Source organism: Ipomoea nil, unplaced genomic scaffold (assembly GCF_001879475.1).
Source record: "Ipomoea nil cultivar Tokyo-kokei standard unplaced genomic scaffold, Asagao_1.1 scaffold1833, whole genome shotgun sequence".
Taxonomy (NCBI): Eukaryota; Viridiplantae; Streptophyta; class Magnoliopsida; order Solanales; family Convolvulaceae; genus Ipomoea; species Ipomoea nil.
In genome coordinates this window covers 651,718-723,806 of record NW_017618261.1, presented here as the reverse complement: position 1 = coordinate 723,806, position 72,089 = coordinate 651,718, and the positions used below count along the sequence as shown (strand labels likewise).

Here is a 72,089-nt window from a genome sequence, read left to right as displayed (position 1 = left end):
TTCCAACTTATACTTCATGCAAGTTTGGAAAATTGAGCTTTTGTTGAAAAGAAATTTGAATAATGAGGATGTGGTTCTTAGAAACATGGCTAGTAGCATGAGAGTAAAGTTTGAAAAATATTGGGAACAATATAGTGTTATTCTTGCTATGGGAGCGGTGTTTGATCCAAGAATGAAATTTAAACTTTTGGACTTTTGCTTCAAAAAATTGGATTCAAATACTTACAAGCAAAAGTCGGATTATGTGAAAAGCAAGTTGTATATGCTTTTTGAAGCATATAAAAGCAAGTCAATGACCGGAGCTCCTAGTTCTTCAACTTTGACCACTCCTCCATGTGAAAATGCAACAATAGAAGAAACAAGTGATGAAATGATTGATGTAAGTTGTTATTTTTATGTCATTTTTGTTATTTTTTTCTTTTATTCTTTTATTATATATTGTTATAACACTTTTTAATATTTTTATACTTATAAATGATATAGGAGTTTGTTCAATATTGTAACCAAGATGATGTTGATAATGGAAAATCAGCATTGGATTTGTATTTGGATGAACCGCAAAAGGACATGAAGATGTTTGCCGATATGGATATCTTGAACTATTGGAAGGAAAATAGGCATCGCTTTGGTGAATTATCTTACATGGCATGCGATATATTAAGTATTCCTATCACTACTGTGGCATCGGAATCGGCTTTTAGTATAGGAGGTCGTGTGTTGAACAAATACCGAAATTATATGCTTCCTTCAAACGTTCAAGCATTGCTTTGTGCTCGCAATTGGATACGCGGTTTTGAACCCCCAGATCATGGTAAATCTGATTTTTACTTCAAAATTTTTAATTTTCTTATGATTCAATTATTAATTTATTATGGTTGATTATTTTAAATGATGTTAATGTATAGATGATGATGATGTTAATGGTGTTGAAGAAATTGTCCCAGTTCCAACCGAATTTTCAGAGGTCACTATCATTACTTAGACACTAATTTGAAGACTTGAAGAATGGATTGAATTGAAGACAATATTGTTGTTATTTGTTATGTTTGGATTTTAAGACACTATATTATTATGATGTTTGACTTTGATGTGTTTTAAATTTTTAAGATTGTAGATTTGTGAATTGATAAATTGTGGTGTGAAGTGTGAACTTTTACAATATTGATCATTTGAATGCTTTTATTTCTATTATTATATTATTATATATATTGGAAATTTAATTTAAATAAATATTTTTTTATTTAGCAAAAACCCGCGGGTTAGCCCGTGGGTCCCGCAAGCCCGCGCGGGGCGGGTTTGGGTTGGGTATCACCTAGACCGCGGGCTTCGCGGGCCAGCCCGCAAAAGCCCACCAAAGAAAAAGCCTGCGGTGGGGCGGGCCTAATGGGGCGGGTCGGCCCACATTGACAGCCCTAGTTGGGACTAGAGTTCGTTATGCTCAATATATCCGTTTGTTTATTTCATGCCAGTTCTTGTTTTGAACTCTTTTTTTGCCTTGAGATCTTGTGGAATCTTTTGGGGTTTTGACCAAAAGAAATTGCTCTTGACACTCTTTGTCACATTGTTGTTCTTGTTACCGTTTGTTCTAATTCGTCGTACCCAAGCTTCGGGGACGAAGCTTCTTTGAAGGGGGGGAAAATGTGACACCCCGAAATCCAAATTCGGTTAAGGGATTAATTAGTTAATTAATCCTATTCCAATTTGTAATTTAATTCCTTAATTCCTGAAATTTAATAGTCGGGGACTAGTAATTGACTAGTCAACCCCATAGTCAAAGTTGTACCTTGAGCTTTGTAAGGAGTTCCCTTGTTCCTTACACCTTTCCATGTTAGTAAGGGTATTCTTGACCTTTCACCTTGTGTTAGTATTGTAACCTAACCTAGTAAGAACACCTCATTTCTATCCTTACACTTTCCAAAATCCCAGCTCCATCTTCTCTCTAAAAAGGTGGATAGCTTTTCTTCCAAGCCAAGTTGAAGCTTTGTCAAGACTTCAAGAGTTGTCTCCAAGATTCTACCTTTCATACATTTGGGCATCTAGGAGGGCAAGATCCATGTTCATCTTGTGTTTTTAGTGTTCTCTTAGGTGTCTTTTCTTAAAGATAGGATCTTTATGATCTTTTTGGTGTGTTCTTGAAGTGGGTTTGGAAGGTGAGCTTTGATAGGAGCTTGGTGTGGTGTTAAGTGAAGGTTTTGGTCTACAAGAGGTGACCCATGCTCTACAAAATTTATTTTGCTTACCTATGTGAATATTTCTTGGATTCTACATGTGTTTACCTATGAAATGTGAGTGTTTATGCATTGTCTTGTGAAAATGCATAACTAGAGCTTGTGTTTAGGGTTCTTGTATGCCATTGCTTGGCTATTCCTTTGATTTTAGTAATTTTGTTGTATTTGGTGAGATTTGGCATGTTTAGGGTTCTTGTATGCCATTGCTTGGCTATTCGTTGAACCGTGATGAGTCTTGTGTGTTATTCGGAACTATTTTTGGTTTACCCGTTTGATAAGCATGCTAGTTCGGTGTTTAAATGCTAGCGTGTGTGTTGTTTGTACCCTCCTATTGGTTGATGATAACTTGTGTTATTCATCGTTGTTGTTGTTGGACTGTGTTCCATTCCTTGATTGAGTATGGTTTCATATCTTCGTTGTGATCCGTTGATTGATTCCTGTTGTGGTGTGATGTGTGTGTGGCTTTACCTGGATTGCACGATTTGTGGTATGGGACACTAGTCACCAAGGTATTGCAGTGGTCCTCGTGGTTGCCATGACGTGATTATGGTGTTGTGACCTGTGTGTCAGGTTCACGTGTTTTGGGTAAGGCGTGTGTCGCCGTATGTGTGAACGGTACCCTCGTGTACTATGAAATTAATGGTTTTGTTGGTGGTTTGTTAGTGGGGGACGACGGTCCCAGGAGGGAAAAGGTTGGACTAAGAAGTACAGGGGTCCTGGAGGTAATGGTTCGAAGAAGATATAAGGTTGGGGGTAGCCATAATGTTGGAACCGGGCATAAGGAAGGCATATCAACTCGTGATGGGTGATGTCACGAGGGCTTGTGTAGCCGTTGTTGTGAGTTCTCTTCTTGTGACGTGTGTAGTCACAAAGGCATGTTTTGCCTTGGCATGTGTTGCCGTGTGTTGTGTCTTTATTCCTTGAGTTACGCATGTCGGGTATTATAATCTATTGTGTGATGATAGATTGTACCTTGAGACTTCTTGTGTGTCGTTGTTGTTCTTTGTAGTCTTGGGATGTGTTCCGGTATTCTTGTTGAGAGTGTTGAGTCTTGTGTTGACTATTACTCTTGGTTTTTTGACTTATATATATTCCGTTTCGAAAATGGTTTTACAAACTTATATCTTACCTATGTATGATATTTTACATGTATTGGTGGGTTGCCAACATTATTCGCTGACCAAGCGTCGTCACATGTTTTATATGCTTCTTTCAGGTGATGCTTAGACGAGTGCGCGGTCTAGTGCCAGCTAGCATAGTTTCCCCTTTGTGTTTTGTGGCCTGTGAGCCAATATAGACGTAGTACTCTGTTGGATGGTTGTAGATTTTAAACAATGCAGATTTAGCCTGTGCGTTCACCCTTGGGTGAGCGTGGCATAGCACCCTGTTTCCTTGTTTTATAGTTATCATATCTTTCCGTCTTCCGCTGTGTTTAGTGTTTTGGTTTAAGTTATCTGCATGTTTTAAGGCTTTAAATAGCGTGGTTTTAGGGGGGTGTTACAGAAGGCCAAGATGAAAGGTCCGTCAATGAGCGCATCCTCGCGCAACTCACCCGGCAGAACCGAATCGTGGATGAAGGGTTCTCATCCCTAATCCTCGCAACACACTCGTTGGATCGGAGAGTGGCGGCAATTGAGGGCATGTTAGGCAAGCGTGGGGCGTCTAGCTCCGGAGCAGGAAACCAAGGTAGACCCGAACTTTCCAAAACACCACCTCACCAAGCTCCACTCTACCCCCATAAAACGAAACGTGGAGCCACATTTCTTAAATTCAGGAAGCCAAATACGTGACGTCCAGGGGTGAAAGAATAGATCCACGCACAGGCTTCGGGAACGAAGCCTCTTGTAAGGGGGAAGAGTGTAACACCCCGTGTTACGGCTTCTAATCCAAACTAATTATTTAATCACTTACCCTTAAAAGAGAATTTAATTCCCTTAATTAATCAGGAAGGGTCCACCATAGACCATGGACCCTTATCCCTAAACCAAACCCTTAATCCTGTAAGGAATAGAATAAGTAAATCCCTACCATTCAGACCCTAATTAGGACTCTTAGATATATATAAGGACACAGGAGGCACCTATAGTTCACACCACAATAGATTCCTCCACACAAGAATTCCTAAGAATTCCCCTATCACCAAACGTAGGACAAATCAAGAAGAGGAGATCTTAGAGAAAAAGAACCTTAGTAGCCAAGGATTCTAATTAAGGCTAAGAGGTAACCCATGTCTCAACAAAACCTATTTTCCTTGCTATAATCTTCTTCTTTGGCTCCTTTGATATGCAATTCTATGCTTGTGTCTTGATAAATCTTTTATGATGATTGTGATATGATCTTGATGTTGATGAGATGATCTTATGTGTTGATCTTGATAATCTTGATGATTATAAGAGGATCTTGATAATTGTGTGTTGATTCTTGATAAATCTTGATGTTCTTGATTTTAAAGATAAAGTATGATTTTGTGATTTAAATATGATTAGAGCCCTAGGGTAAATTGTGGATTTTGTGTTATGATATTCTTGGTATGTTTGGGCGGGATTTTGCATATTCGGGTATTGGGTTCTGATTATGTTTAGAAGTCATGTTAGGGGATGTATTTAATGTGATTCTTGATCTTAATCCATTACTTGATTACGTGGTGTCGTCGTTTGTGTTTAAATGTGTCTGGACATGGTTTCGGGTTCCACGAAGGATCCAAGGACCAACTTATTACAAAAGAGTCAGTGGGGGTAGGTGGGGGCAGGGGTACCCGCTGCCCCAAAGAAGGCAGGCAACTGCCCGCCGGGCACCCGCTGCCTAGTGTAGCACCGCCGGTTTTCCAAAGTGGAATTGGTGGTTTTCCCTGTTTGATGTTTCCCTGTGTCCCGTGGTGTCCCATTGGACCCCGTTTGTCGTGCCTGAGTCTAGCTTGATGTTTCGGGTACCGTTCGTAGGATAAAAGAGTCTTATATATTGCATGCTAGTCGAATTGGTATCTCGTTAGCCTAGGTGAAAGATGTATGAACCCCTTAGGCATATCTCTAGTAATGTGGTTGACCATGCATAAGTTTTATATACATGTTTTCCCCCTCCCTATGTGCTAATGTGGGTTGCATGTGCTTGGCTATGTGTTATGTGTGCATGATACCCCAATTGGTTGCGATCAATTGGCTATACGGGCAGTTGGATGGGTTGAGAACCATCGGCTGTTAACCAGCCCGGTTGCGATCGGTCAGGTATATAAATAAATATAGGACTGCGGTCCACCGTTTGGTCGCGATCAAACGTTATAAATGAGCTGCGGTTCATAATCTGGTTGCGATCAGAAATACACACTATTCGGGCTACGGTCCACCATTTGGTTACGATCAAACGTTACTATATGAGCTGTGGTTCATCGATTGGTTGCGATCAATCTCCTTGTGCTACGGTACAGGCAGGGTGCTTCGGGGCCATGCTAGAGCTATATGCACTGGTACTTCGTGTATGGGCGTATAAAGGGTCCTACGGCACCACCAAAGTGTGTTTATGTGTTGAGATAATGATTGAATACTGATATGAATGATGTGAAATAGTCTTGTGACCCTAGGGTATATGCTAGTATCTTGATATTCATGATTATATCTGCTGACTATGCATATCCTTACTTGTTGAGTCTATTCTCGGTTTTAAATTAGAGTCTCATAAGTATATATATCCTCCATTACTGCCACTCTTTGATCAAAATTAGCAAATCCATAATTGACTTGTGCACTCAAATTGTTAAACCTTCCGTTGATCATCTCGTACATGTCCCCATATGAGTACCCTCTAGGTCCACCCATGTACTCTCCCTGCGGCTCTGTCTGAGGTGCTGTAACTGGTGCTCCCTCATCCTCAACTCTTATCTCTTGATCTGTTCCCACAGCATTCCCTTCGCCACTCGCCTCAGCTATGTGTCTAGCTTCAATTCCCATATTTTCACACCTCTTTTGTGGTATATTCAAACTGACCACAAGTGCTATTCTTTCATCCAAAGGTTTCCTCGCAATCTGTGACAAAGTGAGGTATTCATTATCGACTGTCTGATATAACTCGTAGTATCTCAGATTGGTGGCAGTCAAGGCCGTTCTCGTGGTCCTTTGTATTCTTTCTCCTGGCTCGGGCAGATTCATCTTGATAAATACCCAGCTCAACATCATGCTATAGGGAAAGTACTTCATGTTCCTTGACTTGGTATAGAACATGTGTTTGAGAATTAAAGCTGGCAAATTTATCTCATGTCCAAACCTCAAAAGGAAGGCAATTGTGCAAGTCCAACTACCAATCTCATTAGAGTTGTTCCTACTGATGCGTAGTATATTTGCAAACAAATAATACTTGGAGTACGAGTTATCGATCCACATGGAAGTGGTTGTATCAAACACTAGTTACTAATTTATTCATTAGAGCTAATCCTAACAATTGTTTAGATGATTGATTTGCATAAAATAAAGCAGAGATTCAGAATTTTGAAAACAATTAGAGAGAAGATGAGATTCTTGTGATTCAAGTATTTAATCACTTAGTGCCAAATCTTAAGGACAATATTAAAATCTGGGTTTAACAAGTGTGAGGATGCAAGGTGGTATAGAGCTACTCTCGTAGTAACTAACACTAGTGAATTTCCACTCTCGTGGCTTAAACACCCAATAAAACAAGATCAAGCATCATAAATTCCTAACTACTACCATCTCTCGATGCACAATAATCAAGAATTAAACTCCCTAACAAAATTACCCTTTCTCAAGGTGCAACAGTTAGGTGCAATTGTGTATGCCCTAAATTATGCCCAACTCTCGTTGTGACACAAAGATAGCAAACGAAACAAGTAACTGTGGCCACTAATTACAATCATCAAACAATAAAATCACAATTGCAACACAAACATTAAACCCAAATAATAATATATTAAAGAATCTAAGAGCTCAGGCACATAGGTTCATAAACACTTTTACCCAAGAATCTCTAAAGAATTTAGCCAAGCATGGCTAAATTATACATAGCAAATATTAATAAAGAAAATACAAATTATCAAAAGAGTACAAGAATGAACCAGACGATTCTCTCGAATCTCCCTAGTCTTCTTCTTGCTTCCCAAGATAACTTGTGACTCTTGATTTCTCCCTGTCTTGTCTCCAAAGATCTCTGAATATGAATTCTGTATTATGTCCATTAGAGTTGAAATTAGAATTTTCCTAATTAATTTTGGAAAATGCCGAATGTTGAATTTGGAAAATTCCTCAAACTAATTTTCATTATTTCATGGCATGTGGGTTAGCACCTCTAAAGTTGGTAAGCATCACCTTTAATTTTGCTGAATGCCATATATTTTAATAAGAAAGAGACCAGCGCCTTTAATTTGTATTAGGAAACAATTTGTTACTGCGTCATTCTCGATTTCAATTTTAGCACCCTCGCTCGACGCGTCGAGACCTCCTGATCTCAGCCAAAATACTTGCGGGAAATTTTTGACGCATCGAGCCTCCGGCTCGACACTTCGGGAATGCTGTGTACACGCCATTCGGTCAACTTTGACTCCAAATTTGTCCTAGGACTTCCCTTGCTCATAACTTTGACCTACGATGGTTCAAAAACACTAACAAACACCGTAAAACATTCAAAATAAGTGTGAACCATAAATAAATAATAAAATAAAGAATTATGTCAATAAATTACCAAAATCATGAACCTAAGTCTAACAAATATAATCAAATTAATACTAAAATTATGCACAAATAGGCTCACATCACCTACACGGGAACAAACACTCTTCTATCAGCAATACCAACAACTTTTTCTCACCGTTCAAGGCAGACTTTTCAGGTCTATCTTCCTTAGGGAACTCTTCCCTACTACCTGTCATATATCGCAGATATTCAAGGTAGGTCACCCTATCATAGGAAATCCAACCATCCCGATCATCTGTATCTACCCCACTCAACGGCAAATCAAACCAACTAGCCAACTTTTGTGACGTCAATTCTATCTTGGTACCTCTCACATTAGAGGTAACCTTTGTGACTCCCTTCTTGTGCTTGGTAGACAGGTTCTCATAGAATTCAATAACTAAATCCGGATAAATTTCCTCCTGAATCCTTAGAAATTTCCTCAATAACCCTCGACTTTCTAACATCCGATTAAAGCTTTCAGAAAAGTGCTCAGGAAAATAAGTTTAACCTCCAATGACCAAATAGTTGGAACCTTCATGGCTAGTCTCCTCCACTTGCTTCTTTCCTTTGGCCATTGCTATCCAACTTCTTGTGTTTGAACTTGAGGCGAAGAAGTAGATGACTCCACTAATATTTTCCTTGTACTTAGGATGGCTTGTAGGATGAATTCTTGAATTTTCTAGGAAGAAAATTGATGATTTGAAGAAGATGGAAATTTCTTGAGGTTGAGGCAGTAGCTACGCAGAAAGGAAAGGGGAAGAAGATGATTTCAACACAATCTGATTCCTTTTTGGGGCAAAAACTGGAAAAAGTAAAACTGAAGTTATTGGAAGGGTTCGGCAACAGCACTACACGCGCTCTGCTCCCTAGTCCGTGTCAGCCTTCTTCTGTCACGGCGTCAGGTCACGGGCCATTACAGCACTCGTAACCACGTTCTGTGTAACGGAAGGTGGGTAAGGCCTGCTCCTTGGGTCGGATATCCGGCCCCAACTTCTCTTGGTCCTCTGACTTTGTCCAAATCCCAATTAAGGTCAAAATTGGGTATAGTCCTTGACTTTATAAAATCCCAATTTCTAGTCAATTCTCTGACTTTTCAATTCCTTTTCAGGATTGCTCGATCCAACGTAAACTCAAATCGGATTTTTTTTTCTAATTCTTTCTTAACGAAGATAAACTCCTTCCGTTCTTACTTTACTTGGCGTTAAACGCTACTTTCAGAACTATCTCTTCTACTTTAAACTTTAATCTTTCTTTAACGATTTCGTTTTTTACTTCTTACTAACTTGTTCTTACAAGTTTCACTCATATTCTCGGCACTCTTGCCCATACTTTTCAAAAGTATTTCTAAACAACACTTTAACCTTCAAGTCTCATAACAACACAAAATTGCACCAAACTTTCTCAAGCACAAAAAGTCAACAAGTACTAAGCCAGAATAAAAAAAAAAAACACTTATTTTTTAGTTTAGAGTGTTACCTTTCTCCAAACCGCGTCCTCCAACCTGGGTCTGCCCCATAACCATAATCCTCCCTGGTCTGGCTCCAAAATTGAGGATGTTATAGTTGGTATCAGAGCCTAGGATGTTAAGAGTTGGACTCTAAGAACCTAAGTTTGAGCTTAGGTTAGTGCTTGTAGATTGAGACTTTCAGATACATAGGGAAGCCTTTAAGTGTTTAAGTACCTAAGCGTAGGATTCTTAGAACGCGCGGTAAGGATGTGGGTTACCTTTTTGTTATCTGTGTAGCTCTCTTATCTTGTTCTTTTGTTAGCGTTAGTAGCTGCAGTTGTTGTAATCGTTTGGTGTACGCCTTCGCGGTAAGTTTCCTCGTTCTAATTTTCGCTAACCTTAGCTAAGTCTGTGTTTGAGAGAAGAAGAGCTTGGACGTCCTATGGTGCAAAGAAGTGAAGCAGTGGTGGATACATCTAGACAGTTGGTCAACTCGAAGGAGAAGATAGACTGCTTGACGTGCGACCGGGAATCAACCACAACAATCCCTGTTCAAGCAAGTGGCGCTGTCTCTTGTACGATATCGTCATCAGTTCTACGCTAACCTTCCGAGTTGAAGTCTAAGTTTCGCGCAGCTGAAGCCTGACAAGAAGCAAAGACATCGATTGAAGTTTAAAGGTCAAGACTTGAAGACCCTCACTCACGAGGGGACGTCAGGAGCAGTCACAGACGCTCTAAGAAGAGATCAACTCACGCCAAGCGGTCGTTCGTAGATCAACGCGATAGAAGCTTCCAAGAGTTAAAGAACTAACAGTCAACCTTGGACTTTTTAAAACGCGAAAAGTTGATGTATAAGCTCAAGGCATTCAACATGGAAGTAGTTCTACCTACCTCCGAAGAAACAAAGAATGGGAAAGTTCGAAGCAATGAACTTGGGATCAATAAGGAACAGGATGGCTAGGAAGGAAACGCTTGGACCTTTAAGGTACACGAAAAAGAGGAACAATGTTATTGGTAAGTCGTCTGATCATGTGTAATGGGAAGAGACCAAGAAGTAATTTGTAAAGGAGGACATCATATACCCTGATCGGCACGCCTTGAAGGTGGTGGCTAACATGAAGACTTAAAGGGAGGATGTTGGCAATGAGAAGGAGAGAAGAAACAACCAAAGTTATACCCAACTGGTTGAGTTGTCAAAAGACTAAAGCCGACGGGAACCAACCTAAAAGTGGCGGATTCAACCATCGGATGTCTTCAAATGGAAGTAAGATCCTGTACCAACGGAATCTGGCAGGGGACCCATCTTTGGCTTAGATAAAGAAGGAATTTTGTGGTAAGAATGGAGCAAGACTTAGCTAAGCTTGTGGTTAGAAGATTGGATTATCAAAGCAGTTAAGACGGACGGTAGTGAACTTAAGGATGAGTTTTATTGTTGGATTTTCATAAGTAAAGCGGGACCGTGCAGCAACAAAGTTTTCAGGGAAGACTTGCCTTTAACCATGACAAGAATGGACGAAGTTGGACTATCGCCGACTATCTTGGACTTGCTTAATTTTCAAGGTTTGATGGATGGGTATTTGAAAATTAAGTGTGAGACTCACCCGGACTAGGTGAAAGAGTTTTATCACTATATGGGCGTCGTAAAGGACGGGAGCATGTTGGAAATGACCTCTAAGGTGAGGGCTGTTAAAATTTCATTGAATGAAAATCGGTTGGCTAAACTCCTTAAGTTGACTACAACCGGAGTTTCGGAGTACTTAAGAGACACTTGGATTGGGACTGAAGAGTTGGATCATCGGGATTATTTGAGGTATTTTTTGGGGAGAACGGACGGTTTTACTCAAGCCGCGAGGCCGGAAAAGAAGTGGTTGACTGGGGAACAAAAGATTTTGGTGATGATTGTTGTTACTGACAGCCTGTTGCTTAATAACAACAAAAGTAGTCTTGTGGGGAGTATTGAGTGTACTTTTGCCTATTTTCTGAAACACAAAGTGGAGTTTAATCTTCCGGCTTTGATGCTTCAACACATGGACTATTGTGTGGGTCATAACCGTAAAAGTCTGCCTTACAGTATGATTTTGAGCTGGATTCACAAAGGAAAGGGTGTGGATGTGAGCCAGTCAGTGGCTAAGCCAGTGGGTAAAAGGGTCTTTGATGCTCTAAATCTCCGATGTTGCAATTTGTTTCAAGTGGAAGGTAATGAGTACATCACCTTGGAAGAGGTAGCCAAGAGACATCCGGTGGAGAGGAGACTCTTAGTGGATCAATTGGCAATCCCCGTCAAGAAACTGAAGCAGGTAATCCAAGAGTTGGGAGGGAATGAGGAGTAAGAGGAGGAGAGTGACTCCGAAGATGTGGAAAATGCCCGGAGGAAGGAGTTACGGACCAACGAAGAGCACGATTCTATGACCACAGATGAGCGTGTGGTAGTTCTTTTGCGGAAGCAAAACCGACTCATTGAGGAAGGTTTCTCTTTTATGAAGTCACAGTTTGCCTCCGTGAACCGAAGGTTGACCGCTTTGGAAGCTAGTTCGAGCAAGGACAGAGCCGACGAAGTATTAGTATCGGACGAGGAAGCTACGGAAGGCTCAGATGACAGCTCCTCTCAAGACGAAGAGTGAGGTAACCCTTCTTCAACCCTTGTTTGTTTTTTGTTGGTTCTCTAGTCTTAGTTTGTTTGAAACCTTAGGAGTAAGCTGGTTTGGTAAGTTGTGTGCTAAGCTTTTGTTGCATAGTTTAGATCTTGGTTTAGCTAGGTACTTTTAACCTAGTAGTGGTGTTTGCTTGGTGGAAACTTTGTTGCTTTAAATATTGATTGCAACCTATCTTTAAACCTTGTCACCCGTTTTGCAAGCCAACTGTTATTATTGCTGAACCTCGTTCCACCCAAGCTTTTGGGATGAAGCTTCTGTGGAGAGTGTGACACCCCGAAAATCCAATTCTTAAATGAAATTAGTTGTGTAATTAATTCTAAACATTCCTTGTGAATTTCCCTTCCAATTTCTTAATTAAAATTCGGAGGACTTAAATTGACCAATTCCTTGGTCAATTGGTTTAGTCAAAAGAAAAGACCTTGAGCTTTATAGGTTGTACCTAGCCTTTTGGTATCTTCATAACCTTTTAGAATAAGGGAGGGCATTCTAATCCTTTCACCCTTACTTGGCATTCAAGCCTTACCCTAATAAGACTACACTTCATTTCCTACATTTGGCAAGAAAACACTAGACTCTCTACCTTCTCTCTAAAAAACCTAGCTTACTCTCCAAGCCAACCAAATCCTCCTTCAACCTTGCAAGAAAGTTCTCCAAGATTCCAACTTTCCACCTTCAAGACTCTAGGAAGGATAAGATTTTAGGTTAGATAGTGATTTTAGTGGGTTTTACCTAATCTTTATCTAAGTGTTGGTTTTCTTTGTGTGGTTTGATTGTGTTGAGAAGACTTTGTTGAGGAATAACTTCAAGGAGAGGTCTAGGAGGTTGAAAGGAAGTGTTCGTTAGGCTACAAAGGTAACCCATGCTCTACAAAACCTATTTTATACTTGCTATGATGATTTCTTGCTACTCTATTGATGTTCTTGATGTTCATGAGTGATTTGATGCATAATCTTGTGTTTATGCATGTTAGAGCTTATATCTAGGGTTCATAAATGCTTTTCATTGAGCTATTCATGTGTTAAAGTCATTTCCTTGTTGAATGGAGGCCCACCCGTGGTTCCACCCGCTGGTACACATGAAGGGGATTGGCAGGTGGTTGTCCACCCACCGTTCCGCCCACTAGTACGTGATGCTTTGGCCTCCGTTTTGTTGAATCGTTGTGCACTTGTGTGTTTCCTTTGATGTTTTGTATGTCTAGAACGGCGTCCTAAGTATCCATGGTAGGATTATGTGTTTTGAATCGTGCTCATGGTCCAACCTTTGTGATTCGTTGGATTAATGTGAAGTCATTGAGGTTCGTTGGGACCATTATGTTTACCCGTTAGATGTATATGCTAGTTATGAAGTCGTTGATACAAGTATGTGTTGTTTGTTCATTCCTAATGAGGATTGGCAACTCGTGTTGCCAATCAAGTTAATCTTGGATTAAAATATACTGTTGTTATACCGTCGTTGATGGTCTATCCTTGTCCTTCATTGGAACCTATTGATTGGGTCCCTCGATGTGATCTTGTACATATGTTGTACCGGGTTGTTGATACTTGATTGGGCTATTAATGAGCCTCAATCCTCTTGATGATGACTATGTGTTACTATGAGATTGATGGTATTGTTACTGAGCTTTGCTCATTTGATCGGTGGTATTGTTAGTATGATATTTAATGGCACTGCGTGTGCTGAGGGATCGGCGGTATTATGATTGGTGGTATGATTGGTGGGGGGCGACGGCCCCATGCGGAATAAGGTTGGACTCGGCGTTTAGGGTGGCACTAGAGGTACAAGTTGGAATTGAGATAAGGCCAGGGGTAGCCATAAGGTTGGAACTTGGAACTTGTTGTTGAATGTGAATCTTGTCTTTCATTGCTTATGAGTATGCTTAATGTTGTCTCTTGATTGATTACCGTATGACGTGTCTTGTTGAGGAGTATGTTACTCATGTTATCCTTATTTGATTTATTGAGTTACTGTCGATGTTGGTCTTTATTTGAGAGTGAACTATGATGAGTCTTATGATGTCTCTATTCCTCGTTTTAAAAGATTATATATTGTATTCCAAGTCTCAAATGGTTTTTCTTATATTTATATTATATGGTACTTAACGCGTATTGGTGGGTTACCAGCTTTATTAGTTGACGGGTGCTACCCTTGTGTTTTCAGGTGTTGAGTAGTTTGTGAGAGCGCGCTAGTGGAAGACTTAGATAGCTTAGCTTTCCTCTTTGTTGTTCTAGACTTGTGGCCTGTGAGCCTTAGTTGGGAATTGTTAATTGTTGTTGGATTTTGGTTTAAATAGTGGACTTAGCCTGTGCATCTATAGTTAGATAGATGTGGCATAACTCCCTCGTACTTTACTGTTAGCTTCCGCTTTACTTTAAATCGAATGGTTAGATTTACCTTTGTGTTTAAGATTTAAATGGTGTTAAAATTGGGGGTGTTACAGACATTATCCAGTACTATCAATCCATTCTCACATGTAAACAGGCGACTCATATACTTATTGGGCGAATGATATTTGATAAAAGTAGGTTTTATCCAGTTGAGCTCAAACTCACAGTAAGTGCAGCGCACAGAAATGCAGGTCAAAACATAATAATCGTGAAAAAAATGAAGCAAGTTCTTCGACTTCTTGTTTTATGTCATCAACAATTTGGGTTATGATAAGGTATTTCAATTTATGAATATTTCTGGTTTTGTTATGAAAAATAATTGACTTAATGTCACCGGAACCCACAAAGAAAACCTTAAATTTTTCATGTTTTAGAGGGAATGTGATTTGCTTACCATCATTAGGTATTGTGAGATTCCCTTACCTTTTAACTTACTTTACCCTTTGATTTTATTTACTCCGCGCTTTAAATCTTGCTCCTATGGTCAACATAGGTACTGCAATTAAGCATCTATGTTATATTTTCTTTCCAAATTTTGCGGGAACACAAAATACCATCCTTGTGCACAAGAAGATGACGGACAATAGAACTAAAATAAAACCTTTACTCTTCATATATTGAAATACATAACATAAGTGAGACTTGAGAGTATTAAAGTAAAATACTCATCATTATAACATAAAAAACAACACTTTAATCAAATCAAAAAATTTTATATTACAGGAATAAGGTTCAAATTGGCCACTGAACGTAACCTGAAAATTCAATTAGGCCACTGAACGAAAAAAAAAAAAGTACAATTAGACCACTGAACACTCCAAAAATGTGCAATTTCACCTGATAGCCGGTTACCCTCAATTTTAGCAGGTTATCTGCTTACGTGGCAGCTGAGTTGGCATTTTTAATAAATTTTAAATCATTTTTAATAAATTTTAATAATAAATTTTTATTTTAAAAAATTTTAAAAAAATAAAAACGACTTTATTTTATTTTTTATTTAATTTTTTTTCAATTTTTTTTATAAAATTTATTATTAAAATTAATTATTAAAAATTATTTAAAAATTATTAAAAATGCCAACTCAGCTGCCACGTAAGCAGGTAACCTGCTAAAATTGATGGTAACCTGCTATCCGGTGAAATTGCATACGTTTGGAGAGTTCAGTGGCCTAATTGCACATTTTTGGAGTGTTCAGTGGCTTAATTGCACTTTTTATTCGTTCAGTGGCCTAATTGCATTTTCAGGTTACGTTCAGTGGCCAATTTGAACCTTATTCCTATATTACATGTCTTAATTTTACCCAAACACACAAATCTAACACTACTAGAAATTTAGGGCCCGTTTACTAACAGAAAACTATTTTCTGTTTTCTATTCTCTGTTTTCGAAAATTCTCTGTTTTCAATTCTCTGTTTTTGAAAACTGAAATTGAAAACGTGTTTACCTGTACTTATTTTCGAAATCCATTCTCCATTTACTAAATTAAAAATGTACTACATACATATATTTATAAGTTATTTCGTGACAAATTAAAATGTCATTACAAAACATATTAATTGCAATAATTTAAAATAAGTTGTTTCGTGACGAAATGTGATTACAAAACATTGTAAATAAAATTGAGTACACCATCAATGATTATAATTTGCCCAGAGTGCATTTGCGATGTCCTCACGCAATTGTAGCATTTGGTCTTGTTGACTCATATCTAATTGTATGGTATCATTTTCACCACCACTACTACTTCCACCATCATCCAAAACCATGTCTTGCGTTCCGTACATCATACCCAATTGATCATCCTTATCTTCCAACCGAATGAAATTATGTAATGCACAACATGCAAGAGGAATTTGTCTTTGCCTAATCAATGGGTAACCATTAATGGACTTTAGAATTGGGAATCTTGCCTTTAAAAGTCCAAAACACCGCTCAATCACATTCCGCAATGATGAGTGTCGATAATTAAATAGGGCTTGCTTATTTCGTATCCGTCCTTGCCCACGAAAGTCATTCAAGTTATCATCTCACGATCAATTTCAGCCCATTCTAAAGGCTTGAATGAAAGCATTCCATCCGCAGTTTTTTTTACCCTTTCATTTAAAATACTCAAAAATTGTACAACGGCCGTATCGGGCCATTTTGCCTCATCATCATTGGTTTCTGTGACGTTATTCATCTAAGCAAAGGCAAATTCATTCAATTCATAACCAACAATTCTAGCTACCATATTTTATAATCATGAGATAAGCTAGTTGATCAAAAAGGATAATAGCTCTATTTCTCAAATAAACAAACTCAAGTACAGAAAAAAAATAGATTTAGAAAGGACATTACTCTAGAACGTGGTGATGGGCACGATCCAACCGATGATTTTGGTGACTCCGTCTTTTGGGGTGAATAAGCTATGTTATAATCATGAGATATGCCAACTGATGAATATCATGTACATATATCACAACACACTCATGTAAATGTAAAATCTTTAATCCTTCTGCTAAATACAATCAATATATATCATAATATATAACTGTGTAAACTCGCACTACACTCACTGCTCATTGTTTTTAATACTTAGAACTATAATACATTACTCATTATTTGCAAACTGTAGTTCTATGTCATGCTATATAACTGAAGCTTACTAATTGCAGTAAGTATAGATTACAAGTATGCAATACTAATGTTAGGTCTACCATTCAATGCGTGTCATGAATGTTACTGTGTCTTGAGTTATACAACTCTATCATAGTAGATCTAGTAGCTTATACTATGTTGCAGTCTAGCACTTTACAATAAATTCTTAGTAAACTATATGATACTAAATTGTCATGTATAACAATGCAATTACATTCAAACTGCAAGTATATATGAATCCCCTGCATAGTCACTCTATTCACACATTTCTCTCTACCATCCACTAGATGAACTACTACTGGTGTATGTTTGGCAAATAATGTTAATCCCAATCACTATCCCAATCACAACTACCATCACCAACCATGCTAACACCAAAATTAGAATCACAATCCCAATCACAACCACCATCACCAACCATGCTAACACCAAAGTTAGGATCTTGGAGAGTTCTTGGTAGGATTGAAGGAAGACTTTGGTTTGGCTTGGAGAATAAGCTAGTCCTCTAGCGAGAAGGTAGAGGATCTAATGTTTCTTACCAAATGTGGGAAATGAAATGTATTCTTGTTAGGGTAACCGCTTGAATGCCAAGTAAGGATGAAAAGTCTAAAATGCCCTCCCTTATTCTAAAAAGGTTAGGAAGACATCAAAAGGCCAGGTACAAGATGTAAAGCTCAAGGTCTTTCCCTTTGACTAATTCAATTGACCACGGAGTTGGTCAATTTAAGTCCTCCGACTATTAATTAGGAATTTAAGAAGGAATTTTTCCAAGCAATCATAGAATTAATTCAATAATTAATTCTATTTAAAGGATGGATTTTCGGGGTGTCACTAGTCTACCTTTAATAAGTACCTAATGGTACATATTCATTTCTACATTTTCTTACTTCATGACAAAAAGTACTCATTCAATTTCTTTACTGTTTCAAGTTAAGTAAAACATTTGTACTTCAACAACAAACATGTTGTAATATTTACTTTCTTTCATTTGGAGGATTATAAATCCATCAAGGATTTTTCAAATTAACATTAGTGTCTAATGACCCATAATTTTAAGGTCATGACTTTAATAAGGTGCATATCTAAATTCAGTGTTATTCTGCTAATTATATAGTGGAACTTTAATGATATTTATTATGGGAGAGTGTATCTGATTCTGGGTCTCTGCGTGAACCCTTGGGCTACAGACTCGCCTTATATCATACCACTTTATCATTATGGTTTCTCTTTGTAACCTCCAGGGTTAACACTTCAATGTTGTACGAAAGATATATATTTATCAGCGAGCTAAACTATATATGTGTCTTAATTGTTCCTTTTATACGTTAATCAATTTAGGCGCTTTTGGCACCTAGCTCTAGATCAAGATTGCCATATAATATGAGCAATTTGAAGGCGTGGGCATAACCAGTGAGCTACGGCAGGGCTTGGTAATGGATCTCGTGTAGATCCGTTACTAAGCTCCGTTGGCTGCACAGCAAAAATTCATACTAAAAATACATAGCATCACAACACCAAAATTCATCATTTTAAGCACCAAACAATATACATTTCACCATTTTAAACTTCTAATATATAAATATCTATACACATGTACCACTAAATCACATAGCTTAGGGTTAAGTAATAGATTTGGGAATCAATGGGTTATACCTCAAGCTTTTCAACCTCAAGAATCCTTCCATCTCCATCATCAAGCTAGGTCTTCTTCTTTACCATCTCCATTTCTCCAAGCAACAACCAAAACAATACCCAAGAACACATCTAAGCTTAGATAGTCTATCTCAAAGACAAACTAATGGAGAAATAGGAAAGGGAGGGAGAAGAGAGGAGATATCTTACCAAATCTTGGACCTAGGTTTTTGGAATATGAAGCTTCAAAGATGAAGGAGGAAAAAATATCAGAGAGAAGGAGAGCTTCACGAGACAGAGATGAGAGATGAGAGATGAGAGCTGCTGATTTCTTTTGAATGAATAGTGCAACAAGGGAAAAAGCTATCCTTTATACTTAGGGTTTGGGGGTAAAAATGTAATTGCCTGCTTTAAAATATCTCATCAAATGTTTTGTCTTGTAGGAAGTATCAAGGTTCACCTTATATCATGAACCAAAGCTATCATTCAAGATTTAAAAAAAGTTTGGGGTTGAAAATGAATTTCCCAAAAATGATTCCTAGATAAACACTTGATTTAGGCTTCTCAGGTTTCTCCCGGTTTAACTCAGAATAAAATCCAGTTCAAAACTTTGGTATGCAATGTACCCGAAAATTTAGGATTTTAGAAATAAAACTTCTCAGTGTTGAATTTATTTAAAAAAAGTCACTTAAAATAATTTATTCAATCACCGTATTTATCGCAATTTTTTTTTTTGTAAGAGTGAAAAATGGCTATTTGGAATTTCTTAAAACCGAAATTAGAAAATTAAATTTTGGGTTGTCACAGTGGAAGACTTAGATAGCGTAGCTGTAACACCCCACTTTTCTTAAACTTAATTAACAAACTAAAACTATTAAAGATAAACTAAAGCAGCAGATTAAAACAACTAAATAAACATAAAGAGGTGTCACCCCCACAATCACCGCCCACGGTGACTGCACAGGCTACAAAGGGATCTAAAAATCGTCAAGCTCAAAAGTACTACAACCAAACTTGGGGAACAAAGCCCCGGTGTTCAACACCAACAAAAGAAGGTAGTCAACTACAAACCCAAAATAACATAAGAGTGTAGACTACATAACTATCTAAGCTAAACTAGTCTAACTCGTGCTCTCTCTCTTACGAACTGGGCCCACCTGAAAGGGGTTAGCACACAACAAGTAGAAAACAAACTCGTTAGCATGAAGCTAAGTATAACTCCACTCAACCCTGTAAAATAATACAGTATATACTTTTGGAAAACAACAGTTTCTCATTCTTAGATTAACAACTTAATCACTCAAATCATACTTTGGCAATAACTTCTAGATGCTTGCAACCTAATAACAAATAGACATGCTTATACAACGAACATCTCATCACAGTCTCAAAAGTCAAAACTTGTAAATAAATCTAAAGCTTTCTCAAGTACTCAACAATCTCATTCTTTCTCATATAACCAAATAAGCAATCTCATGCTATCAAATAACTCATAGGCAATCTCATGCAACTAAACATGCAATCTCATGCAAGACTTATAATCATAAGCAAACTCATGTTATCTTATACTATTCATGCAACTCGTGCAAGACATATAACTCGTAAGCAATCTCATGCTACTAAACCTGCAATCTCGTGCAAGCCATATAATCATAAGCAAACACATGCTTTCATAGTTTCATATACTACTAATGCAATCTCGTGCAAGACATAACTCATAAGCAAACTCATGTTATCATATACTACTCGTGCAAGCTTGTGCAAGACATATCTCATAATCAAACTCATTCTATCATATACTACTTATGCAATCTCGTGCAAGACATATCTCATACAATATGATTCTATAGTATAAGTATAGATAGATATACATATACACTCTTTTGTAAAAAGAATACTTTTTCTATGGAGGTTTCTTAGAGCCAAAAATGACTCGCTCTGATTCTTCCTTTATTAGAGTCTCTGTAACACCCCGTGTTACGGCCTCTAACCCAAACTAATTATTTAATAACTTACCCTTAAAAGAGAATTGAATTCCCTTAATTAATCAGGAAGGGTCCACCATAGACCATGGACCATTATCCCTAAACCAAACCCTTAATCCTATAAGGAATAGAATAAGTAAATCCCTACCATTCAGACCCTAATTAGGACTCTTATATATATATATAAGGACACAGGAGCCACCTAGAATTCACACCACAATAGATTCCACCACACAAAAATTACCAAGAATTCCCCTATCACCAAACGTAGGAGAAATCAAGAAGAGGAGATCTTAGAGAAAGAACCTTAGTAGCCAAGGATTCTAATTAAGGCTAAGAGGTAACCCATGTCTCAACAAAACCTATATTCCTTGCTATAATCTTCTCCTTTGGCTCCATTGATATGCAATTCTATGCTTGTGTCTTGATAAGGCTTTTATGATGATTATGAAATAATCTTGATGTTTATGAGATGATCTTATGTGTTGATCTTGATAATCTTGATGTTTACGAGAGGATCTTGATAATGATGTGTTGATCTTGATAATCTTGATGTTCTTGATTTTAAAGATGAAAACATGATCTTGTGCTTTAAATATGATTCGAGCCCTAGGGTAAATTGTGAATTTTGTGTTATGATATTCTTGGTATGTTTGGGCTGGATTTTGCATGTTCGGGTATTGGGTTCTGATTATGTTTAGAAGTCATGTTAGGATGTATTTAATGTGATTCTTGATCTTAATCCATTACTTGATTACGTGGTGTCGTCGTTTGTGTTTAAATGTGTCTGGACATGGTCTCGGGTTCCACGAAAGATCCCGGGACCAACTTATTACAAAAGAGTTAGTGGGGGGTAGGTGGGGGCAGGGGTACCCGCCGGGCACCCGCTGCCCAGTGTAGTGCCGCCGGCGGGTGGTCTTCCACCCGCCGGCCACCTTCTGGTTTTCCAAAGTGGAATTGGTGGTTTTCCCTGTTTGATGTTTCCCCGTGTCCCGTGGTGTCCCATTGGACCCCGTTTGTCGTGCCTGAGTCTAGCTTGATGTTTCGGGTATCGTTCGTAGGATAAAAGAGTCTTATGTATTGCATGCTAGTCGAATTGGTATCCCGTTGGCCTAGGTGAAAGATGTATGAACCCCTTAGGCATATCTCTAGTAATGTGGTTGACCACGCATAAGTTTTATATACATGTTTTCCCCCTCCCTAAATGTGGGTTGCATGTGCTTGGCTATGTGTTATGTGTGCATGATACCCCAATTGGTTGCGATCAATTGGCTATACGGGCAGTTGGATGGGTTGAGAACCATCGGCTGTTAACCATCCCGGTTGCGATCAGTCAGGTATATAAATATATATAGGGCTGCGGTCCACCATTTGGTTGCAATCAAACATTATAAATGAGCTGCGGTTCATAATCTGGTTGCGATCAGAAATACACACTATTCGGGCTGCGGTCCACCGTTTGGTTGCAATCAAACGTTACTATATGAGCTGCGGTTCATCGATTGGTTGCGATCAATCTCCTTGTGCTACGGTACAGGCAGGGAGCTTCGGGGTCATGCCAGAGCTATATGCGCTGGTACTTCGTGTATGGGCGCGTGAAGGGTCCTGCGGCACCACCAAAGTGTGTTTATATGTTGAGATAATGATTGAATACTGATATGAATGATGAGAAATAGTGTTGTGACCCTAGGGTATGTGCTAGTATCTTGATATGCATGATTATATCTGCTGACTGTGCCTATCCTTACTTGTTGAGTCTATTCTCGGTTTTAAATTAGAGTCTCATAAGTATATATACGCGTTAGAGTGGGTTACAAGCATCATTCGCTGAACAGATATATTTGGCTTTCAGGCACAGATGAGTAGCTCCGGAGCGCGCTAGAGGACCCAAAGCTTAGTTAGTTAGTTTCCTTATTGGCCTGCGTGCCATGATGATGTATTGCCACTGTTTTGAGGATATTTAGATAGTATAGGTTGTGCATCTGAGTTCTCCAGCCCAGATGTGGCATAGCACCCGAAACACTTATGTTTAGTTATGCCCTATTTCGAGGTTTAATGATAGTATTGCCTTTATTTCATAAGCATTCAAAGTTTTAAAATTTAGGGGTGTTACAGTTGGTATCATAGCCTAAGTTTGACCCTAGGATAAGACTCTTAAGAAAAGACTTTATGACATTAGGCTTGAACCCTAGGTATTTAGGAACTTAGGATTCAGGAAACTTAGGACGCGCAGTGAGATTGTGGGTTTACCTGTCATTACATGCCTAACCTTCCCCTCACTCTATTCTACACTTAATTTAAGAACTCCCCCCCTACGCTTACCGCATCAAGGTAAGGGTGCAACACACTAACTCATCATTATAATAAATATTGGCCCTGTAGACCATCAGCATGGCACCAAACAGAAGGCAATCAAGGACCCCCGAACCCTCCACTCACGATCCTCTAGCTCAGAATCTACATCAACTGACTCAGGTCGCCCAGGCACTGAGCGACGTAGTCCTCCGTAACAACAACCGACCACCACCACCTCCAAACGAAAACTCGGATGTCACTCGACAAGTCTCAAACCATCGGCCACCCACCTTCTCGGGGGAAGAGGACCCCACGATCCTCGAAGAATGGATCCGAACCTTCGACAAGATTCTCGGGTTAGTGGAATGCCCAGAGGAGCGCCGCGTAGAGATAACTTCATTCTACTTCGGACACGAGGCCGACCTTTGGTGGATCCACGAGGGACCCACTTATAGGCAAGAATCGGGATTCAACTAGGAAGGCCTAAAAGCACGGTTGCGAGAACGGTTCTACCCCGCCCACGTAAGAGCAACCATTTACAAGGAATTCCTCCACTTAAAACAAGGGATGGCCACTGTCATGGAATACCACAAACGATTCCTCGAGCTGGCTCGTTTTGCGCCCGAATTAGTTCCCACGGAGACAACCAAGATAGAGAAATTTGTGTCAGGCCTCAATTTCGAAGCCCGAAAGGCCCTAATCATGAGCAGACCCCGAACCCTCAACGAAGCTTACACCAGCGCCGTCGACCTCTATCGAACCCAACTGCTACAACAGGGAGATCAGGAACAGATCCGTAAAAGGAACACCGGAGGTGGGGCGCCACCTATAAAAAGGATTAGAAACGATGCTAACACAGGGCCAGGCAACCCAGCTGGCCAAGGGCCGTCCCTGAGAAACAACGAAGCAAATGCAAGACCCTTCCTTTGCCGAAGATGCAACAAGGACCATAGAGGCAAGGACTGCCTGGGAAACCCCTGGCGATGCTTCAACTGCGGAGGAGAAGGACACAAGTCCTTCCAGTGCACTCAACCTCCAAACTCACGCCCCACAGTCATGGGCCAACAAGGTGGCACAAGCAACCAAGGGAATTACGGTACTTTCGGAAAAGTATTCGTCATGAGCCACACCCAGGCTGATCTTGAAGACGAGGTCAAATTCGACACGAAAAATGTGGCCTTAGAAGACGAGGACCCCGCAAATCAATCAGAAGAAAATCAAGGAGAAGAATTCTGCTTAGGGGGATGATTGGTGAACCCTTGTAAACCACCCTCTTAGTAATATCACTTGATTAGTTTAGTTATTTAGAAATTTTTATAAATAAAAGACAAAGTCAATTAAATTAGCAGAAGAAGAACTAACATTCCCCCTTAAATTCACGAGTCACAAACTCAACACATGGTGGAGGCTAAAGCCCGACAAGGAGATCCGGTCAAAGGAAGGATAGGAAAAATCCAAGGGATGCACAACAAAAAGGACTAATTCCACCAATGGGAATGGAACCTTGGACCTATCACTTGCAAAACCAAAGCCTTAACCACTAAGCTATGAGTATTTCTTAAAACCATATGGGAACACTCCCTTCTTAAACCCCTCTAAATCCCTAAAACCCACAAAATCCCCAAATCAAAAACCATTCTTCTTCCTCCTCCCACACACATCCTCTCTCTTCCCCCTCTCTTTCCCTCCACGCCGCCGGCATCATCCCGTCGCACACCCCCACGGCCTACTGCCTCACTCATTTTTAATTTCACATCAACCTTAAATTCTCACTTTACCCAAATTCCCAAATTAAATCATCTTTTCCCCAATTTTTCCCCCAAAATCCCTAAAACCCCAAATTCTTCTCTTCTTCCTTTCTTCCTTTCCCCAACCCGTGAGACCACCGAAACCACCCCCCAGCCTGTCGCCTCACCTGCCCATCGACGCACCACCTGCCACCGCCGGACCATCGCCGTCGAAGCCGAACCGCCGCCGTCGGAGCTTCGCCGCCGACCTGCTGTGTTGCCGCGACGCCGAGAGAGTAGCGAGAGAGTGAGAGGCAGCGAGAGTGAGTGGAGAAGAAGGGAGAGTTGTGGGCTTCTTTTGTTGAGCTTTGGGTCATCTCGTACCATGCCTAGAAGGTCAAGTTTGGCTAGGAAAGCGGAATGGGTGGATGCCCATTATCTTGTTCTTGAAGGTAAAGCCTTTGACCCGGATTCTTTTTCTAATTCTTTGTTGGATATGCTTAGATTCCAAGGTTTGTTGGATGGGTTTCTCGCCATAAGGGCCGAGACTTACCCGAGTTTGGTTAAGGAATTTTATCGTCACATGGTTGTGACAAAGGATGGTGATAAGCTTGAGATCACCTCAAAAGTGAGAGGTGTGAAGATAGTTCTGTCTGAAAAGAGGCTGGCTCAACTTTTGAGTTTACCTGCTTCGGGAGTTGCTCAGTATAGCGGTAACTCATGGATTAGTACGAATACCATGGGGTACCGGGACTATTTGAGTTATCTGTTGGGTCGCACGAGTGGTTTCACTCAAGCTTCGAGGCTGGAGAAAAAGTGGTTGTCTGCGGAACAGAGAATCTTGGTTATGATGGTCTCGGATTATTTGTTACCCAATAACAACAAGAGTAAGTTGTTGGGAAAGTTGGAGTGCACATTTGCCTTTTGCCTCAAGAATATGGTTAAGTTCAACCTGCCAGCTTTGATGTTGCAACATATGGTTTTCTGTCATGATCATAACCAGAAAAGCCTACCGTATGGGATGGTGTTGAGCTGGATTCTCGTGAAAAAGGGTGTAAGTGTTGATGGCTGTCTACCGAAGGCTGTGGGAAAGTTGGTGTTGGATGCCGCCAACTGTAACACCCCAGATTTTCAAGACTTTTTTAAAACTTATAATAATGGTAGAATCTCATTAAATCCCAAGAAATAAATACAAGCGTACGGGGTGTTATGCCACACCTGGGCTAGAGAACCCAAGTGCACAGGCTAACTAACTAATATCCTCAAAACGTAATTACGTAAACGTGGCACGCAGGCCAAAAGGGAAAACTATCTACTTCTATACTCCAAGTTCTAGCGCGCTCTAGTGACTTAATCTTCTGTGCCTGAAAGCCAAATATATCTGTTCAGCGAGAGATGCTGGTAACCCACTCCAACGCGTTGAAATACAATACATATAGAGATATATATAGATATACGAAAACCATTTTGAGCATGAAGATATATCCTACGAACTCAAGCTTTAAAAACCGGGAATGACTCGACAGATAAGGCCAGACACAAGCAACAGTTATAACGAGCATATGCAGTTTACAACAGATAAGGCAGATAAGGCAAAGCATAAACAATGATCATAACCCAACATGAACAATCCCCAATATAAATCCCATAGTCACATCCCCCAAGACACTCGTAATCACAACTCGTCCATGTCACAACACATAACACACTTTGTTGGCGCCACAGGACCAATCGCATGCCCATACATGAGGGTCAGCGCATATAGCTCTGACATGGCCCCGCAGCACCCTGCCCCGTATCGCAACACGGAGGGGTCAATCGCAACCGACCGATGAACCGCAGCTCATCATAGTGTTTGATCGCAACCAAACAGTGGACCGCAGCCCAAGAGAATGTCATCTGACCGCAGCCAGGAAAAAGGACGAACCGCAGCTCGTATAGAAACGTTTGATCGCAACCAAACGGTGGACCGCAGCCCAAGAGTATCAATCTGACCGCAGCCAGCTTCTGAACCGCAGCTCAGGATAACCAATCCGATCGCAACCGAATTGGGGTAACACACACACATAACACGTAGCAAGCACATGCAACCCACAGTACACATTGGGAAGGGGGAGAAAACGTATAACAAAACCTATGCGTGACCTATCACATACTAAGAATAGTCCTAAGGGGTTCATACTCCTTCCACCTAGGTCAACGGGATACCAATTCAACTAGCATGCAATATAATAGACTCATAAACCTACGAACGGTACCCGAAACATCAAACTAGACATAGGCACGATAAACGGAGTCCGTTGGGACACCACGGGGAATAGGGGAACATCAAACGGGGAAGCCGGGAACCCAAGGTGGGGGAAATTCCAGCGGGTAGCCGGTGGGTGGGGGCCACCCGCCGGCTGCCCGCCGGAAAGTACTGTTCTGGGCAGCGGGTCGCCGGCGGGCAGCTGCCCGCCCGCCGGCTACCCGCTGCCGGGCGGTGTTTCACGGCCGTGGGTAGGTGGCGGGTCCCCTACCCCCCACCTACCCCCCACTGACTCTTTTCATCACTTTTGCACCCCGGGAACCATTGTGGAACCCGAAACCATGCTTAGACACCTTACAACGCAATTAACGACAACACGTAGACAATTAACGGATCAAATACGAGAAACGAATGGCACATAACCTATCATGCTTTTCTAGACATAATCAACACCCAAACATGCGATTTTCCCACCCCACAATCCAAGAATCATAACATATGATACAACCTAGGGTTCTAATCACTTTTATATCAACAAGGATACGATTCGTCTTCTAATTGCAAGATTCGGTAAGAATAACACATAACCATCAAGAGCATCACACAATTATCAAGAACAACACATAATCATCAAGAACTCCATATAATCATCAAGAACTCCATAATTATCAAGAATCTCCCAATATCAAGATTATCAAGATCCCTCATGGGATCATCACATCAAACATCAATAATCATCATCATATCTCGCCAATCACAATAATATGGGGGAAACCCTAAGGGGGAATCATAGCTATGAAAATAGGTTTTGTTGAGACATGGGTTACCTCTTAGCCTTAATTAATTCCTTGGCTATGAAGGATCTTTCTTTAAGCTTTCCTGATTTCTTGATTTCTCCTAGGGGAATTCTTGGAGCTCTTTGGGTGGTGAGAGATTATTGTGGTGGGGATTCTAGGTGCCTCCTAAGTTCCCTATTTATAGATCTAGGGATCTTATTTAGAGTCTAATCCTATTGGGATTAGGGGTTGGGTTTATATATGAGGGCCCACGGACTATGGTGGGCCTTTTTCCCTAATTAATCATTATAATTTATTATTTCTCTTGGGCTATTGATTAATTAACTAATTGGTTTTAGGACTCGTAACACGGGGTGTTACACCAACCTTCGGAGTTGTAATCTGTTTCAGTTAGATGATGGTGATTACATCACTCTTGAAGAAGTTGCAAGGAAAGCCCTTGAGGAAAGAGTCGAGTTGGCAGCTGAGCTTGAGATTCATGCCGGGAAGTTGAGCCTCGCAGTCCAGAGTTTGGGCGGTGATGAAGAAGATGTGGGTGAAGCAAACCGAGAGGAGGAAGTGGAAGCACCGGAAGCTACCGAGGCCGAAGAGAGTGATTCTGAAAGTGAGGAAAACCGAAGAAGGAAGGAAGCCCGCACCAAGAGGGAGCATGATGCCATGGCACATGAGGAGCGCGTTGTCACCTTGCTTCGTCAACAGAATCGTATGATCGAAGAAGGCTTCGCGTACATGAAGGCGCAGTTTGTCGCAGTGCACCAGAATCTAGACCAGATCAAAGCCAGCTCGAGCCGCAGAGGAGAAGATGAAGAAGAGTTTGAGGAATCCGAGGAGTCGGAGTGCGATTCCTTCTAAAGTGGAGCTGAAGCCGTCTTGTTTGCCCTTCTTTTGTTGTTGTTATCTTCTTAGCCGTTTAGTTGTTGTTTGCTTTGTATGCTTGTTTTTGCTTGTTGTTTTGTTGCTTAATTAGTTTTGTAGTTGGTGTTTGGAGTTACTTGCTTAGCTCTTAGTCATTGTCTAGAAGTTCGAAGTTGGTGTTTGTGTTGGGACTAGAGTTCGTTATGCTCAATATATCCATTTGTTTATTTCTTGCCAGTTCTTATTTTGAACTCTTTTTTGCCTTGAAATCTTGTGGAATATTTTGGGGTTTTGACCAAAAGAAATTGCTCTTGACACTCTTTGTCACATTGTTGTTCTTGTTACCGTTTGTTCTAATTCGTCGTACCCAAGCTTCCGGGACGAAGCTTCTTTGAAGGGGAGAGGGAGGGGGGGGGGGGGAGAATGTGACACCCCGAAATCCAAATTCGGTTAAGGGATTAATTAAGTAATTAATCCTATTCCAATTCGTTGAACCGTGATGAGTCTTGTGTGTTATTCGGAACTACGTTTAGTTTACCCGTTTGATAAGCATGCTAGTTCGGTGTTTAAATGCTAGCGTGTGTGTTGTTTGTACCTTCCTATTGGTTGATGATAACTTGTGCTATTCATCGTTGTTGTTGTTGGACTGTGTTCCATTCCTTGATTGAGTATAGTTTCATATCTTCGTTGTGATCCGTTGATTGATTCCTGTTGTGGTGTGATGTGTGTGTGACTTTACCTGGATTGCACGATTAGTGGTATGGGACACTAGTCACTAAGGTATTGCAGTGGTCCTCTTGGTGGCCATGACGTGATTATGGAGTTGTGACCTGTGTGTCAGGTTCACGTGTTTTGGGTAAGGCGTGTGTCGCCGTGTGTGTGAACGGTACCCTCGTGTACAATGAAATTGGTGGTTTTGTTGGTGGTTTGTTGGTGGGGGGACGACGGTCCCAGGAGGGAAAAGGTTGGACTAAGAAGTACAAGGGTCCTGGAGGTAATGGTTGGAAGAAGATATAAGGTTGGGGGTAGCCATAAGGTTGGAACCGGACATAAGGAAGGCATATCAACTCATGATGGGTGATGTCACGAGGGCTTGTGTAGCCGTTGTTGTGAGTTCTCTTCTTGTGACGTGTGTAGTCACAAAGGCATGTGTTGCCTTGGCATGTGTTGCCGTGTGTTGTGTCTTTATTCCTTGAGTTACGCATGTCGGGTATTATAATCTATTGTGTGATGATAGATTGTACCTTGAGACTTCTTGTGTGTCGTTGTTGTTCTTTGTAGTCTTGGGATGTGTTCCCGTATTCTTGTTGAGAGTGTTGAGTCTTGTGTTGACTATTACTCTTGGTTTTTTGACTTATATATATTCTATTTCGAAAATGGTTTTACAAACTTATATCTTACCTATGTATGATATTTTACATGTATTGGTGGGTTTCCAACATTATTCTCTGACCGAGCGTCGTCCCATGTTTTATATGCTTCTTTCAGGTGATGCTTAGACGAGTGCGCGGTCTAGTGCCAGCTAGCATAGTTTCCCCTTTGTGTTTTGTGGCTTGTGAGCCAATATAGACGTAGTACTCTGTTGGATGGTTGTAGATTTTAAACAATGCAGATTTAGCCTGTGCGTTCACCCTTGGGTGAGCGTGGCATAGCACCCTGTTTCCTTGTTTTATAGTTATCATATCTTTCCGTCTTCCGCTGTGTTTAGTGTTTTGGTTTAAGTTATCTGCATGTTTTAAGGCTTTAAATAGCGTGGTTTTAGGGGGTGTTACAGAAAGCCAAGATGAAAGGTCCGTCAATGAGCGCATCCTCGCGCAACTCACCCGGCAGAACCGAATCATGGATGAAGGGTTCCCATCCCTAATCCTCGCAACACACTCGTTGGATCGGAGAGTGGCGGCAATTGAGGGCATGTTAGGCACGCGTGGGGCGTCTAGCTCCGGAGCAGGAAACCAAGGTAGACCCGAACTTTCCAAAACACCACCTCACCAAGCTCCACTCTACCCCCAGAAAACGACACGTGGAGCCACATTTCTTAAATTCAGGAAGCCAAATACGTGACGTCCAGGGGTGAAAGAATGGATCCACGCACAGGCTTCGGGAACGAAGCCTCTTGTAAGGGGGGAAGAGTGTAACACCCCGTGTTACGGCCTCTAATCCAAACTAATTATTTAATCACTTACCCTTAAAAGAGAATTGAATTCCCTTAATTAATCAGGAAGGGTCCACCATAGACCATGGACCCTTATCCCTAAACCAAACCCTTAATCCTGTAAGGAATAGAATAAGTAAATCCCTACCATTCAGACCCTAATTAGGACTCTTAGATATATATAAGGACACAGGAGGCACCTATAGTTCACACCACAATAGATTCCACCACACAAGAATTCCTAAGAATTCCCCTATCACCAAACGTAGGACAAATCAAGAAGAGGAGATCTTAGAGAAAAAGAACCTTAGTAGCCAAGGATTCTAATTAAGGCTAAGAGGTAACCCATGTCTCAACAAAACCTATTTTCCTTGCTATAATCTTCTTCTTTGGCTCCTTTGATATGCAATTCTATGCTTGTGTCTTGATAAATCTTTTATGATGATTGTGATATGATCTTGATGTTGATGAGATGATCTTATGTGTTGATCTTGATAATCTTGATGATTATAAGAGGATCTTGATAATTGTGTGTTGATTCTTGATAAATCTTGATGTTCTTGATTTTAAAGATAAAGTATGATTTTGTGATTTAAATATGATTAGAGCCCTAGGGTAAATTGTGGATTTTGTGTTATGATATTCTTGGTATGTTTGGGCGGGATTTTGCATATTCGGGTATTGGGTTCTGATTATGTTTAGAAGTCATGTTAGGGGATGTATTTAATGTGATTCTTGATCTTAATCCATTACTTGATTACGTGGTGTCGTCGTTTGTGTTTAAATGTGTCTGGACATGGTTTCGGGTTCCACGAAGGATCCAAGGACCAACTTATTACAAAAGAGTCAGTGGGGGTAGGTGGGGGCAGGGGTACCCGCTGCCCCAAAGAAGGCAGGCAACTGCCCGCCGGGCACCCGCTGCCTAGTGTAGCACCGCCGGTTTTCCAAAGTGGAATTGGTGGTTTTCCCTGTTTGATGTTTCCCTGTGTCCCGTGGTGTCCCATTGGACCCCGTTTGTCGTGCCTGAGTCTAGCTTGATGTTTCGGGTACCGTTCGTAGGATAAAAGAGTCTTATATATTGCATGCTAGTCGAATTGGTATCTCGTTGGCCTAGGTGAAAGATGTATGAACCCCTTAGGCATATCTCTAGTAATGTGGTTGACCATGCATAAGTTTTATATACATGTTTTCCCCCTCCCTATGTGCTAATGTGGGTTGCATGTGCTTGGCTATGTGTTATGTGTGCATGATACCCCAATTGGTTGCGATCAATTGGCTATACGGGCAGTTGGATGGGTTGAGAACCATCGGCTGTTAACCAGCCCGGTTGCGATCGGTCAGGTATATAAATAAATATAGGACTGCGGTCCACCGTTTGGTCGCGATCAAACGTTATAAATGAGCTGCGGTTCATAATCTGGTTGCGATCAGAAATACACACTATTCGGGCTGCGGTCCACCATTTGGTTACGATCAAACGTTACTATATGAGCTGTGGTTCATCGATTGGTTGCGATCAATCTCCTTGTGCTACGGTACAGGCAGGGTGCTTCGGGGCCATGCTAGAGCTATATGCACTGGTACTTCGTGTATGGGCGTATAAAGGGTCCTACGGCACCACCAAAGTGTGTTTATGTGTTGAGATAATGATTGAATACTGATATGAATGATGTGAAATAGTCTTGTGACCCTAGGGTATATGCTAGTATCTTGATATTCATGATTATATCTGCTGACTATGCATATCCTTACTTGTTGAGTCTATTCTCGGTTTTAAATTAGAGTCTCATAAGTATATATATCCTCCATTACTGCCACTCTTTGATCAAAATTAGCAAATCCATAATTGACTTGTGCACTCAAATTGTTAAACCTTCCGTTGATCATCTCGTACATGTCCCCATATGAGTACCCTCTAGGTCCACCCATGTACTCTCCCTGCGGCTCTGTCTGAGGTGCTGTAACTGGTGCTCCCTCATCCTCAACTCTTATCTCTTGATCTGTTCCCACAGCATTCCCTTCGCCACTCGCCTCAGCTATGTGTCTAGCTTCAATTCCCATATTTTCACACCTCTTTTGTGGTATATTCAAACTGACCACAAGTGTTATTCTTTCATCCAAAGGTTTCCTCGCAATCTGTGACAAAGTGAGGTATTCATTATCGACTGTCTGATATAACTCGTAGTATCTCAGATTGGTGGCAGTCAAGGCCGTTCTCGTGGTCCTTTGTATTCTTTCTCCTAGCTCGGGCAGATTCATCTTGATAAATACCTAGCTCAACATCATGCTATAGGGAAAGTACTTCATGTTCCTTGACTTGGTATAGAACATGTGTTTGAGAATTAAAGCTGGCAAATTTATCTCATGTCCAAACCTCAAAAGGAAGGCAATTGTGCAAGTCCAACTACCAATCTCATTAGAGTTGTTCCTACTGATGCGTAGTATATTTGCAAACAAATAATACTTGGAGTACGAGTTATCGATCCACATGGAAGTGGTTGTATCAAACACTAGTTACTAATTTATTCATTAGAGCTAATCCTAACAATTGTTTAGATGATTGATTTGCATAAAATAAAGCAGAGATTCAGAATTTTGAAAACAATTAGAGAGAAGATGAGATTCTTGTGATTCAAGTATTTAATCACTTAGTGCCAAATCTTAAGGACAATATTAAAATCTGGGTTTAACAAGTGTGAGGATGCAAGGTGGTATAGAGCTACTCTCGTAGTAACTAACACTAGTGAATTTCCACTCTCGTGGCTTAAACACCCAATAAAACAAGATCAAGCATCATAAATTCCTAACTACTACCATCTCTCGATGCACAATAATCAAGAATTAAACTCCCTAACAAAATTACCCTTTCTCAAGGTGCAACAGTTAGGTGCAATTGTGTATGCCCTAAATTATGCCCAACTCTCGTTGTGACACAAAGATAGCAAACGAAACAAGTAACTGTGGCCACTAATTACAATCATCAAACAATAAAATCACAATTGCAACACAAACATTAAACCCAAATAATAATATATTAAAGAATCTAAGAGCTCAGGCACATAGGTTCATAAACACTTTTACCCAAGAATCTCTAAAGAATTTAGCCAAGCATGGCTAAATTATACATAGCAAATATTAATAAAGAAAATACAAATTATCAAAAGAGTACAAGAATGAACCAGACGATTCTCTCGAATCTCCCTAGTCTTCTTCTTGCTTCCCAAGATAACTTGTGACTCTTGATTTCTCCCTGTCTTGTCTCCAAAGATCTCTGAATATGAATTCTGTATTATGTCCATTAGAGTTGAAATTAGAATTTTCCTAATTAATTTTGGAAAATGCCGAATGTTGAATTTGGAAAATTCCTCAAACTAATTTTCATTATTTCATGGCATGGGGGTTAGCACCTCTAAAGTTGGTAAGCATCACCTTTAATTTTGCTGAATGCCATATATTTTAATAAGAAAGAGACCTTTAATTTGTATTAGGAAACAATTTGCTACTGCGTCATTCTCGATTTCAATTTCAGCACCCTCGCTCGACGCGTCGAGACCTCCTGATCTCAGCCAAAATACTTGCGGGAAATTTTTGACGCATCGAGCCTCCGGCTCGACACGTCGGGAATGCTGTGTAAACGCCATTCGGTCAACTTTGACTCCAAATTTGTCCTAGGACTTCCCTTGCTCATAACTTTGACCTACAATGGTTCAAAAACACTAACAAACACCGTAAAACATTCAAAATAAGTGTGAACCATAAATAAATAATAAAATAAAGAATTATGTCAATAAATTACCAAAATCATGAACCTAAGTCTAACAAATATAATCAAATTAATACTAAAATTATGCACAAATAGGCTCACATCACCTACACGGGAACAAACACTCTTCTATCAGCAATACCAACAACTTTTTCTCACCGTTCAAGGCAGACATTTCAAGTCTATCTTCCTTAGGGAACTCTTCCTCTTGTAAGAACAAGTTAGTAAGAAGTAAAAAACGAAATCGTTAAAGAAAGATTAAAGTTTAAAGTAGAAGAGATAGTTCTGAAAGTAGCGTTTAACGCCAAGTAAAGTAAGAGCGGAAGGAGTTTATCTTCGTTAAGAAAGAATTAGAAAAAAAAAATCCGATTTGAGTTTACGTTGGATCGAGCAATCCTGAAAAGGAATTGAAAAGTCAGAGAATTGACTAGAAATTGGGATTTTATAAAGTCAAGGACTATACCCAATTTTGACCTTAATTGGGATTTGGACAAAGTCAGAGGACCAAGAGAAGTTGGGGCCGGATATCCGACCTAAGGAGCAGGCCTTGCCCACCTTCCGTTACACAGAACGTGGTTACGAGTGTTGTAATGGCCCGTGACCTGACGCCGTGACAGAAGAAGGCTGACACGGACTAGGGAGCAGAGCGCGTGTAGTGCTGTTGCCGAACCCTTCCAATAACTTCAGTTTTACTTTTTCCAGTTTTTGCCCCAAAAAGGAATCAGATTGTGTTGAAATCATCTTCTTCCCCTTTCCTTTCTGCGTAGCTACTGCCTCAACCTCAAGAAATTTCCATCTTCTTCAAATCATCAATTTTATTCCTAGAAAATTCAAGAATTCATCCTACAAGCCATCCTAAGTACAAGGAAAATATTAGTGGAGTCATCTACTTCTTCGCCTCAAGTTCAAACACAAGAAGTTGGATAGCAATGGCCAAACGAAAGAAGCAAGTGGAGGAGACTAGCCATGAAGGTTCCAACTATTTGGTCATTGGAGGTTAAACTTATTTTCCTGAGCACTTTTCTGAAAGCTTTAATCGGATGTTAGAAAACGAGGGTTATTGAGGAAATTTCTAAGGATTCAGGAGGAAATTTATCCGGATTTAGTTATTGAATTCTATGAGAACCTGTCTACCAAGCACAAGAAGGGAGTCACAAAGGTTACCTCTAATGTGAGAGGTACCAAGATAGAATTGACATCACAAAAGTTGGCTAGTTGGTTTGATTTTCCGTTGAGTGGGGTAGATACAGATGATCGGGATGATTGGATTTCCTATGATAGGGTGACCTACCTTGAATATCTGCACTCATATTCTCGACACTCTTGCCCATACTTTTCAAAAGTATTTCTAAACAACACTTTAACCTTCAAGTCTCATAACAACACAAAATTGCACCAAACTTTCTCAAGCACAAAAGTCAACAAGTACTAAGCCAGAATATAAAAAAAAAAAAAAACACTTATTTTTTAGTTTAGAGTGTTACCTTTCTCCAAATCGCGTCCTCCAACCTAGGTCTACCCCATAACCATAATCCTCCCTGGTCTGGCTCCAAAATTGAGGATGTTATAGTAGGTATCAGAGCCTAGGATGTTAAGAGTTGGACTCTAAGAACCTAAGTTTGAGCTTAGGTTAGTGCTTGTAGATTGAGACTTTCAGATACATAGGGAAGCCTTTAAGTGTTTAAGTACCTAAGCGTAGGATTCTTAGGACGCGCGGTGAGGATGTGGGTTACCTTTTTGTTATCTGTGTAGCTCTCTTATCTTGTTCTTTTGTTAGCGTTAGTAGCTGCAGTTGTTGTAATCGTTTGGTGTACGCCTTCGCGGTAAGTTTCCTCATTCTAATTTTCGCTAACCTTAGCTAAGTCTGTGTTTGAGAGAAGAAGAGCTTGGACGTCCTATGGTGCAAAGAAGTGAAGCAGTGGTGGATACATCTAGACAGTTGGTCAACTCGAAGGAGAAGATAGACTGCTTGACGTGCGACCGGGAATCAAACACAACAATCCCTGTTCAAGCAAGTGGCGCTGTCTCTTGTACGACATCGTCATCAGTTCTACGCTAACCTTCCGAGTTGAAGTCTAAGTTTCGCGCAGCTGAAGCCTGACAAGAAGCAAAGACATCGATTGAAGTTTAAAGGTCAAGACTTGAAGACCCTCACTCACGAGGGAACGTCAGGAGCAGTCACAGACGCTCTAAGAAGAGATCAACTCACGCCAAGCGGTCGTTCGTAGATCAACGCGATAGAAGCTTCCAAGAGTTAAAGAACTAAGAGTCAACCTTGGACTTTTTAAAATGCGAAAAGTTGAAGTATAAGCTCAAGGCGTTCAACATGGAAGTAGTTCTACCTACCTCCGAAGAAACAAAGAAGGGGAAAGTTCGAAGCAATGAACTTGGGATCAATAAGGAACAGGATGGCTAGGAAGGAAACGCTTGGACCTTTAAGGTACACGAAAAAGAGGAACAATGTTATTAGTAAGTCGTCTGATCATGTGTAATGGGAAGAGACCAAGAAGTAATTTGTAAAGGAGGACATCATATACCCTAATCGGCACGCCTTGAAGGTGGTGGCTAACATGAAGACTTAAAGGGAGGATGTTGGCAATGAGAAGGAGAGAAGAAACAACCAAAGTTATACCCAACTGGTTGAGTTGTCAAAAGACTAAAGTCGACGGGAACCAACCTAAAAGTGGCGGATTCAACCATCGGATGTCTTCAAATGGAAGTAAGATCCTGTACCAACGGAATCTGGCAGGGGACCCATCTTTGGCTTAGATAAAGAAGGAATTTTGTGGTAAGAATGGAGCAAGACTTAGCTAAGCTTGTGGTTAGAAGATTGGATTATCAAAGCAGTTAAGACGGACGGTAGTGAACTTAAGGATGAGTTTTATTGTTGGATTTTCATAAGTAAAGCGGGACCGTGCAGCAACAAAGTTTTCAGGGAAGACTTGCCTTTAACCAAGACAAGAACGGACGAAGTTGGACTATCGCCGACTATCTTGGACTTGCTTAATTTTCAAGGTTTGTTGGATGGGTATTTGAAAATTAAGTGTGAGACTCACCCGGACTAGGTGAAAGAGTTTTATCACTATATGGGCGTCGTAAAGGACGGAAGCATGTTGGAAATGACCTCTAAGGTGAGGGCTGTTAAAATTTCTTTGAATGAAAATCGGTTGGCTAAACTCCTTAAGTTGACTACAACCGGAGTTTCGGAGTACTTAAGAGACACTTGGATTGGGACTAAAGAGTTGGATCATCGGGATTATTTGAGGTATTTTTTGGGGAGAACGGACGGTTTTACTCAAGCCGCGAGGCCGGAAAAGAAGTGGTTGACTGGGGAACAAAAGATCTTGGTGATGATTGTTGTTACTGACAGCCTGTTGCTTAATAACAACAAAAGTAGTCTTGTGGGGAGTATTGAGTGTACTTTTGCCTATTTTCTGAAACACAAAGTGGAGTTTAATCTTCCGGCTTTGATGCTTCAACACATGGACTATTGTGTGGGTCATAACCGTAAAAGTCTGCCTTACGGTATGATTTTGAGCTGGATTCACAAAGGAAAGGGTGTGGATGTGAGCCAGTCAGTGGCTAAGCCAGTGGGTAAAAGGGTCTTTGATGCTCTGAATCTCCGACGTTGCAATTTGTTTCAAGTGGAAGGTAATGAGTACATCACCTTGGAAGAGGTAGTCAAGAGACATCCGGTGGAGAGGAGACTCTTAGTGGATCAGTTGGCAATCCCCGTCAAGAAACTGAAGCAGGCAATCCAAGAGTTGGGAGGGAATGAGGAGTAAGAGGAGGAGAGTGACTCCGAAGATGTGGAAAATGCCCGGAGGAAGGAGTTACGGACCAACGAAGAGCATGATTCTATGACCACAGATGAGCGTGTGGTAGTTCTTTTGCGGAAGCAAAACCGGCTCATTGAGGAAGGTTTCTCTTTTATGAAGTCACAGTTTGCCTCCGTGAACCGAAGGTTGACCGCTTTGGAAGCTAGTTCGAGCAAGGACAGAGCCGACGAAGTATTAGTATCGGACGAGGAAGCTACGGAAGGCTCAGATGACGGCTCCTCTCAAGACGAAGAGTGAGGTAACCCTTCTTCAACCCTTGTTTGTTTTTTGTTGGTATCTCTAGTCTTAGTTTGTTTGAAACCTTAGGAGTAAGCTGGTTTGGTAAGTTGTGTGCTAAGCTTTTGTTGCATAGTTTAGATCTTGGTTTAGCTAGGTACTTTTAACCTAGTAGTGGTGTTTGCTTGGTGGAAACTTTGTTGCTTTAAACATTGATTGCAACCTATCTTTAAACCTTGTCACCCGTTTTGCAAGCCAACTGTTATTGTTGCTAAACCTCGTTTCACCCAAGCTTTTGGGATGAAGCTTCTTGTTAGGGGTGGAGAGTGTGACACCCTGAAAATCCAATTCTTAAATGAAATTAATTGTGTAATTAATTCTAAACATTCCTTGTGAATTTCCCTTCCAATTTCTTAATTAAAAGTCGGAGGACTTAAATTGACCAATTCCTTGGTCAATTGGTTTAGTCAAAAGAAAAGACTTTGAGCTTTATAGGTTGTACCTAGCCTTTTGATATCTTCATAACCTTTTAGAATAAGGGAGGGCATTCTAATCCTTTCACCCTTACTTGGCATTCAAGCCTTACCCTAACAAGACTACACTTCATTTCCTACATTTGGCAAGAAAACACTAGACTCTCTACCTTCTCTCTAAAAAACCTAGCTTACTCTCCAAGCCAACCAAATCCTCCTTCAACCTTGCAAGAAAGTTCTCCAAGATTCCAACTTTCCACCTTCAAGACTCTATGAAGGGTAAGATTTTAGGTTATATAGTTATTTTAGTGGGTTTTACCTAATCTTTATCTAAGTGTTGGTTTTCTTTATGTGGTTTGATTGTGTTGAGAAGACTTTGTTGAGGAAGAACTTCAAGGAGAGGTCTAGGAGGTTGAAAGGAAGTGTTCCTTAGGCTACAAAGGTAACACATGCTCTACAAAACCTATTTTATACTTGCTATGATGATTTCTTGCTACTCTATTGATGTTCTTGATGTTCATGAGTGATTTGATGCATAATCTTGTGTTTATGCATGTTAGAGCTTATATCTAGGGTTCATAAATGCTTTTCATTGAGCTATTCATGTGTTCAAGTCATTTCCTTGTTGAATGTGAGGTTTGGGTGTTTTGGACTTGAACTTGGCTTTGTTGATGATTTTTCCCGAATGGAATTTTGAGGGTACAGGTATATACCCGCGGGTGGCTGTCCACCCGCCGTTCCACCCGAGGGTGGAGGAGTTTGTACCGGCGGGTAGAGCCATAGGTGGAGGCCCACCCGTGGTTCCACCCGCTGGTACACGTGAAGGGGATCGGCGGGTGGTTGTCCACCCACCGTTCCGCCCACTAGTACGTGATGCTTTGGGCTCCATTTTGTTGAATCGTTGTGCACTTGTGTGTTTCCTTTGATGTTTTGTATGTCTAGAACGGCGTCCTAAGTATCCATGGTAGGATTATGTGTCTTGAATCGTGCTCATGGTCCAACCTTTGTGATTCGTTGGATTAATGTGAAGTCATTGAGGTTCATTGGGACCATTATGTTTACCCGTTAGATGTATATGCTAGTTATGAAGTCGTTGATACAAGTATGTGTTGTTTGTTCATTCCTAATGAGGATTGGCAACTCGTGTTGCCAATCAAGTTAATCTTGGATTAAAATCTATTGTTGTTATACCGTCGTTGATGGTCTATCCTTGTCCTTCATTGGAACCTATTGATTGGGTCCCTCGATGTGATCTTGTACATATGTTGTACCGGGTTGTTGATACTTGATTGGGCTATTAATGAGCCTCAATCCTCTTGATGATGACTATGTGTTACTATGAGATTGATGGTATTGTTACTGAGCTTTGCTCATTTGATCGGTGGTATTGTTAGTATGATATTTAATGGCACTGCGTGTGCTGAGGGATCGACGGTATTATGATTGGTGGTATGATTGGTGGGGGGCGACGGCCCCATGCGGAATAAGGTTGGACTCGGCGTTTAGGGTGGCACTAGAGGTACAAGTTGGAATTGAGATAAGGCCAGGGGTAGCCATAAGGTTGGAACTTGGAACTTGTTGTTGAATGTGAATCTTGTCTTTCATTGCTTATGAGTATGCTTAATGTTGTCTCTTGATTGATTACATTATGACGTGTCTTGTTGAGGAGTATGTTACTCATGTTATCCTTATTTGATTTATTGAGTTACTGTCGATGTTGGTCTTTATTTGAGAGTGAACTATGATGAGTCTTATGATGTCTCTATTCCTCGTTTTAAAAGATTATATATTGTATTCCAAGTCTCAAATGGTTTTTCTTATATTTATATTATATGGTACTTAACGCGTATTGGTGGGTTACCAGCTTTATTAGTTGACGGGTGCTACCCTTGTGTTTTCAGGTGTTGAGTAGTTTGTGAGAGCGCGCTAGTGGAAGACTTAGATAGCTTAGCTTTCCTCTTTGTTGTTCTAGACTTGTGGCCTGTGAGCCTTAGTTGGGAATTGTTAATTGTTGTTGGATTTTGGTTTAAATAGTGGACTTAGCCTGTGCATCTATAGTTAGATAGGTGTGGCATAACTCCCTCGTACTTTACTGTTAGCTTCCGCTTTACTTTAAATCGAATGGTTAGATTTACCTTTGTGTTTAAGATTTAAATGGTGTTAAAATCGGGGGTGTTACAGACATTATCCAGTACTATCAATCCATTCTCACATGTAAACAGGCGACTCATATACTTATTGGGCGAATGATATTTGATAAAAGTAGGTTTTATCCAGTTGAGCTCAAACTCACAGTAAGTGCAGCGCACAGAAATGCAGGTCAAAACATAATAATCGTGAAAAAAATGAAGCAAGTTCTTCGACTTCTTGTTTTATGTCATCAACAATTTGGGTTATGATAAGGTATTTCAATTTATGAATATTTCTGGTTTTGTTATGAAAAATAATTGACTTAATGTCACCGGAACCCACAAAGAAAACCTTAAATTTTTCATGTTTTAGAGGGAATGTGATTTGCTTACCATCATTAGGTATTATGAGATTCCCTTACCTTTTAACTTACTTTACCCTTTGATTTTATTTACTCCGCGCTTTAAATCTTGCTCCTATGGTCAACATAGGTACTGCAATTAAGCATCTATGTTATATTTTCTTTCCAAATTTTGCGGGAACACAAAATACCATCCTTGTGCACAAGAAGATGACGGACAATAGAACTAAAATAAAACCTTTAAACTTCATATATTGAAATACATAACATAAGTGAGACTTGAGAGTATTAAAGTAAAATACTCATCATTATAACATAAAAAAACAACACTTTAATCAAATCAAAAAATTTTATATTACAGGAATAAGGTTCAAATTGGCCACTGAACGTAACCTGAAAATTCAATTAGGCCACTGAACGAAAAAAAAAAGTACAATTAGACCACTGAACACTCCAAAAATGTGCAATTTCACCTGATAGCAGGTTACCCTCAATTTTAGCAGGTTATCTGCTTACGTGGCAGCTGAGTTGGCATTTTTAATAAATTTTAAATCATTTTCAATAAATTTTAATAATAAATTTTTATTTTAAAAAATTTAAAAAAAATAAAAACGACTTTATTTTATTTTTTATTTTATTTTTTTTCAATTTTTTTATAAAATTTATTATTAAAATTAATTATTAAAAATTATTTAAAAATTATTAAAAATGCCAACTCAGTTGCCGCGTAAGCAGGTAACCTGCTAAAATTGATGGTAACCTGCTATCCGGTGAAATTGCATACGTTTGGAGAGTTCAGTGGCCTAATTGCACGTTTTTGGAGTGTTCAGTGGCTTAATTGCACTTTTTATTCGTTCAGTGGCCTAATTGCATTTTCAGGTTACGTTCAGTGGCCAATTTGAACCTTATTCCTATATTACATGTCTTAATTTTACCCAAACACACAAATCTAACACTACTAGAAATTTAGGGCCCATTTACTAACAGAAAACTATTTTCTGTTTTCTATTCTCTGTTTTCGAAAATTCTCTGTTTTCAATTCTCTGTTTTCTATTCTCTGTTTTTGAAAACTGAAATTGAAAACGTGTTTACCTGTACTTATTTTCGAAATCCATTCTCCATTTACTAAATTAAAAATGTACTACATACATATATTTATAAGTTATTTCGTGACAAATTAAAATGTCATTACAAAACATATTAATTGCAATAATTTAAAATAAGTTGTTTCGTGACGAAATGTGATTACAAAACATTGTAAATAAAATTGAGTACACCATCAATGATTATAATTTGCCCAGAGTGCATTTGTGATGTCCTCACGCATTGTAGCATTTGGTCTTGTTGACTCATATCTAATTGTATGGTATCATTTTCACCACCACTACTACTTCCACCATCATCCAAAACCATGTCTTGCGTTCCGTACATCATACCCAATTGATCATCCTTATCTTCCAACCGAATGAAATTATGTAATGCACAACATGCAAGAGGAATTTGTCTTTGCCTAATCAATGGGTAACCATTAATGGACTTTAGAATTGGGAATCTTGCCTTTAAAAGTCCAAAACACCGCTCAATCACATTCCGCAATGATGAGTGTCGATAATTAAATAGGGCTTGCTTATTTCGTATCCGTCCTTGCCCACGAAAGTCATTCAAGTTATCATCTCACGATCAATTTCAGCCCATTCTAAAGGCTTGAATGAAAGCATTCCATCCGCAGTTTTTTTTACCCTTTCATTTAAAATACTCAAAAATTGTACAACGGCCGTATCGGGCCATTTTGCCTCATCATCATTGGTTTCTGTGACGTTATTCATCTAAGCAAAGGCAAATTCATTCAATTCATAACCAACAATTCTAGCTACCATATTTTATAATCATGAGATAAGCTAGTTGATCAAAAAGGATAATAGCTCTATTTCTCAAATAAACAAACTCAAGTACAGAAAAAAAAAAAAAAAGATTTAGAAAGGATATTACTCTGGAACGTGGTGATGGGCACGATCCAACCGATGATTTTGGTGACTCCGTCTTTTGGAGTGAATAAGCTATGTTATAATCATGTGATATGCCACCTGATGAATATCATGTACATATATCACAACACACTCATGTAAATGTAAAATCTTTAATCCTTCTGCTAAATACAATCAATATATATCATAATATATAACTGTGTAAACTCGCACTACACTCACTGCTCATTGTTTTTAATACTTAGAACTATAATACATTACTCATTATTTGCAAACTGTAGTTCTATGTCATGCTATATAACTGAAGCTTATTAATTGCAGTAAGTATAGATTACAAGTATGCAATACTAATGTTAGGTCTACATTCAATGCGTGTCATGAATGTTACTGTGTCTTGAGTTATACAACTCTATCATAGTAGATCTAGTAGTTTATACTATGTTGCAGTTTAGCACTTTACAATAAATTCTTAGTAAACTATATGATACTAAATTGTCATGTATAACAATGCAATTACATTCAAACTGCAAGTATATATGAATCCCCTGCATAGTCACTCTATTCACACATTTCTCTCTACCATCCACTAGATGAACTACTACTGGTGTATGTTTGGAAAATAATGTTAATCCCAATCACTATCCCAATCACAACCACCATCACCAACCATGCTAACACCAAAATTGGAATCACAATCCCAATCACAACCACCATCACCAACCATGCTAACACCAAAATTAGAATCGCAATCGTTGTTGCCAAAAACAAAGTCAGGATCCCAACAATCTTTGCCTATATCAAAGCTAGCATCACAACCAACAATAAATGAAAGAAAGTGATATGGAATTGTAATAATAATTATACTGATTATAGTCCAACTTTCATAGGTATACACATTCTTGATAACTGTTATAAGTTTTTCTTAATAGTCAAAAAAATCATAATAACTCAATATTATTTAAAAAAAAAAAAAAAAAAAGAGTGGTCCATCCCTCTCTTCCATTTCTCTCTGCACCATCAGAGTCCTCTCTGCAAACACTTAACCTAAGCTAAAGCTCAAGCTACCCCTCCCTCATCATGCCTTCTTCTTCTTCCTCATTTTGCTCATAACTATTTTGACATTACTTTCTCCAGAATCCATTTGCTCCAACTTTATAGCCATGGATAAACAAAACTCTACACCTATCTATCAATTGTTCGATCTCACACACACATATATACCCACAAAAACATTATGTTTAAAGTTTCAGATCGCTGGCATGATTCGATGTACAATCAGGAGCAAAAATTTTCAAAATCTGGAAATCTAACAACTATGGTAACCAAGTTATAATTATCAAAATAAACATCAATAAATAGATTTCAAAAAAGAAAAAACAAAAAAATTTACCTGGTACTCTGGTAGTAGCTTGTGAGACTCCCGATGCTCTGAGGAACGTCGGCGGTCAGCAACACTTCACTTGACGGTCAGATTCACGGTGACATGAGGATTGGCCGGTGGGTGTGAGTCGCAATAGACAGAAGCGCAGCTTGGCCGGTGGGTGTGAGTCAGACAGAAGCGCAGCTTGGCCGGTGGGTGTGAGTCGCCGGTGGGTGTGAACCTTGGGGGCTGTGAGTCGCAATGGACAGAAGAGCAGCTGGAGAAGAAAGTAAAGTAGAGAGCAGGAGGGTAGGTGTGAAGGAGAAGACAAAAGTAATGAAGGAAAATGGAGGGTGGTTGGCTGACAAAGTAGATAAGAAAGGAGAAAAGAGAGAATAAAAAGATCGCTGGCAGGATTCGATGTCCAATCTACTGTTCACGCGCATGTTTCCTATTTTGAAAACAAATTTTTTTTGTTTTCTGATTTCTAACAAAAAACGGAAGATTGTTTTCAAATTTGAAAATGAGAAAAAACTATAGTAAACACATTGGGTTGTTTTCAATTTTCAATTCTTGAAAATTCTTGAAAATTTCCTGTTAATAAACGCTCCCTTAATATTCCCTAAGTTAATTTAACCAAACAACCCCTTTTAAGTAAACCTTATTAAAGCAGTGGGCTACTAGCCCAGTCTCAAGTGCTTGTCCGCTCCTGCTCTTCACAAAATCCCTATACTGATTCTTACGTCGTCGCCTAAGGCCTAAGCCTTGAATTCTCGAAACACTGTATATTGACTATATTCTGCAAGAGAGATTGAACAGAGATTTAGTGCCAATTCTCCACCAGAAACATTTGGTGCCAATTTAGTGTCTCAGCTGTGAGGATCGACAGATGGAAGGAAGGAGGGTGAGGAGGAGCGGGCGAGGACAAAACAATCAAACTCTTTTGCCCTTGCGAGCACGCCGCCTTTCCAACACCATTTCTTGTTGGTAAGCACTGTAAGCTTTATCACTCATAGCCACTGTAGCTGTGGCCTTCATGCGCTGCTTGCTCGTCCCTTCTCCTACCTTGTTTTCTCTACTGAAATTCTATTGCCTATAGGTATTGTGACTTCAAGTTCTCTATGTTGAACGACCCCCTCTTTCTTTTTGGACGACGACACTCTAGGTACAGATTCCTATTATGTTCTCTCTTTGATTAGTTGCAGTAATGTATTCTCTTACAAATATTGTATCTGGTATTATTATGGGTTTTACAACTCTTATGGAGTATTGGCTTAGATAGTTAGATAAACTAAAATCATATATTAGAATTATCTTGCCAAACTCTTATGGAGTATTGGCTTAGATAGTTAGATAAACTAAAATCATATATTAGAATTATCTTGCCAAACTTTTGAAAAGAAGATCATTTTAATAAATATAATCTCAATAGTATGATTAATTAGGCTTTGCCATACCTAACCATTTACAGCCGTGGTAATATACAATTACACTATGTTCTTCTTCTTTCATTTTATGTCCAATCACAACTTGTAATATTTCCTTTTCCCAGGTACTTGAGATCTTGGTTTGCCATGGGGGTTGGTTTTAGTTTGGCTGCATTGCTTGGAGTTACTCTGGTTAATATCTAATTTAGTTTCTATATTACCAAGTGAAAAGAAAAAGAGAATGGATGAAACATCCCCCTAAAACTAATTAGCACTGGTTTATTTTCTTTGACTCTGATATGGTCAGATTCTTCTCTGGGAATTGGGCAGAATTCTGCATCCATACAATGGGGAGTCCCAATTCATCAATTTATTAAGTGGCTCTTTATTTGGTTTTTCTTCTGGGGTATGTCTCATCTTATATTCCATTTTTATTTTATTGGCTTTGAATTGTTCTGCACAATTGACTTCATGTGCCATGAGAAAAAAAGTAAAAGTAATGAATTCCTATCAAATCTATCATTTATTAGACCACTGCTGATGAAACTGGCTCAAAAAAAAAAAAAAAAAAAAAAACCTCTATAACTAAATTCTGGTGTTGCTGTATACTTATATCATGTTGGTAATCACTTTTTGTGAAACTGCCCCTCTAGTTTTCGTTACCACTGACATTCATTCTATCCCCTATTAACTCTTCTTGCCCTTACTTTACTTTTGTTTCAGGATTTTGTTATCTCTGCCAATGCTAAAGTTATATTTGTAGACTTTGGTATCTATATCCCAAATTCCCAATGTCATAAACCTTTGTGTATAACATTTTGCTGCATTTTCAAATTTAAGCAAACCATTTACTACTCTAGATTTTACATCATGTTCTTAGTTTTATCAATATTTTAAACATGCATATAAAATGAGTTATCTGGACTTTGTTGTTGTCAGGACTCTATTGTTCATCTTTTACTGCCTACCAAAACCATTGTATTACTGAATGGATTCCTGATTCCTGGGTAATCCAGTCATGATATCATAAGAATCATACTCCATTTCAGAGAAAAATGTTCTACTATTCAAGTATTATATTGAGTATTTCATTATGCCCAAGAACTCCCTTTTTATTGTTGTAGCTACTCAAGATACCATTAGAATTTTTACATGCCAAAATTCAATCCGAACTGCCACTTCTGGATCTCTCATCTAGTTTAGCAATCTGTGTTGTACAAATATATGCAAAACTATTGATTTAAGGGAGAGGATTTCAGCTTTTGTGTAATCAGTGTTTCGCGTAGAACAAGCACGACATAAATTTTGGCATCAAATCTCATAATAATGCGGTACCAATTATGGAAAACAGAGATTTAGTTAATAGCTTTTGTGTTAAAATGTATTTGGTGCAACTAATTCTTATTGGTGATCATAAATGCTGGACCTTTTGGGGTTACTTGTCGGGGAAGTATTAGAATGATGGCCTTTGTAGTTTGTATTACAAAACTATGGACTTTAGATTTATGGGAAACTTAATTACCTGAGTGTTGCCATAGTTGTAGCTTGGGTTGTATGGGGTCTTGCTGCCTTAAATAAATTACTTATCAAAATAAAAAATGTGAACTCTCTTGGCTGGATATCCATATTACCTCATTCTAGACTGGTATACCTGGTGTGAACTTTAGTATTGGTGTCTGAATGTATAATCCAACTTAGATGAACATAAACTCTATAGTGACATCTAGTTATGTTTAATTTTTGTGATAGCTGAACTCCCTACTTGCTATTGATAATTGTTGATATCTGTCATTGTGTTACATGAGAAGCAAACTTTAACTGCTATTTTATTACTTGATAGTGTCATTTATTTCAGTTTCCTGTACATTAATTGCTGTGCAGCTTTCAGGTTTGACCATCTCACTTGCTGACATTGGATACTTGTGTATATCTACCATTATCTCTGTATCTGTGCATGAACTTGGGCATGCTCTTGCTGCTGCAAGGTTAAGGCTTCTTACTGTTTTCTCTTTCAAGAATTCAACGCAATAATCATGATATTTGTTTGGAATCCCCATGCAGGGAGCAAGTAATATATTACGTAGTATATATTAGTAGAGTGCAAGCTACTTTATTTTGTATGACATATTGACATAGAAATACTTCATACCACACATGAGGAAAAAGAAAGTTTAATCTGAGATTACTACTGTTTGTGGTTTATTGGAGAGATTTAATTGAACTCTTCTAGGTGAGACCCATAGAAACTCTTCGAGAGATTTCATGATTTCCTTGATTTTCTCTCTTTCCTCATTTCATTGTCTCTCTTCTTCTACTACTCATATCATGTTGCTTTCACCTTAGCCTTGGCCACCAACCAAACTGTTCAATCTATTGCTCTGTATTAGTTAACATGGTATCATGCCGCCTTCCTGTGGCTTCTTTCTGGGCAGATTTTTTGGCAAGGTTACTGTTTCCATGAACAGTAGTCCAGGTACTGTTCATTTTATTTGGTGAATTACACTCGAAAGTTGACTAAATTTTACTTTCAATTTTGGGAATTTGTCTACAGAGTAGAGACTATGAGGCTATGAAATAGATGATTTTCCTAACTAGATGCTTAGTAGGTTTTTGTATTCTCTTTTTGGATAGACCATATAATAATAAAGACATGGTGACAAGTCAAGTATTGATCTCATAAATGCTATGCTCCCTCTTATTGTCTGCAGTACTGTTTTGAAGATTATATGTATTATCACAAGATGATTTAGATACCACCTTTCTGCACCGCAGTGAGGGCATACAAATGGAGTATATTGCTGTGTTTTTGGCAGTACTATTTCCAGGAGCTCTGGTGGCATTTAATCATGAGATATTGCAGGCATTACCTAAATCTGCTGCTCTTCGTATATACTGTGCTGGAATTTGGCATAATGCAGGAGTGAGTGCAAGATAGATTGTACTCCATATATGTTTAGGAATTTTCAAATGTTCCTTGTTCTGTCGCTTTTTAATTGATTACCTTTAAATTTTTTTGCAGCTTTGTGGTGTTTGTGCCATTTCATTGTTCATCCTACCATTGATCTTGTATCCAGTTTACATACATGGTGAAAGACCCATGGTAATCCAGCAGAGCATTTCTTATGCTAGAAGTTTGTAAATTAAGCACATATGCTTCCCTATTATCTTTCCATATGCCTAATGGTGTATGTTATTATACTGGAATAGGTTTTAGATGTGGCCTCAACATCGCCATTGTCTAGATACCTGTCTCCAAACGATGTGATTCATTCTGTAGATGGAATCCGCATTAACACTGTTCAAGAGTGGCTGCAGATTGCTACTTCATTAACTGAGCAGGAATACCAAGGCAATTACACTGCTTTTAAATCCAGTAGTGGAAAAGGGTACTGTGTTCCTTATTCATTGCTTGAAAAGAGAATTCATGTTCAACTGAGAGGCAACGAGACAACTTGTCCAAATGATCTTATTGCCTTTGTAGCAACATCCTGCCCGGAATTGAAATTGTCAGGTGATTGGCAAATGGAAAATATTTATTGCTTGTATGCTAAAGATATTTTAAAGCTTGAGAAATGTGGAGATGGATGGACAAAAAATTCTGGCAATAGAAGCAGCTGCTTGTGCTCACAGGTAGGAAATTCAAAAGTTCATGAAATTGTGGCAATGTATTTTTTTATTTTTATTTTATTTTATTTTATTTTATTTTATTTTTGTGTGTGTGTGTGTGTGTGTAAAATTCCCTTTTTTTTTGGCTTTATTTGCATGTCTTTCAAGAGCTAATGAAGATTGTTATCTGTGTTAAAATATTATTGGAGAATATAATTGTTAAATGCACTGATCATGCAGGAGGAATCTTGCCTTGCTCCAGTCCTATTGCCAGGCGTTGCATGGGTTGAGATCACATATTTGAGGCCTTTTATGCCAGGATGTTATCAGTTTCAAAGAACTCATTTTCTAGATGATAAGAATTCTGATTTTGGTGACAAAGGTTGCTTCCAGAGTTTTGTATTTATTGGTGATGTGGAATCTTTGTTGGATTCAGTTCATATGACTTCATATCAGCCTCGTTGGCCAACTAAATTTGGTGCACAATTTCCAAATGTTCTGGAAAAGCTTTTGATGTTTGTGTTTCATGTCTCTCTGACACTTGCTCTTCTCAATAGCTTACCGGTAAGTATTTGGATTACCATGTGTCACTTAAATGTGGATATACTGGTCTAATCACAGGAAACCTTGCAATTAAAAGTACACTCAGTTTATGTAGGGTTCTAATGTTGTAGACTTACAATATGAATGAAATGTTAGAACTTGGAATTCATTGCTTTGAAAGTTTGAAACTACAATTCTTCCTCTTGTATTTACTAGTTATGACAAGCTAATACAAGGAAAATAAAGAAGAAAAGCTGAGTATTTGGGAAATGGTTTTGTTTGATGGCTGTCAAGAAATAATTTTTCTTCCCATTCTCAGTATTTATACATTTTGAGAGCTCCCTTTTGTGGCACCAATAGCTTACTGATTTTTCTATTTTATTTTTGTAATAATACCCTTCATGGAACCTATTTGCTGCTTTTACTGAAATTGTTTCAGATTTATTGAAGATAACTATTTGTGTGTTTCAGTATATATGAGTTTCATTATTTATAAAGACGCATTCTGAACTCCTCTTTTTTTAAGTCACTCTGGGTGGCTTTCTATATTTCCACTAAAATCTGATGGTGACTGATATTCTGGTGGTTAAAGCTTGTCAATTTTACACCCAAGTTCACTCACTGTTACATCTTTTTTAGATTTTTTAATCATGATGTCATATTGCATTTTCTTATTGGTGGCACCTTTGGTAAATCAGCAGATATTCCAAGATAAATTCATTATGCATAGTAGTTATATCATTTATCATATAAGTTTTATAGTGTGTGCTTTACCATACAATTTTCAGGTATATTTTCTTGATGGTGAATCCATTTTAGAGTTATTGTTGCAGTACCTAAGGTTCTTGAGCCCAAGGAAGAGGAGAGTGGCTCTTAAATGTTGCCTACTTGGAGGGACCTTCATCACCACCCTAATCATTTTCCGGGATTTTGTTTCATTTTAAGGTATTATCATACAGTATGGCCCAATCCTCCATCTCTTGATTGATTTTGATACCAGATTAGAAATCATATAATGTTTTTCTTTAACACGTCACTGAATTTGTACTTAAATAGATCAAAATACATCATAGCTTTAATAGAGTTGTCTCTATGCATATGCATACTGATTTGAGACATCATCTTTAAGCGATTTGTTAGCTCTTTGGAAATTGGATGCTGCATGTAGATTGATCTCACCGTTTTTAAATGTAATTTCTTCTTGTTTTTTAATTTCATATTTTCATCCACCCAAGCTGTTGAATGCCTCCAACAGTTTGAGTTGTAGTTCCGTGAAAGTAGTAACCATTGAAGACAATAGTCATAATTCATAACATAAAAACATTCTTTATGCTGCTGCATATATAGATTTAACTTGCTTGCTTTTACATTAGCAGCTCTTAATGTGCTTTCTTAAAGCCAGGTTTTGAATGAGTTTTAGATACATTTTAGGAATCAGATTTTGTCATGCATCTAGTAGTGAACTTGGAATGGCTTATAAACCAAATGCTTCTACTATGTGAGTTGCAATCCTGCTAGAAATTCCTATTGGGTTTATAGTCTTCTAGAACTCCCGCAATCACCATTCATTAATAAACTTGTGATAATTTACAAATTATTAAGTTAAACTCCACAGCAATATTTGATGTTGAAATCCCTAGTTAGTGATCCTAATTCTAGTTTACCACCAGAAACACAACAGTAGCCTTGAGAAATTAATGCTTGAAACCTCATCACAACTTGATGCCAGAAGTGCCACCCTTGAAGCTCCTTTCACATGCCATCACACACCATCTCTTCTATTGAATCAATCGCTTGTCGGTTTATTTATTTATTTATTTATTCTCCTATCTCTAATCTCTCTCTCCTTGCAACTCTGCCTAAAGTTTGGTTAAGCCTTTGCCCCATGTGTTACTGTTGTTAAACAGGAATTATGATCAGTCTTTGTTGTACTTGCTTTCATTTCTCAGTATAACAAAATCAAGGTCCGTCCTTCACTATATCTGATTCTGGGTTGAATTGTTGAAAACACATCCTTCCCTATTTTCACTTGATAGAAGTTAATAATAGGAAATGCAAATTACACGTCAATAGAATTTTGGTTGATGGGTACCTAACCAACCACAGAGGCAGATGACATCTCCACCACAGAACATGTATCCTTGAGCATCCCAATTCCCAGGGGGGACCCAAACAAGGAAAAGATGGTTGAAAGATAGTACAATTCTTTAATGTACAATGAAAATGTTAAGATTCATTTTAATTTCAGATGTAGTAGGTAATGTGATATGTGATAAGTTATACCCTTTTTAGGTACCAACTCTAGGTTCAATTGAAGCCTCATTACTGTTATGCCCATAAAATGTACCAACAAAAATACTTTATTTAGTTTTTACATGGCCCACACTATAGATAAATTATCGAAAACTTTGTTAGATAACTTTCAAATGGGTTGAGATTGTTTAATAGTTCACAATACATAATTATTCCAAATATCATACATGTAACTCCAAAACTAGATTGAGGATTCAAGGACCCAACAATATTGTCACTTTTAATGAAACATATAAACTACTGCAAGAGATGACTAAACCCAGCATCTTGGCATCTTCTTTTCCTCATTCATGTAATAATAACCCTGCCTAACCCCCAAGATATAACCATTGCATACTTGATTTGCCTTTTTCCTCTCATCTTTCTCTGATAGTATAGTACCTTGTCACGTTGCAATTCAAAGGGTATTCACTCCCTATTTCATGTGTAAAAGATTATTGACTATATGTGTGTTGTCTACTTGTGTGTGTGTGTGTGTATATATATGATTGCGATCAAATGAGTACTATCCCTCCGCTGATACTTGATTGTGCAGTTTGCATGGGAGCAGTGATTCTCATTTGATTTGCCCCCATATATATATATATATATATAGAGGGTATTCTTGTTTTGTTGTAATGAGAGTTTGACAGAGAATTTAGGGGATAAGACAACAGCACAAAGTGGAGAGGAAGTGGCAATTAATGAAAGAAATAAGAGATATATACATGAGAATTGGTGAGAGAAGGCAATAACATCACGCAAATTGTAATACTGATTTGATCTGATGCGATATAAGGTCCTCCACACTTCTCTGATTTATATATTCTGTTTGAGTTGAATCCGGCTATATTTCCACTTAGTGTTATTCCTTGATGTTCACCTCGTAATATGATATTATTGTATAGATTTTACTTTAATTGTGGTGATTAATGATAATCAATCAACCCATCAAGAAAAAAGGGTGTAAGTGGATGCGCAAATTATGATGTGCACACGATTGCAAAACGACACCGTTTTACTATGATGGAGTAACGGTGTCATTAGTGGCACCGTTTAACTCCAATGATGGAGTAACGGTGTCATTAGTGGCACTGTTTAACTCCACGGTTGCACAGCATAACGATTGAAGTGGAAGTAGGCAAATCATACTATGGACCAGAGTCTACCTTACATTGTGGACCTTGGTTCAAAGTAACATTTAGATTGTGTCTTTTGTGTACATATTTTGTAAATAAATTGCGCTTGTAAATAACAGTTTATGTGCTTGTAAATAAATTGAAAACACATAACATGATATTGAAAACACATAACATGATAATTGTAGAAACATATGTTGTGTCTGTAGTTGACATGTTATGTGTCTTCAATTTATTTATAGACACGTAAATTGTTAACTGCAAGTATAAAATATGTCAGCTACAAACGCATAATTTTTTATCCAGGATTCACAATGTAATATGGACACTTGGTCCATGGTATAACAATTGGTTGAAGTAGGTGTATTATGGCAATTTATATCCTGCACCAGGGTGCGCATTGCATTGTGCGCCCTGATGCAAAACGACATCGTTTCAGATTTTATTTTTTTTTGAAATTTCGCTAGTACCCTGTGTTGTCGGTTAATTTTCTTTAAAAAAAAAAAAATTCATGTTAAAAAATGTACATAATTTTTTACTAGAATACACATAATTGTATACATTAATGTACATAATTGTATAACAAAATACACACTTCTTTTAAAAAGATAATACATATAATCTAACATAATACATAATATACATAAACTTTTTTAACATAATAAACATCAACTTTTAACATAATACACATAAATTTTCTGTTTCGGATGTACAATATTGTATAAAAAAAAAAAAAAAAAAAAAAAAAAAAAAAAAAAAAAGATGTACATGATTGTATAAAAATGTACATAATTGTATAAAAAAATACACATAATTGTATAAAAAATATACATAATTGTATAAACAAATACACATAATCATGTAAACTCCATACATAACTTACCAAAATGATGTCGTTTTGGGAGACGCGGGATGCATAGTGCTGTGCGCGTCATGGTGCAGTGTATAACGATCGGTGTATTATAACTTTCAAGAGATATACTATCTTTAGTGTATATATAACTATATAAGAGTTATATTATATGTGCTCTTATGTTTTACTCTATTGGTACAGTATGTTCTTATTGATCTAGAAATAATGGGGCATAATTTATTTAGTTCATTCTTTTTTTTGTTTTTTTTTTAAATAATAATCCTAATAAAATTTATTAGAATATGTCGTGGGATATTTTTTTTGGTTCCTTAACAGCTACTGGTTGAATATTGAGGAATGGAATCCTATAAGACACATTAGTTTGTCTGTAGCTGATATGTATGTATTATGACTATTATCTAAGGGGAGGGGGGGTAAAGAAGGAGGATTGGAGGTAGCAGGGATCCACATGGCGTGGGTCCCACCAGCACATGTGCATGTACACATTGGAGAGATTGATAGGGTTAGGTCAGGGTAGTTATCAAATCACTTTTCTCAACCGTATCAAACCGACCAACGGACCCAATAACCACCGCCTCCGTCAAACTACCATCCCCAACTTACTTTTTCCGTTAACTTTCACCAAGCACTTACCAAAACAACCCTTTTACAACTTTTTTTTTTTTTTTTTTAAAACCCTCGTGATAAGGTAATATATGTTCTATCTTTTCAACCTAAAAAATCAATGCTCTACCACTGAGATTTAATCATGTGAATGATGTGATTACCAATTTAAAATGATAACAGAGGTTTCATTACGTACATAGTAGTTGGCATTTATTATATATATATATATATATATATATATATATATATATATATATATATATATATATATATATATATATATATATTAGTTTTTTACGCTGCATTACGCGATTGAGATAATGCCTAATGTTTTTTTTTTTTTAAATAAGTACTTTAAAGCATATCAAGGCAAGCTTATATTGAAATTGTTCATGCATAGATAATTGAATGTTGAATTTGTGTATTTAAATAGATAATTTTAAGTTTACAAATGCAAGATAATAGAGTCAAGATTGATTATAATAGTCAATAAAATAATTGTATAAGTATGGTTGAAACCAAATACAGAACATAAGGGAGAGCAAATAAAAATTAGGGCATAAAATATTAAATATATACTAATATTGAAGAGCTAACTGCTGATTGCCAAACAAGGACATTGCAAGGTAGTTTCCCACTTTAATTTGTTATGTGATTTGAATATTTTTTTTTTTAATAAATCTCCCAAGTAGTTAATATGATTGGTTTAATTATATATATATTTTTTATTTTTTTAAAACAATTATTATTATTATTATTAAATTATTAAATATTAAATATATGTATACCTTTAGGTCATTTTACATGTTAATCTAAACAGCTAACTTTTTTCAAAAATCTTTTTGCCAACCGTTAATATAATTCGCTGGTCAAATCCGCTAACGCTAACCGCTAACTGCTGATTGTTAAACAAGGACATTGCGAGGTAGTTCTCACTTCAATTTGTTTTGTAATTTGAATACTCTCTTTATCAACAAATTCCTCAAGTAGTTAATATGATTTACTTTATTAATTATATTGTTTTAATTTTTTCATGGTACTAATAAATACTTGGTAAATAAATATATAGCATTATTTTGTATTATAACTTTGATATTTAATTAAAAAATAGTGCACAAAAAAATATAATAGACAATGTAGTGACTATAACCAATTGATGAATTTGAATGTAAAGAATTTTTACATTGGAGAAAAATAAAGACAATATAACTAATAAAATTATTTCTCTTAATTAATTTATTGATAATGAATAAACTTTTTTTTTTTATAAATAAAGACATTGTAGGGACAATGTAGCGAATATAATCAATTGATGAATTTAAATTTAAAGAATTTTTATATTGGAGAAAAATAAAGACAATATAGCTAATGAAAGTATTTCTCTTGTTTAATTTATTGATAATGAATAAATTTTTGTTTTGAATAAAGACATTGTAGACACATAATTCTAAATTAAAGAAATGCATATGTATTATTTTTTGTTATAGCTATTAAATTATTATTGAATTTTTTTTTTGAAAGTAAATTATTATTGAATTTAATAATAGTAAAATAGAATACTAAATAGAGTACTAATTATGTCAATTTTGATTGGGATAGGGTTCGAACCTAAGACCTTTCTTATTGAAATCAATGAGTAAGTTAACGGTGAACTAATAGAAATTAACAGAAAAGATAATATTTAACGGATAATCATATTCATTAAGAATAAATTAGGAAATCTTAAGGAAAAATTAAAATCTGATCAATTTGAGCCATTCATTTGATTAAAATATTTGACCACCATTTTTTCTACCCATTATATGCCTAAGGCTCTTATTATTATTATTATTATTATTATTATTATTATTATTATTATTATTATTATTATTATTATTATTATTATTATTATTATTATTATTATTATTATTATTATATATAGGGGCGGATCCACCATGGGGACAGTGGAGGTAGCTACCCCTTGTATGTATATATATGTATATATAGTACAAGTTTTTAGTATAAGTATAATAAAATAGATAAAAGTTAACAAGCATGTGTCTTATCTTTGTAGAGGCCAGGGTTCAAATGCAATGTGTGTGCTGACACAATTTATTTATGACTTTTAAATACTCCGTATTAATTAATTGTGAGATTTACACACACATATATATAACTTTCTTTTATATTAATAATGGGATGTGTCTATAATGTGTTTTTTATTCAAATTATTTTATCAAATTAATTATGTTTCATATTTTATTATGAATATTTTTATAAAGTTTTGATGTGTTTTATTTTTCGTCAACATCCAACAATATTTATAGCTATACTTTTAAGTGTTTTATTTTTTATCAAACTATCTCTTTTGTTTTAATGTGTTTCGCCCACTCAAAAAGTTTTCTAAATCCGCCACTATATATATATATATATATATATATATATATATATATATATATATATATATATATATATATTTCATTGTCAACTAAATTTAAAACTAATAGTTAGACAGTATAACTATATTTTATATGTGATGCTAAACATTTTGAATACTTGCACACTCAAAAATCACAAGATATACAGAAGTCACGAGATAGCATTAGTTGATTATTTGGTGTAAATAATAAACAATTTAAGTTGAACTAAGGCATGAATAGGCAAATTATATGGTCAACATGTCTACATTGCAATATGAATTACTGATACATATTTGTTTTTAGGTAATGCATTAAAAATGAATTTGTAATACACTAAAATATGAACATATATCAAAATATAAAAAAAAAATATATATATGTAATACATTAAATATAAACATGTATATCAATGATATGTCTTGCAATATAGACCATGGTTCACGGTATAATGATTGACATATAGCGGCATCAACTAAACTAAATGGACATCTCACATCGTGATCCAAGGCGAGAATTATCTCACGATCCCATTCTCAATTAATAATAATAAAGGGAGGGATTTGTAGATGGTGTAACATTATCATGGGATAGTGTGATACAATCTGTAATTGTGCAGGAAAAAGCGGACAGCAGAGCCGAAGTTAGTCAATGAATGAAGGAAGAATTCACGGGGAGCACAGAGACTGACTGAGAAAGGACCAATTTGAATTGAGCCCATTAATTAATTTTTTTTTTTTAAAATATTTGTTTAACGTGGAGATGGAAGTAAATGCATGCATGTGCACATGCGCAGTGTGCGGTACGTGGTAGAACAGGACAGACACCGCAGTCAATATAACATGATCAAAGATTCTACTACTCACTAATCACATCTTTCACTAAACAACAAACTACCGTAAAAGATTCGATTTTTTTTTTTTTTCTTTTTATCCCCTGAACATGTTGCCTAACATTTCATATTTACATGTATAATATATTTCAAAGTGAGGGGTTTTTTGTACACAATGAGTAAAGGTCTAGTCTCAGTGATTTATATTCAGTTGAGTTACCATAATTTACATCTTCCCAAATGTTCTATTGGGGTTCAACCTTTTGGAAGAACGTATAATATAAATAGAAAATTGTATTTTGAATACCTCAGTAATTATTGTATCTAATTAAGTCATTGAACTCAAATAACCTCCAAATAAATAGCTAAATTAAAAAAAAAAAAAAAAAAGAACAATTAACATTTTTAACAGGTTAACTTCTAGTTTTTACTGACTAGATTGCTACATATTTATTTTATTTTATTTTTTAATCTACATGGATTATAGACCTCCTTACTGCCAAGCTCTTCGCTCATTCTTTCCATTTTTCTTCATGTGAACAATGAATTCTTTCACTATTTCGGATTGGATTAACAGTAAAGACTTGCGTAAGGCAATTGCGAATTATTTGTGGAATTATGTTGGTGGTGCGACTGTGAATCCTTTCACTGTTTCGATGAGAATTAACACAAAGGATTTGTTTTTTGAAAAATCAAACTCTTCTTGCTATTGTGGCAGTGTGTTTGTAGTATTTGATGGCCCTCTTTGTATCATTAAAATATTAAAATGCATGAGAGGTGCTTTTTGGATTGGAAGAAGATTTGAACTCTTTGTTGAATTTTGTTCCGGCGACCATCATTACTGGCGTCCACATGCTTTCTGGACAAGGCAGTACTAGGTGTGCTTTTTTCTGCTAGTCTTAAGTTGTTTATGCTTTAGAGCGGTCTTCGTGAGATTTTTGTAGATTGTTTTGTGGCTCGCTGGATGTTCTCCGAGTGATTTGTGGGTTGCTTGGCTCAGGCCCTCTTCTTTCAGTCATCCAGTGTTAATGCTCACGTCTTGGCTGTTGGTGGACTGTTTTTCCGGCGACCTTGCAATGGATGGTTGCTCTTGTGGATGTTCCGGCCTGCCCGAGTTCTGCCGGTGGGTGTGTTGTTTACAAATAATCCATGTAGATTATAATAAATTAATAATAATAATAATAATAAATAAATAAAATAAAATAAAAAAGTTGCAATCCAGTCCCCAAAAGGGGTAAGTTAACCTGTTAAAAAAATTAATTGTTCTTTTTTTCTAAGTTTAGTGACTTATTTGAAGGTTATTTAAGTTGGGTGACTTAATTGTTATTTTTCAAATAGTTCAGTGACTTATTTATATTTTATCTCTATTAAATATGAATCAAAATTCAAGCAAAGTTAATGTGGTTTAAATGGTTAATTAAGCCATTATTTTATGATGATGTGGAATGGTGTTCGAATCCTAGAGAATTCAATTCTGTTTCCAAAGTCCTAATACCGATTCTAATTGGAGAATTGGAATTTTTTTCCTTTTTTATTATTTTTTATTTTTTAATATTAATAATAGTGAGATGAGTGATTTATAATGTGTTTTCTATTCAAACTATTTTATCTAATTAATTATATTTTATATTTTGTTTTATTTTATCTCTAGCCAACAATATTTATTCTTCCAAAGGCTGAACCCCAACCCTAATAGCTAACAATATTTATGATTCGGTCTCTAAATGTTTCTTTTTTTTTTTTTTTTTTTAGATATCTCGTTAGTTTTAATCTTTCGCTCCGATTGAAGAAAATTTCTGGATCTGCCATTGTCCCCAACTTTAGGTTTCCGTCTCAACTTGATAGAAAACTCTAACGTCGGGAACCAAACGCGCCACTTTGCTCATAACTGAGAGATTAAAAATAGATATGATCATAACTAAGGGACTAAATCGTCAATATGATTATAACTCAGGACCAAATATGTCATTTTCTCTAATATAAATAAATAAATAAACAAAAGAAACTTTTTCTTGCATTTTTCACCGTGTAAAGACTTTCTTTTGACACGAATCTCCTTAAAATAGAAGAAGGATACTTTATTTTGACTTTTCAACTAAATACAATGTTTCAAAAAAAAAAAAAAAAAAAAACCAAAAAAACTAAGGGTATGTTTGGTTCGTTAAAGAATACTTTCTTGATTTTGAGGAAAATTGACTTGTTTCTCTTGTTTGGTTTATGGAAAATACTTTTCACTGAAAAATATTTTCCTCAATAATGAGGAAAACATTTTTTATGGCTCCTCATTGGTATTTTGTTTTCCATGGAAAACAAGTAGGATAACTATGTTTCCACAAATTTTTCTTAATTACCATTATTGTTATTATTGCGTAGGGGTATAATTGTCTTTGTACTTATTATTCCTTACAATTCCAAAATTCAACCAAACAATGTAAACGATATTCACAGTAATTTATTTTTCACTAAACAAACACTGTAATTAATCTTTTCGATAATTTTTTTTCATGAAATTTCAATTCTATTTTCTCTCAAATATTTTTCGCGAATCAAACTGACTTAAATGCACTAACAAATTTTCATAAAATAAGGGAGTAATGCTTAATGCTGTAAAATATGAAGGGAGTATAATATTACTCTAAAAAAACAAGTTGATGTTTTGAAAATAGTGAGAATAAAATTATTATTTTATTTTAAAAATGCAATCATTTGTTTTTATTAATAGAATTTGACACTGTAAAATTTTATTTTAATTTATTGGTGAGTCGGTTTGAGAGTTTCAAAACCTGTTTGATAGCTTAAACATTGCCAAATGAAAGACCAAACTAGCCCTGAATATATTCCAAAAAAGTGGAGAGGCACATGAGTGTAAGAGGTATTGAAAGAAAAAAAAAAAAAAAACCCACACACACATGAATACCTTCTTCTCAATCTCAAGAGCCTTTACACCCCGTTAGGAGCGTTTAGAAAGATATAAACACGGTGATTCAATGACTCAGTAAACAAGATTAAATGTCGATGTGCACAAAGAATATGTCCACTTTGAGTATAATTCTCACACTGCAGTCGAGGTTTAAACCATAATCTGTTCTTCCAAATACTACATACTGAACCATTGAGCTAAACTCGTGCGGATCACACATGAATTTCTTACTTCTATGCTTCCTAGTTCCTACAAAAATGAAAAGGGTGGGATTGTTACTCATGTGAAAAATAGGATAAATTTTAGTTATTTATTGAAAAATAGTGAATAGATGAAATTATAATTAAATGAAGAATACAGTAACATTTTTGTAAATATACAAAAACTTGTATTGCATAATTTAAGAATAAAATAACATTATTTTTGGTAAAAATACACATCACAATTTTGAGAAATTTATATTATTTTTGGGGAAATATATTTATGTAGAAGTTTAAATGGAAGAGAGAGTTGCATTTTTATAAATATACAAAAGTTTTCCTGCATGATTTTGCGATAAAATTACGTCATTTTAGGAAAGTTTAAATTATTTTTAAGTGAATACACATTGAGCTAATTCCCTTTATATACCAAGACTATGTGGTCTAATAGTACCCGGGTTGGATTTCTATTTGGAAGGTTGTGAGTTCGAGTCGATAGAGGCGTTATTGGTTCTTTGTATTTCAATAGGTTGAGAAAGTATATGAACAGATACTACATTGTAATAGAGCCAACAGCATTCAAAAAAAAAATTCCTTTATATGCATTATTTTAGATTAAATGCGCACCGTCCAAACATGCCTTGTTTCATTTTAAACACACATAATTTTGGCTTAAATACATATAAATCAAAATGTCTAAATGTGTAGTTGTTTATTATTCAAACTTCTATTTATTTACAAAAATACTACTATTCCTTTATATGCATTATTTTAGATTAAATGCGCACCGTCCAAACATGCCTTGTTTCATTTTAAACACACATAATTTTGGCTTAAATACATATAAATCAAAATGTCTAAATGTGTAGTTGTTTATTATTCAAACTTCTATTTATTTACAAAAATACTACTATCTCTTTATGTTTAAGCATAAATATCCTTCCATCTTTTTTTTTTAATAATTTTTTTTTATCAACAATCAAAATTAATTCTCATTTTTATATGCGTGTTTAGATATGCATATTTAGCTCAAAATAATGTAGATAAAAAAAAAATTCATACATATTTATCTCAAAATAATACAATTTTAGTCTTCCCAATTTATCTATCATGTGGGTTTTCACCAAAATGATGATTTTTTTTTTTTTTTTTTTTTTTTTTTTTTTTGCATATTTAGAAAAATGTTATCACATTTTTTTTAAACTTCTGCATATTTTAATATATTTTCTTAAAGTGATGTTACTTTTCTTCTAAATATTGATATTTTTCTTTCCAAAATGATAACTTTCTCCTAATGATATAATGATAGTTTAACAATTTTTAAAAAATACTACCACATTTATTTTTATTTAGGTATAAGGTTCAAATTGGTCACTGAACGTAACCTGAAAATGCAATTAGGCCACTGAACGAAAAAAAAATACAATTAGGTCATTGAACACCCCAAATGTATGCAATTTCACCTGATAGCGGGTTACTACCAATTCCAACAGGTTGCCTGCTTATGTAGAAGGTGCGTTGGCATTTTTAAAAAAAAATTAATAATAAACTTTAAAAGAAAATTAAAATTAAAATAAAACTAAATAAATAAATAACTTCACGGCCACCCCTCCTCCTACGTCTCCAACCAAAGACAAAGAGATCTCTTCGTCTCTGGTTGGAGACGAAGCGATCTGCCTTCGTCTTCGGTAGGAGACAAAGGAAGGGGTGAAGGGGGGTGGCGTGAGACAGGTCCTTCGTCTCACGCCATCCCCTTTCCCTCCTTTATCTCCGCCAGAGACGGAGGAGGGCCGGGGAGAAGGGGGTAGCCGGAGGCCACCCCGAAGTTTTGTACTCCGTATTATTATTATTATTATTATTATTATTATTATTATTATTATTATTATTATTATTATTATTTATTTTAAAATTTATTATTAAAAATTATATAAAATGTCAACTCACCTTCCACGTAAGCAGGCCACCTGTTGGAATTGATGGTAACCTGCTATCAGGTGAAATTTCATACATTTGAAGTGTTCAGTGGCTTAACTGCACATTTTTTTCATTCAGTGGCCTAATTGCACTTTTAGGTTACGTTCAGTGGTCAATTTGAACCTTATTCCTTTTATTTAAATATATATTTCATTCATCTATTGTTTTGAGATGGACATCACACGAGGGGAACCCCAACCGAGTTGATCATGTACTTGCTTGGTAAACACAAGTTTTCAGGTTAATAGGCCGCTCTTATTGGGAGTCGAACTTGAAACATTGTGGTTACAAAACTAATAGTCTAATTAACTGAGGTTAACCCCAAAAGAGGTGCCCAGGTAAAAAATATGGTGAAATCTAAACCCTTGATTGATATGGTCTAAGTGTTTAGGTACATAAGTTTTGTTCATGTGCATAAATTTTATTCTTCAAGTGCACATGTTTTGTTCTTCAAGTGCAAATATTTTGTTCTTCATGTGCACAATGTTATAATACAAGTGCATGTTTTTTTAGAAATGCACCACACACAAAAAATATATATATATATATATATATTAATTGCACTCTGGTGCGAATGAAACGCACAGGTGCGAATATGCGAATGCATGATATCCGTCTACGTGTCCAGATCTAATGGATGAGAAGCACTGATTTAAAAAAAAATACGGTGGTATTTTCGTAAATAATTGAACATTGAAGTGCAAGTAAAATGTATTACAAGTGCATGTAAAATGTATTTAGGTGCAAGTAAAAATTTACACTGAGCATCAATACTAAGTGCACCTATAGTTATAATTAGTTGCACCTATAATTACAAGTAGTTGCACCTACGTGCATGAATGTTTGTGGGTGGTTTTCAGGGGTACTACTACCCGCTGAACTCAAATCAATGAATGTTAACAAGGCAAAATTACATGCACTTGCAGGCGAAAGTAGGTACACTTGTAGGTGAAAGTAGGTGCACCCGATCAATGGACACAGGCAAAAACTACATGCACTTGCAGGCGAAAGTAGGTGCACTTATAGGTGAAAGTAGGTGCACCCGATCAATGATGCTTACACGTGGTGCGCGCTGATTGGTTCGTATTTCTCTCCTGGACACTTATTCGCACCTGAACGCGACTATATATATATATATATATATATATATATATATATTGTTATACTAATATTATGTAATGTGTATTATTGATAAGGTAGTTCATATATATAATTGTATTCAATGTGATCAAAATCTTAGAAAAATCATATATATGATTGAGTAGTCCCCATGCCACATACAAATGCATGCAGCATGGTAGGGTCCCCCCAAACAATGAAATATAATTATGGGGTAGGGGTGTTGAGTAGTGGAGTGGAGGAGAGGTGCTGCCTGCCACTGCTCAGATATCATCAGTGCCTCTGAGCAAATGGGTTTGGTCTCTGTAAAATGATTAACTACCAAAACTGCCAAGCTAGGCCATAGCTAAAATGTACAACTGATACACCACCTGTCCATGGATACATTTCAAAAGAAAGTAACGTGCATTTTTATTCCCATGTTTGGTCCGTTTCGGCAACACGAAATTTAATTTGTCATATATATTATCTTTCTTTTCTTTTGGTACATTTGTCATGTTATCTATACATAGCATGAGACTTGTCTTTGCCATTGCATGCTACACCACATGACATTTTTTCTTCATTTCTATTTTCTGCCTCCTATATAGACCAAGATTTATTGCATAGTACACGGATTTGATCCATTTCCATAAATTCTTAGCTTGATTTGGCTTATGTAGTGATATATAATTAATGATGAATAATGTTTCGTACCAATCAATTAAGTTGTTAATAATTCAAATAACTTTTGCTCAAATGCAGTTGCGCCTTTTAGTGCGGTCACTGCGACCGCTTGAAAAAGGCACTAATAGTGTTAACAAAGACACCAATAGTGTTATGAAAATGCACAAATACACCAAAAACATACAACATATCCAAAAAAAAAAAAAAAAAAAAATGCACCATAACTCTCCATCTCTAATTGTGCCATTCTGAACATTGTGAGGTGCTTTTATGCATACCTAATGGTGCATTTTTTATGATGTGTACTTAATTTGTGCATTTTTTTGTTTTGCATATTTACATAACTATTGGTGCGGCGGCACCAACCGCACGTTAAAGCACGACCACACCTAAACTCTACAATATATATATATATATATATATATATATATATATATATATATATATATATATATATATATATATATATATATAGTTTCCTTTTTTGACAAAATATTTATAATTTTCAATTTTCTAAGTATTTTGATCAAGTTTATGAACATTTCTCATATCTTAATTTTCTTGTAAACATGGATCAGATTAGTAGCTGAGGAAGAGTTGTGTTAGATTAATCACAGGACAACATGAAAAACGTCATTTTATAAGGATGCCTTTGATTCTCATATATATGTGAGTGTGAGGATTATGTCTAATGTGGACAGATCCTTTATACGCACGGATACAACCAGCTGCAATACTATTATTATTATTATTATTATTATTATTATTATTATTATTATTATTATTATTATATATTAGTGGTTTAGTTTATAGTTGAATATATAATGGGTAGTTAGTTATACATGTAATGGGGTAGTGGATAGTTATAGGGGTGGTGGGTAGTTTTATTATCAGTATAAAAAGCTACATGTGTATTTGAAGAATATCAATGAAGAATATATTTATGAATGTCTGGAGACATTTTGGGAGTTAGACTATCACTCGAAGTATAGTCAATGGGAGTTCGACTTTCACTCGAAGCACAGCCATGGAGTTTGGCTCTTGACTCGAAAAAGGACAATTCGATACCTCCGCGGGGCGGTTGTATCAATTTGGTGCTTTCATTGAGAGTATCAACCTGGAAAAATTATTTTCAAGCTTGCGAAAAAAAAAAAAAAAAAAAAAAAAACCATAAACAGAGTACACTTGTTGAGTCGTGGATTTGCATAGCAGCTTCAAGAAGATATCAAGTTCCATACAGTTTCCACACCAATACAGTATCACTCGTGCTCTCTTGCAAATCCCACAATTACATTGGAGTACCTAGCAAAGCATGTTTTGCTACAACTTCGGTCGATTCTTGCAGGGCAACATGAACATAAAATGGAGGAATTGAAGCTAGGTGGCCATAATTTACGTACATCACGTTGGGTACTGAAGCAGAGTTATTCAAGCTTTTGGAGCTATTTCTGATTAATTATCACCTTGAGGACAAGGTGATTTTGATGGGCGTGGCAATGATACAATCAACCATTGTGTACCATCACCGTGAGGACAAGGTGATTTTGACGGGCATGGAAATGATACAACCAGCTGCAATACTATTATTATTATTATTATTATTATTATTATTATTATTATTATATATTAGTGGTTTAGTTTATAGTTGAATATATAATGGGTAGTTAGTTATACATGTAATGGGGTAGTGGATACAGGGACGGAGCCAGGAATTTTGTTGAGGGGGGGCGAAATAGGGACCGATTCAGAAATTTTTTCCAGTATAGGCGAAACATTAAAATAAAAAAAACATTTTTAAAAAAAATTACCTAAGAAATATATGTGTAAATATTATTGAATATGGATGAAAAATAAAACATATCAAAACTTTATAAAAATATTCATAACAAAATATGAAACATAATTAATTTGATAAAATAATTTGAATATATATATATATATATATATATATATATATATATATATATATGTATGTATGTGTGTGTATTAAATATTAAAAAAGCTATTAAAATCATAGGGAAGGAGCCAAAAAAAATTGTAAAATAATATTGACAACAGAAGAAATTGAACCCCTAACCTTTAATATAACTAAACACATGCTCTACCAATTAATCTAACTCATTTTTTGTTGACAATTAACAGTTTTTTTATACTAATACTCAAACATGTACTATATATACATATATACATACACATATTATATATGGGGTGGGGGTGGGGTGAGGGGGGGCAGCTGACCCCCCTGCCCCCCCTCTGGCTCCGTCCATGAGTGGATAGTTAAAGGGGTGGTGGGTAGTTTTATTATCAGTATAAAAAGCTACATGTGTATTTGAAGAATATCAATGAAGAATATATTTATGAATGTCTGGAGACATTTTGGGAGTTAGACTATCACTCGAAGTATAGTCAATGGGAGTTCGGCTGTCACTCGAAGCACAGCCATGGAGTTTGGCTCTTGACTCGAAAAAGGACAACTCGATACCTCCGCGGGGCGGTTGTATCACACACCAACATTCGACTCTATCTGTTCAGATATTAATTCACTGTGATTATATTCTCCCAAATACTCTGTTGGGTCAGAGTATAAAGGATCTTTGAATTTGGAGATTCTAGTTGGTTCATTTTTGAATTTCCAACAAACTCTAAACTAACACCGAACTCTAAAAAAATGAGGGAAGGTATAGAGTTAGCAATAAAGTGGGGCCGAGTCTATACTCTAATTCTATGAAAGATGAAATGTAAGACTCTAGACCCTAACGTGACAATACTCGTGTCCTTGTCGTCGGCCTTCGTCAATCGTCAATCGTCAACATATAATATTAGAAATTTCTACCCCTTTCCCTGCTTCAATGCCTTCCTTCCACATGGAAAGTTTGCAAATTATCCAACCCCAATCATATTTTGTTCTTTTAAAAAATATAAATATCGAATCGCTCCCATTTTACGTGCCAAATCTCTAAATCACACTTTATATCTTTTAATAAAAAGGCTAAAGTGTAATCCAGCATCATGAACTATATCCAATTATTCATCCCGCACCCTGAACTTTCATATCATACATATTGAGCCACGTATTATTAATTTTTTTTCGTCTAGCATTTTTTATAGGTTTCATACAAGTTACCGGTAACAATACGCTGACATGGAATTTTTAATTTTTTAATTTTTCTTTTTTTGTAAATAGTTGCTACAAAACCCACCATCCTGACCCCGTTTTTTCCGGCGATTGTCATTTTTTTTTTTTTTTTTTTTTTTTTTTGCATTTGACAACTTCTGGCGCCTGCAGTGGAAGTGTATTATGATTTTCTGGGTATTGAAGTTCTGTTTGTGTATTTTCTTTGTTGTTTTCACAACCGGTTTGTCACCAAACATGATATTACTTTTCCCTCCAACAGGATTAGAAACTTTAACAGACATGGAGCTTGGTTTGGGACACTCGGCGTAGACTCTCTCTATCCCTCTCTGAGAAAATCATCTCTTCTCTTTCACACTGCTTATCACCTTCATTAAAGCAGCTGTAAACAACTCGTGCCAAATGGGGAAAAAACACATCACTTGTGCCTCTCCCTAATTTACCACAAAACCACTAGAAAGCTTCTCCAGAAACGCAAAATTGCCTGGCTTTATCGCTCAAACCACCCACCACTCTCGCAATGAAGCAAATGAATTGAGCTCCGACTCCGGACTACCAAAAAAAAAACAAAGTTTTATTTCAAGACAAACCAAAAAAATATCCACTAACGGGGATACGAGGTCGTTAAGAAATGAGAGTCATCTGGCCGTTAAGAAACACATCAATAAGCAAAAATAAACACCTCATCAACTAATAACATGTGCCATGTCATCATAGTAACTTGAGAACCTGTAAAAAATGCTAGACGAAAAAAATTCAATGGTAAGTGGCTCAATATGTACGATATGAAAGTTCAGGGTGCGGGATGAATAATCGGATATAGTTCAGGGTGTGGAATGACACTTTAGCCTAATAAAAATGATGAAGCTTATAATTTTTTTTTAATAATTTACGAAATTATAACTAATTTTATTCACAAAAGTTTTGGCCAAAAGATTACAGAAAAAAAAAAAATGAATTCTTGATATGAATAGCTCGATCATGTGATAGATTAAAAATAACGAATCAATAACTCGTTATTTAAGTGGAAGAAGCTTGAAAAAGATGGTAATGGGTTGAGTACTCATCCATTTAAGCCTACCTCAACTCCAACAATAAATTATATTATAGATCATGGTTCACATAATGTGAAGCAAAATGGTAAAAGTTCATTATTAATGTGTTGAAAGTTCATTTTTAGATTATATATATATATATATATATATATATATATATATATATATATATATATATATATCTACTATACTAATAAGAGCCCAAGAGAGTTAGGCCTATAATGGGAAGAAAAAATGGCGGTCAAATTTTTTAATCAAATGAATGGCTGCGATTGAATATCCTTAATGAATATGATTATCCGTTAACTTTTCCGTTAAATATTATCTTTTCCGTTAGTTTCTGTTAGTTCACCGTTAACTTACTCATTGATTTCAATAAGAAAGGTCTTAGGTTCGAACCCCATCCCAATCAAAGTTGGCATAATTAATTAGTACTCTATTTAGAATTATGTGTCTACAATGTCTTTATTCACAACAAATTATTCATTAACAATAAATTAAATAAGACAAATAATTTCATTAGTTATATTGTCTTTATTTTTCTCCAATATAAAAATTCTCTACATTCAAAATTCAAATTCATCAATTGATTATATTCGCTACATTGTCCCTACAATGTCTTTATTAAAAAATTATTCATTATCAATAAATTAATTAAGAGAAATAATTTCATTAGTTATATTGTCTTTATTTTTCTCCAATGTAAAAATTATTTACATTCAAATTCATCAATTGATTATATTCACTACATTGTCTATTATCTTTTTTGTGTACTATTTTTTAATTAAATATCAAAGTTATAATACAAAATAGTGATATATATTTTTTATATTCACTACATTGTTTCACTTTTTCGATTTGTTGACAAAGAGAGTATTCAAATCACACAACAAATTGAAGTGAGAAACTACCTCGTAATGTCCTTGTTTGACAATTAGCAGTTAGCGGTTAGCATTAGCGGATTTGACAAGCGAATTATATCAATGATTGGTAAGAAGATATTTAAGAAAATTAGCACCTAAGGGTATAACAATAATAATAATAATAATAATAATAATAATAATAATAATAATAATAATAATAATTGTTTTAATAATAATAATTTTTTTTTAAATACAAATGTGTTTTAGGAAAATCATTCTTAAAAATGCTAAGTGAAAATATTGTAAATTGCAATGTTTATATTTTCTGTGGTTTGGAACAAATTGTTACTTCAAACTGTTGAATAACCAAAACACTTTCTTTAGTATTTTGATCTTTGGGTTACATCGTATTTTCAATTGTCCAATATATTTGGGTTACATTATAATTAAAATTTTTAAATTTTTACTACATCTAAATTCCTTAAATTATGAATTTCTTTATCTATAATAATTTATTCAACAATAATAGTTGAACTAAATGAACACTTAGCAAAACACCTAAAGGACTGGTACTGTTGATTCATTCATTGATCTTGTATATATGTGCATTCATTAAATATATTAGAACCCTTTGCAACAAAAATACGTGTTACTATTTAAAAACAAATTAGTAACAATTATAATGAATCTCCTATATTACATTGTATTCATATACTATGAATTACATATTTAAATAAACAAATTAAACATTAAATTACTTATGTTGAACTTCTCATGTATAATCTTGGATTGATATACTTTCAAATATTTATTTAATTATAAACATTGGGTAGAAAAAATGACCGTCAAATTATTAAATCAAATGAATAGTTCAGATTGTTCAGATTTTAATTTTTCCTTGAGATTTTCTAATTTATCCTTAATTATATGATTATCCAAACTGTTAACTTTTCCATTAAGTACCGTTAATTCACCGTTAGTCTAATTCTAATATTAAAGTCTAATATAGAATTATAACTACAACATTAATCTAATTCTAATATGAGTAAATACCCAAAATGGTCCCTCGACTATAGTTAAATTCACAAATTGGTCCTCGAGTTTTATATCAACCAATTAAGTCCTTAACTTTGCAATTTTAACACAATTTGGTCATTTGTCTATTTGACCGTTTGTTGACTGCATTTTTTAGGATATATATGTAATTTCATGATTCATCGTTGGTTTTTTAAGGTTTCGGTTGCATTTATAGACCGCTCTGTTACATTTGAATCCACTGCAGGCGCTGCACCCCATGCCGGAGAGATTATAGCTTTTGATAGATAGATCGCCGAAGTCCCTGGAGTGGCTCTTCGAGAAAGCCGTGACTCCAAGCAATGTAGGCAAGCTGAATCGGCTCAGGATCCCCAAGTAGCAAGCGGAGAAGCACTTCCCCCCTCCGAAACGACGCTGTCACCTCCAAGAGCGTTCTCTAAGCTGAACCGGCTTGTGATCCCCAAGCAGCAAGCGGAGAAACACTTCCCCCTCCGAAACAACGATGTCACCTCCAAGAGCGTTCTCTTGAGCTTTGCACGTGAAACTACATATATATCCTCAAAGATC

General features: G+C 36.7%; 1 protein-coding gene and 1 long non-coding RNA gene across 2 annotated transcripts; one reads left to right on the top strand and one right to left on the bottom strand.

The window, feature by feature from the left end:
* Nucleotides 1-38,798: 38,798 nt before the first annotated feature.
* On the bottom strand, nt 38,799-42,828 carry LOC109192739. The gene is made up of 3 exons (XR_002056149.1): nt 42,747-42,828; nt 41,570-41,575; nt 38,799-38,810 (listed from the first exon to the last, which is right to left on the bottom strand). It is a non-coding gene; the product is annotated as an uncharacterized LOC109192739 (long non-coding RNA).
* A 2,714-nt stretch (nt 42,829-45,542) lies between these two features.
* On the top strand, nt 45,543-52,814 carry LOC109192738 (membrane-bound transcription factor site-2 protease homolog). The gene is made up of 11 exons (XM_019343440.1): nt 45,543-45,829; nt 45,942-46,007; nt 46,395-46,461; nt 46,577-46,675; nt 48,151-48,254; nt 49,042-49,189; nt 49,289-49,369; nt 49,477-49,899; nt 50,116-50,439; nt 51,207-51,363; nt 52,525-52,814. The coding sequence occupies exons 1-10, from the start codon at nt 45,732-45,734 to the stop codon at nt 51,360-51,362; spliced, it is 1,566 nt and encodes a 521-aa protein (XP_019198985.1). The 5' UTR covers nt 45,543-45,731; the 3' UTR covers nt 51,363; nt 52,525-52,814.
* The last annotated feature ends 19,275 nt before the right edge of the window (nt 52,815-72,089 follow it).

Coding starts and splice junctions, on each gene's coding strand:
- LOC109192738 (XM_019343440.1), top strand. CDS start 45,732: ATGGAAGGAAGGAGGGTGAGGAGGAGCGGGCGAGGACAAAACAATCAA. Junction 46,008..46,394: donor TTTGGACGACGACACTCTAG/GTACAGATTCCT, acceptor TCCTTTTCCCAG/GTACTTGAGATCTTGGTTTG. Junction 48,255..49,041: donor CATGCTCTTGCTGCTGCAAG/GTTAAGGCTTCT, acceptor TCTGCACCGCAG/TGAGGGCATACAAATGGAGT.